Source organism: Gadus macrocephalus, chromosome 9, assembly GCF_031168955.1.
Source record: "Gadus macrocephalus chromosome 9, ASM3116895v1".
Classification (NCBI taxonomy): domain Eukaryota; kingdom Metazoa; phylum Chordata; class Actinopteri; order Gadiformes; family Gadidae; genus Gadus; species Gadus macrocephalus.
The window spans coordinates 20,271,465-20,341,515 of NC_082390.1; the positions used below are offsets into that span (position 1 = coordinate 20,271,465).

Sequence of the window (70,051 nt, forward strand, 5' to 3'; positions counted from 1 at the left end):
CCCCGGTCCCCGGACCCGTTAGTACCGGGCCTTGAAATATTTCCAGAAAATAAAAAAATATACACAGTATATAGTCTTTATACAGTATTTTTTTATTTTTTTCATCATATTTTATGTATATTATTTTATTAACTTTACGAGTCATGTTATTTCACCTTAAAATCATAGCTTCTTAAAAGATATAAAATCTATCAATATGCAACTAAACCACTGTAAATGAAGCACTGTAAGTGTCTTTGCACTACTTTTGTGTTTATTGAAGTCACAGGCGATTCTGTGTTTCTTTTAAAAAATGTAGTTTTTTATATTATTACTTTTGTTGAACGGAGCCTGAGACTCAAGCGTTTCATTGCTGTTGCTTTAATTGTTGTGAATATGACTAATAAACCATCATGAAAAACAGCCATATCCTTTGTTTTAAAAGGATGTATCTTAAAATGAAGGCATTCAAATTGACTCCCGGACCAACAAATCTTTTTATGAATATGTCGGTCCTCGGAACAAAAAAGGTTGGGAATCCCTGCTCTACTGTTACACTGCAGGACTTTTCTATTTTTCTTTGTCTTGAGTCCCTCCCATGCCTTCGAGCTGACTGTGTGCTAATGCAACATTTCATATGCTAATTTAACTACAACGCTTTATTTTGCTTCTCCTGTAGCCAAAATGAGTGTGATTAGAAGACAGCTCCTTGGTGGTGTGGCTGAAGAGGTGTTTATTTTGGGGTAATGTACAATATTCACTATGGTTTACATGTTTTAGATCTCAATTTGGTCATATGGAGATTGATGTTATGGTTGTCTTTTGTTTTATGGCTGAAGGTCGAGTTCAGATGACCTTGAAAACCACGGCGACATCGGAGATCTGCTCACTGCTTTTGACGGTCTCCAGAAAGCGACCAGGTTTGATTGAGTTATTATACTTTTATACTTTCTGCGGACTCATTTTACCGACTAGCATTCTTCTTGGATTGGTGGTCTTCAACATTGTCTAAAAGAGACACTTCACCACTTTCATTCAATGTGTGTGTGCCTTTTAATGTGTGAGTGCAAATGTTTTGCTGAGAATATGGAATGGTGTCTGTGCTTCAACATAAAGTAGTCCTATGAAATAATCCTCCATTGACTGCAGCATGCTGGAAAACCAAAGGAGGAAGCAGAATGAGAACTGGGAGAACCAGGTGCACGGCCTGACGCTGAAACTGGAGCACCTCCAGAAGGAAAACAACCAGTTACAGAAGTTGTTCCACGAGAAGAGCAACGTCAACGAGGACATCCGCCAGGAGGTGGCCAGGCTCAGCGGGGAGAACTCAGTACGTGACCACAGAGATTCTGCTCGCTGGCATTGCGCTCCAAGTGATGGGAGGGTCTTACTGCGGCCTACCTCATTTATTTTTGGTTTTGTTTTCTTATTCAAAGATCATACCAGAGCTAAAGCAACAAGTGTCTGAGCTGCAGAGACAGAAGCAGGACCTGGAGGCTCACGTTGAAGTGCAGTCCAGAGAGATCGCTGGTTGGAAGAACAAAACCAAAACACTGCATCACAAATTCACGAATTCTATACCGGGGATCTTGTGGTGATGTGTTTTCTAACATATCTCCTTCATTATACCTTCCACTGGATAGAGAAAACAGACCAGATCACCAACAATCTGCAGAAGAAGATCGAAGAGGAGCAGTCCCAGTGCATGTGAGTGAAGCTCACATTGTGTCCCCACTGTGGGGATTAATATATTATTTATATGGCTCTTAGCTGAAATGTGTGTCGCTGCTGCTCAGGCACTTGAAGCAGCAGGCAGAGGAGCTTGAGACGGACAGGACGGAACTCCACGGGAGGGTGGAGGAGCTCCAGGAGCAGAACCAGCAGCTCCTCAAGCAGCACTTGGCGGAGAGTGAGGCCAAGTCGAGGCTGAGTCAAGAGGCTTCGCAGCTAACAGCTGACAATATGGTATGTTTGTGTGTGTGTGTGTGTGTGTTTGGTGTGCATGTATGTGTGTGTTTGTGTGTGTGTTTGGTATGTGTGTGTGTGTGTGTGTGTGTGTATCTGTGTTTTGTGAAGTTGATCTAATTGCAGTGGTGTTGGTATAGTTTTAAGATTCTCTTTTCGTTCACACTGATTGACTTACCTTGAACATATCCCTGGGTTGGTTGAGCCCTCAGGGAATTGGGTTTTGTTCAAACAATGACGTTATTGCTGCAATGAAAAAACTGCATATTGCAGGTTGAAGCCTTCATAAATATAATATACCATTGTACACTGTGACAGGACTTTGAAGAACTGCTGGACAAGAAGGACCGCCTGATTAAGAAACTCCAGAGTCAGATAAAGAGCCTTGAGAAATCAGAGAGAGGTTTGTGTTTTTGGACTTTGCACTGTGATGGTGTCATCTTAACCTATTCTCCTCTAACTGCTATATTGTGATTATTTTATTCCCTGCAGCCAAGTCAGCCTCTTCCCCGGCGATCCCCAAAGATTACCTGGGTATGCTGGAGTGTAAGAGAGAGGACGAGACCAGGCTGATTCAAAACATTATCCTGGGTACTTGTCCATTTCTTTCACCTTGCTACAGGACTCACAATCAGGCCTGTTGATAACATTAAGTTCATTAGTAACGTTCAATGCATTCTACCATGAAGATAAGACCTAAAAAGTGCAAGAATCATAAGAGAACATAAAATCAATTAAATAACAAACTGCTTAAAGTACTACATTATGGAAACAAGAGTTAGAGAAAGACATATATGATTATATTTTATTATTATTTCTTATTATTTATATTCAATTCAACTTCAATTTCCTTCATGGAAATGGTCAACAAAACTCATCTGTTAGGACAGATGCAGTCCTAACAGATGAGTTGAGTTGAACCCTGAGAGGGAGTGCTTTGTTAACCCCTGACCTGTTGACCCCTGAGGGGCATGTTGTAGACCTCTGACCTGTTGACCCCTGAGAGGCGTGTTGTTAACCCCCGTCTGTGCTCAGACCTGAAGCCCCGGGGCGTGGTGGTCAACATGATCCCCGGTCTGGCCGCCTATATCATCTACATGTGCATCCGCCACTCGGACTACCTCAATGACGGCACCAAGCTCAAGAGCCTGATGAACGGCGTCATCACCGGGGTCAAGGCGGTCATCAAGGTGAGGCGGCCCACAGCCTGCTACCTGCTCACCACACACAGGACAGCATGGGCCGTACGGATAATGGGGACCCAGGGTCGATCCTCTCTCTTTCAGCCCAGTCCCTTATCAGTCTTTACTGTCCTGTCTTTACACAAACAGAAAGCCTGTTAAAACATTGTATTAAAAGGCAGATTTTGGAGTATAAACCATTATACTGTTGGCGGTGCTTAGAAAGCAGGCAGAGGAAAGGGATGGACATGATTAACAGTGTGTACTGTTGGCAGTCTTACCAAAAATGTGTTTTGTGTTTCTTTACAGGACCATCAAAAAGACTTTGAAACACTTTCATTTTGGCTCTCTAACACGAATCACCTGATCAACTGTTTAAAACAGTACAGCGGAGAGGAGGTATGCCTTTTTTTTTATTCTGTGTGTGTGTGTGTGTGTGTGTGTGTGTTTTTGTCTTGGGGGGGGGGTATAGATATATATCTCTGTGTGTGTGTGTGTGTGTGTGTGTTATCCATTCTTGTTAATGTGTGGATTAAATCAAGTCTTTCCATTTCTCAAACAGGAGTTCATGAAGCAGAACACACCGCGGCAGAACAACAACTGCTTGAAGAACTTTGACCTCTCCGAGCACCGGCAGATCCTCAGTGACCTGGCCATCCACATCTATCACCGCTTCCTCACCGTCATGGAGAAGACCCTCACCCCAATGATAGGTCTGTCCCACACAACGGCCTTAAACCCTTGTGTCACAGTGCACCTGCTGTGTCTCCCTGCAGATCACTCTGGCATTGAGGCAGGTTGAAAGAATGTCAGACAATGTTTCATGGAATGAGGAAGTAGGAGTGCCTTGTCAATTAAATATCTACAAACAGGTTCCAGACTCCCGCTCCAGTGGGCTGTTGGTCTGGCGATGCGCGGCTAACCTTACGCGGTGTCTGGTCGGAAGCCTTCCATGTCCTGTCCTCTGACGTTTCTCTCCGTGTCCCTGTGAGCAGTGCCTGGCATGCTGGAGCACGAGAGCCTGCAGGGTGTCTTCAGCCTGAAGCCCCCGGGCCTCAGGCAGCGCTCGGCCAGCGGCCCCCCAGGCGCCGAGGCCCACACCATCACCTCCGTCCTGCAGATGCTCAGCTCCTTCCACGGCACCATGGCGCAGCACGGCATGGAGGCCGGCCTCCTCCGGCAGGCCGTCAAGCAGCTCTTCTTCCTCACCGGCGCCGTCGCAAGGACCTGTGCTCCTGCAGGAAGGGCATGCAGATCAGGTGGGTCTGTGGGTTTCGTTAGAGTGTGTTTGTGTGTTGGTTTGGTAGAGTTTGTGTGTGGGGGTTTGTTTGAGTTTGTGTGTGTGTGTGTGTGTGTGTGTGTGTGTGTGTGTGTGTGTGTGTGTGTGTGTGTGTGTGTGTGTGTGTGTGTGTGTGTGTGTGTGTGTGTGTGTGTGTGTGTGTGTGTGTGTGTGTGTGTGTGTGTTTGTGGGGGCGTGGCCATGTGTTTTTGTGTGTGTGTGTTGGCCTGAGTGCATATAAACATGTATGCATATGAACAATATAGTCAAAGTCAACCCGGAGCCTTGTGTGCTGTGTGGTCAGGTGTAACATCAGCTACCTGGAGGAGTGGCTGAAGGAGCAGGGACTGGGGGCCTCCAGCGCCATGGACACCCTGAAGCCTTTGTCCCAGGCTGCCTGGCTGCTGCAGGTCAACAAGTCCACCGACGAGGACGCCAAGGACATCGCCGACAACTGCACCGAGCTCAACCCCGTCCAGGTGCCGTGATGCCGTGGTTTGGTTTGCCGCGCCACATAGAACCAAACCCACCTCATGCTCTCATCGTGTTTTATGGGTTTCTGTTTGTAGATCATCAAGATCCTGAACTCCTACACGCCGATCGATGCTTTTGAGAAAAGGGTGACGTCTTCCTTTGTTCGCAAAGTCCAGGTGCGTTGTGCAGCTCATTGCTCTTCTGATATCATTTCCATTCAATTTGGCTCAAACACACGGTGATGATACAGTACTGTGTCTTTCTTCAACACACACTCCTTTCTCCCCTCCCCCTCTAATGCCAGGCTCTGCTGCAGGACCACGAGGGCTCCACCCAGCTGATGCTGGACACACAGTACCGCTTCCAGGTCACCTTCCCCTTTTGCCCGTCCCCTCAGGCTCTGGAGCTGCTGCAGGTCCCAAGCAGTCTGCACCTGGGCTTCCTCACCCGACTATAGCACCACAGCCCTAACCCTAGCCCTAAACCCTAACTCTAACCCTAGCCCTAACCCTAGCCCCAGCAGTCTGCACCTGGGCTGACTCTGACCTTATCACCCAAACTATCACATTCCTCTAGCACGCCAACCAAGCTTAATGATTGGCCTATTCTTTGATTTTTAGAATGTTATTGTAAATTGATGCATCATTGTTAAATGAATTGTTATATAATTGCATATATATGTGTCTCCCTCTATATGATTATAAATATACATCTATTTATAACTATATCTCTCTCATGGGAGACTGTTCTGAACAGAGACCGAGTCCGAGATGCAAACGTCCATAGTTCCCAGTCGTAGTTCCTTCCATGACGCAGAACGTGAAATCCTATGACGCAGAACGTGAAATCCTATGCCTCCTCACAGTTTGTGAACCTTCCACTCTGCTCCGGACGCATGGAGCATTACTTCTGTGACGTCGAAGTGCCTTATAGTATACTCTTTGACGTCACGATGAAGGGACACCGGTGGCCAAGTGTGCGTGGACGTGTACTGCTCTCGCTATGTGTCTGTCTGCTTAAGTGTGGGATGTGGTGTTTGAGAGATGGTCAAGCCTCTCGGATACTTCTAGTATAACATTGGCCAAACAGGTGGAACTCATTCTGGCCAGCCGTTGACTTAGTTGTGGGGGTCCAAGAGAGGACTAGACTTCCCCGAGACCTTTAGTATAACGCCACGTTGTTTGGAGCATTTCATATACAACACATGTCATTATAACGCAAATAAGAAAATTGTTTACTAAAAAAGTATCACAAACTTGCCAGGGGTCGTAACCATAGTGATTACCCCACCCCTCTCCAAGTCCTTGCCAGAACTTTCAGCCGAAAAAGTATTTTTTATAATCTCATAGTGTTCGAATTACAGCTGAAACAGGAAGTTCACTTGCATTTTAGTTTTCTTCTTAGTTTAATGAAGTTAATGTATGAAGTTCTTTACTTTTCCTGATATTCAACTGTAGTTTATTTAATAAAAGCCAGAAATGTTTTTCCTTATTTTTGGAATAGTGTGTGTGTGTGTGTGTGTGTGTGTGTGTGTGTGTGTGTGTGTGTGTGTGTGTGTGTGTGTGTGTGTGTGTGTGCGCGTGCGCGTGCGTGTGTGATCTATATTAGTTGATTTCAGTGAATTGTGACAATTCACGAAGATGCCCCGAAAAATGAGGAGCAGCTAATATTGTTATTAATTTGAATCTATTTTAAAAATATGTAATGTTTGATGACTCGTTCTTATTATTATAATTATAATTCGATTATTATTAGGGCTATAATTAGTATCATTAGTTTTCTTAGTATTATTAGCGTTCGGATTTAACCTTTGATGTGTGTGTGGTGATTAAACGGTTCCGCTAAGACACGGTTGAGGTGAGGATACAGGCTGAGCATCACCACACAATCTCCTCCCCTAGAAACTAGACGAGCGTCTTTTTCCATGTGACGTCACGACGGCAACATCAGCTGGGAGCCAGGTCCACCTCTCTGCTGCCCATCGCTGCTCGTAGAACACAGATACATGAGATCCCCTGTCATCCCTGAAATGGCGACACAGGAGGTTCAACCCACCGAGACCCTCTGCAATCTCAAGACCGAGTCGGAGACGCTGAAGTCGAAGCTCGAAGAGGAAAGGGCAAAGCTGCACGATGTCGAGTGTGAGTAGTGTGAGGTTTCATAGGCCCGATTCATCTCTGTGTCCGAGTCCGAGTCCGTGTGTTGTCGCTAAATGATCCAGTGATATTTCCTCATGGATGTGCGGGGTCGCTCATGGTTTTCTCTGCAGTGTTTAATACGATGATTGCAGACCTCATCTGCAATTACAGACCATCTCCGTGTCTCATTGAGGCGACATGAAATTCCTATTGCTTTTTGGCAATGTGAAGGAGCTTAAAAAATTAATCAACTCTAAAACGCATCATAAAGCTCATGCCTACTTTGGTTTAATAGCTTATGTAGAAATAATGAATCAGCTGGATCCGGTTTAATTCCCTTCTGACGGGGGTATGCACTGTGTTTACAGTACACCAAGTGGCAGAGAAGATCGAGGGGTTGGGCCAGTTCATCATGAAGACTCGGAGAACTCTGAAGGGCCATGGCAACAAAGTTCTTTGCATGGACTGGTGCAAGGACAAGAGACGGATTGTCAGCTCTTCACAGGTGTGGAAATCAGCCGGCTAGAACCCATACCCAGACTTACCCCACGATTCCCCCGCTCTTACTGCAGACAAGCAGGTACTCTGTTGTGATATTGGCAATAATCAAAATCTTCTATTTGTTGTGATAGGATGGGAAAGTCATTGTATGGGATGCGTTCACCACCAACAAGGTATTGTCATTGTTATGCATAATCAATGGATTTGCATAAATACTATATTTTCCCAAATCAATGAATACATTGTGTTTTTAGGAGCATGCGGTGACGATGCCTTGCACCTGGGTAATGGCCTGTGCCTACGCACCCTCCGGCTGTGCAGTTGCATGTGGGTCAGTGTCTCATCCTAATCTCACATTCCTCCATCCCTCATTATAATAAATGCATATTAATTTGATCAGGTACTGTGATGCTAAACCAACATTTGATTGAACAGGGGCCTGGATAACAAATGCTCAGTCTACCCTCTGTCTCTGGACAAGAACGAAAACCTGGCAGCTAAGAAGAAGTCTGTTGCCATGCACACAAACTACCTGTCTGCCTGCAGCTTCACCAACTCAGACATGCAGGTGAGAGCGGCTCGGAGACTCAAGTCCAGTGGAAGGATTGATTAGAGCCTTTACCACCACCAGGCTTCACCAGCACAATGGGGGAGCTCCATTGGACTGAATGATCCCGGGGTTTTAAGCTCTTTAATCATGGCCAATCAAACACCTGTCCATACGCCTTCTACACCTTGTTCTACTGGAAGGTTGAGGGATCAACCTGTGAACTGGCAAAAAAAAAAGGCAACATAAGCAACTGAACACAGGATCAATTCAAAGACTAAACATAATGCAAAGAACCCTTTGCACCTTATTGACAGCATCAATCATTCACAGCATTCCATTGTAACCACCATTTAAATACTGCTGTTTTAGGCTTTTCCAAATAAAAGAAGCCATAAAAGTGGAACTAAAAATGTAAATACCCATAAAATATCATAGAGGGATGTTTCCATTGCACACCTTCTGAATATCTTAAAAAATATCAAAAAGTACATTAATTTGCATTGCAAAGTCTGCTAATAATGGGGGTCTCCAGGGCTGGGGTCTGACCCTGTGATGGAGCGTCTCCATGTGGAGGTGGTGCTTCTCCAAAGTGCCATCACATGCTGTCACTAGGCACTGTGAGGACCTGGCTCAAAGGTCCACAGGATTAAAGGTTAATGTAAGAAATTCATTAGAAATAATAATAACATAAGAATACAACCTGTAATCGGTTGTGAGTTAAGTGAAGGGATGACTGGAACATGTGCTGTACGGATGATGACGGGTGTAAACACAACATATAACTTCACATAACACTAAACCTTAAACTAAAACAAAATATAAAACCAAACCAAAGCCAAATCTAACCTTGCTGTGTGGGGAGGTTGTTTGATTCCATCAAACATCCTTTTCTGTCGCTTAATGCACACCTTGCTCAACCTCAATAACATAATTACAAATTAATTACGGATTTCTGACATCCTCACTTTAAATGATTGTTATTACATGACATATTCTCAACAGCTACGACCGTATTCTCCTTTATAAACCAGATCCTGACATCCAGCGGCGACGGAACATGTGCATTATGGGATGTGGAGAGTGGCCAGCTGCTGCAGAGTTTCCATGGCCACGCAGCCGACGTGCTCTGTCTGGACCTGGCCCCGTCCGAGACCGGAAACACCTTTGTCTCAGGGGTGAGAAGGACTGGCTGCCATGTTTAACACGGTGTTGTCTTTGTTACATATGTCTGCAGCTACTAAAACCTTCGTATGTGTGCTTCGAAGGGCTGTGATAAGAAGGCCAATGTGTGGGACATGCGGTCAGGACAATGCATCCAGTCTTTTGAGACCCATGACTCAGACATCAACAGTGTCAGGTAAGGGTTTCATGAGGTACGTTCTGTGTGAAATCTATATAGAGGTAAATATATGAACAGATCTTTTTGGAATTAATACATTTATTATTGAGTCTAAGTCATACAATTAATTATAAATTATAGAATAATAAAGTATACAATTAAATTAGTGATATAGAGATTGTTCCCTTTGTAATCGGAAGACCATCAAATGCACGTTACAAAATATACAAATTGTTGTTATTCACATTAACCAAATGAATATAAAAGGGGGCTAAACATATCTTCTCTATCAATTCCAACAGGTACTACCCCAGTGGAGATGCGTTTGCATCTGGCTCTGACGATGCTACTGTGAGTGATCAACGATTGTAGTACTACTATAGTACTATACTACACCATTCGCACCTCATTTCACCCCAAAGCTCCTGTCCCACTGAAGGTGGCTCATGTCATGCAGCTGGCTTCACATTTAAACTGCTCTGCTGAGACTGGAACGTACTTTGTGTTTGTATCACAGTGCCGTCTATATGACCTGAGAGCGGACAGAGAGGTCGCTATTTATTCCAAAGAAAGCATCATTTTTGGTGTCTCCAGTGTTGACTTTTCTCTCAGTGGTAAGAGTTTTTAAAGATGTTTTACAACACCTGCTCATTGAGTTCCTAGTGCATGCAGACGTTATTTGATTACCGTTTGCGTTCCAGGGAGGCTACTTTTCGCCGGCTACAATGACTACACCATCAACGTGTGGGACGTTCTGAAGGGAACCCGGGTGTCCATTCTGTTTGGCCACGAGAACCGGGTCAGCACCCTGCGGGTGTCCCCCGACGGGACGGGTTTCTGCACCGGGTCCTGGGACCACACCCTCAGGGTAGGCGGACCTCTGTCTGCAGCACTCTGTACGGGAGGGCTTACTATGACAACATTGTGTTCTGTCATTTGTAATGTCACATGTTTTTATCTTATTTGTTTCCAGGTCTGGGCTTGAGGAGGAAGATGGAGAGGCAGAGGAAGACTTGGTAATGGAGAGAGCTATTGGAGAGAAGATGCTCAAAGTTCAGTTTGCTTGAGTACAATCATGAAAATAGTGTCTCATAGTCTGTTTTATATATACACATATATATATCTATATATTTATAGATATAGATATATACATACATACATATATAATACTAAACGATGACACTGGGCACTGTATATACATCCGTGATAAAAAATACATTTATAGGATTATTCGACCTTGTGGAATAATACAGTATACTGTAGTATGATAAGCAAAATTGCACAATATTCAGGGTAATGGCTATAGTTACTTGTGAAATTTATATTTCAGACAGTTACAATTGTACAATGTCAATTTAGGATAGAGGTGAAATGAAATGATATGGTAGGATATTGTTTTGCACCCAGGAAGACGATATGCGTCCGAATTTTATATCCTATAACACACATCACCTACCCCAGAACTGCCTGTGTTTTCAGTTACTTACATGGCAATATGATTACGGTTTAGGTGAACGGTAAGTGGTCATGTTACTTTTTGGATTCTTTCAAGCCTGAAGCTGGTTCTTACTTTTATTCCCCCCTGTTCTACAAATCACTTGCGTTATGTGCACAATCCACCACATAAAATACCCCCTGAATTACTAGGGCCCCTTTCCATAATATGTGAAAATATGTTTAAGCTCTCAGAATTTGGTCCCCCTCATTGAGATATCTTATGTCTGTGATTTCATATTTATTGTAATTATTTTATTGTAGCTAAGTGTACATATCAGTTATTTAAGGAAATGTTATGAATACCATATATACAAAAACAATAAATCGGGATTTCAAGATTCAAGATTTCTTATTTTGTCACATGCATAGTAATATGCATGTGTACAACAAGCACCTGTACAACAAGCATTGAAATGTAATCCTGACTTTGCTCCAAGACTGCGCTGACACTCAACTTGATAATATAAGTTAGAAAGACATATAATCATAAATAGGTTTAAAAATACATTATTATCATAACATGGTCAAACAAAGCCTAGACTACTAAAAGTGCTTGCTTAAAGTGCAGGGTTTATTGAACAGTTTGAATTTAAAAGAGGTGTTAGTTGACTGACTTAATTTTATTATTATTTCATTTATTATTTTGTTGCTTTTGTGTAAGTCTTATCTAAAGATGACATATTATACCACCAGGTGTGATTAGCCGCTTCAAGCCGTTGTGAAAATCTGCCTCTTCTGACATCACAATTGGGCGTGTCACCCTAGATGTGTGCCGGATGGATCATGGTGTGATCCAGATGCCTCGGACACCAGGGACACCTTTACGAATAGTCAAATCTCCTAACCTTTATGCCTCCTTTCCTTAACCTTTGTGGAAATCGTCAGCGGGTCAAAGAGGGATGAAAATGTGCTTCCTTTCGAACGTAGGAAAAGACAGCACTGCTTGAAATGAATTAGACTCGACTTTTCCTAACCTACATCTGATCTCTAGCGTGGAACTACAGTTTTCCGTAGTTGCCCAACTATAATGTCAGTCAGAAGAGTCAAAACGGTTTGTGACTGCTAGACACACTCACATCTTTTGGTATAATTTGTCGTCTTTAAATTAATGGTACTTTTTTGCATCACTCCATGTGCCTCCAGTGAAAATTAAAATAATCAAGAAATTTAACGAAGTAGTTACAGTCATATTTTTTGTGATTGGTAAACCCATAGACAAACATCAAAATATTTATTACATTTAGGGACGAAAATACGTCCTCGATATGTTATTGTTTTTTCCATTTACAAACCTTTAAAGGGATAGTTCCGAATTTTGGACATAGGTCCTGATTCCCAAGTTAGCCTTGGTGTTCTTTATCATTGAAGACAGTTTTCAGCACATTTCATTCTAGTTGCAGGGTTTGCTGGTGCTAGGTTAGCGCACGGCAACGGGCAATACTAGCCCGCTGATAAAACAGTCTTACCCACTCCACAGTACACACGAGGAAAAGCAACTATAACGCTAGACGGTCGATGTAAATGTCTGTGTTGATAGAATAATGTTAGAAATAAAACCAACCTTGCATTACATTGCATTTTGAGGGACTTACTGTAGCTGTGTTCGAAATCGTTCCCTATTCACTCACTAGTGCCTATATAGTGTTCATGAAGTAGTGCACTACATAGGGAACAAACAAACAAGAATTCGGACACTACACTACTATTTATTTATTTATTTTATTTATAGAACTGTGCAACTGGAGGAGGACTGCTCCATACAAAATTTCGTTGTCTTGTACAATGACAATAATGATTATTCTATTCTTATTCTATTCTACGCTGAACATTTCCAAACGTCAAACATTCAATGAAAAATAAACATTCAATTTCTAGTCTTTTTTACACGTAGTAAGTTTCAATAACTCCATACCATTACATATCGACATTCAAGGAGCAAAGATGAGACGTCGTTGTGTGGTGAGAACTGATAGAAAATCGTAAACAACAACAATCGCCGGTGGGGAGAAGCCATTTTTCCATTGACTGGAAGCCTGCTTTATTTATTGTAGGTTACAAAAAATAAAGAAAATGGCGGCATTGTTGTTGTTATCGATTTTGTATCAGTTCTCACCACACAACGACGTCTCATCTTTGCTGCTTAAATGTCGGTATGTAATGGTATGGAGTTATTGAAACTTACTACGTGTAAAAAAGACGAGAAATTGAATGTTTATTTTTAAGCCTCGAAAGTTGCACTGGGTGCCTTTAAGGAAATTAAATTAACACAAGCTAGCTAGACTATGATACACATTAAACCCTCAGTTTACTAGCTAAATTCGATTAAACAATTAAATGCAATACAAATATAAAGTAAAAAAAAACAAGTGTTATCTAGCGATCCGTTATCTGTATTATATTATTTCGTCTTCGGCAACATGAGTGCGATTGAAACCTGCCTGGCAACGGACAACCCCTTACGTAATCAGTTGTCCGTTGCCTGGCAACGGACAACTGATGACGTAGGGCGGTACAACTGTCGCCCCCGGTACAATTTTAACGTGACAGAGCCTCTTTGAGGAAGTCACAAAAGCTTTGTTGCGGTTGATCGAATCGTCTTTATTAAAAAAAATATCCATTACATTTTTATAAAACTAAGTGAAATTGTGTGAGAACTTAATTCATGCATCACATTTACAGTATGGTTGATTACTATTATGCAGGGGAAAAAAGACAAAGAAAGTGATGATAATCATGTAGGCATATTTATTTGGATATATTATTTAACTGATCAGATTTATTCATATATACCTACAATCTACCAGTGCTTTGAACACATAAGTATATTATATAAAATACAATTATATACGTTCATTACAAATTACAAACGTTGCAAATGATCGGTGGTGCATTTATTTAACATCATGTTTGTGCGCCACCCTAAGGTGCAGAAAAGCCTCAGTTTGCTGGGCTGACCCTAAAAAAAAAAGATTAAACACAAACATAAATAGTGTAATGACCAGAGGCGAGGCAGTGAGCGAAGTAAGCTTGATAGCAGGTTTATTGGGTTCCACAATCGGACAGACAGGCGAAGCTCAACCGGAAAACTACAACAACCAAAACTCCCGCCCGGAAGGGAAACCCCCGGAACCCCCTCTCAGAAGCCCCTTCCTCCCAAACCCTGTGACGCTACATTTCCCCCCTTCACAAAGTTCCTCGCCCCGAGGAATCACAGAAAAAAAACAGCAATCAGATTAACGTAACTTCTCTTTAACATAACGAGCTTCAACTCCCCCCACATAACAACAGGCACAACGCTGAACAACATTACTAAACTCATCCTACAGATAGCAAACAAAGTCTTTTAAGTGCCCTGGTGGCCCCCTGGGCCGCCGAGAACCCCCTCCCCGGGACTCCGGTGTAAAGGGTACGGGGTCTTCAGCACCTTGGAGGGGAAGGGGGGATGGGGGGCAAAGGGTATCGGATACAGGGGAGGGCTGGTTATCCCCGGCAGCTGGGGAAAAGGCGTCAGACCGAGGCCCCGCCGGTGTCGCCGGTGGGGTGGGCTTTGAGGCAGCAGGGCAGCAGCGAGGGGTAACGGGACCCCCCTGGGCCAGTGGGGAGGCACCCCCTTGGTACGGAGCCAGTCGGTCTCTGTGCAGTGCCACCCTTCTTCCTTTAGGTGGTAGGTGCAAACGGTACACCAGCTCACCCAGCCTCTCCAGAACTCGACAGGGGCCCACCCAAGGACTGTCCAGTTTAGGGCATCTCCCCTTCTTCCTTTGGGGTTTGAGCACCAAAACTAGCTCTCCCGCCTGGAAATGCCGGCCTTTGCTTTTTAATGTCGTAATTTATTTTCTGCCTCACCCCTGCCCTCTGCTGTTGCTCCTGGGCAAATAGGTGGGCCGACTCCAGGCGATCTTGGAGTCTCCTGGCATACTCAGGGCCAGGGGAACAGTCTGGGGCATCCGGTGGACGACCGAACGCTAACTCCGCCGGGGTACGAAGCTCCCTTCCCAGCATGAGAAGGGACGGCGTGCATGACGTAGACTCCTGCACGGCGGTGCGGCAAGCCATGAGAACCAGGGGAAGGTGGTTATCCCAGTCTCTCTGGTGCTGGGAGGTGAGGATGGCCAGCTGTTGGCGCATGGTGCGGTGGAAGTGCTCCACCAGTCCATCACTCTGCGGCCTCTGGGGCGTGGTGCGGGTCTTATGAATGCCCAGGCGCTCACACATAGCGGAGAACACCCGGGACTCAAAGTTTCTCCCCTGGTCGCTATGCAAAGTCTCTGGCACCCCAAAACGGCTGAACATGCCCTCCAACAGGGTGTCGGCCACGGTCTCAGCTTCTTGATCGGGGATGGCATAGGCTTCGGGCCACTTAGAGAAGTAGTCGTTGGCTGTGAGAACGTAGCGGTTGCCACGGTCCGAGCGGGGCAGCGGCCCCACTACATCCACCGCCACCCTCTCCATAGGTGCGCCCACCAGAAACTGCTGAAGGGGAGCATGTGAGCACCCGGTGGGGCCCTTCCGTGCGGTGCAGGGGTCACACCGCCGGCAAAAGTCCTCGACATCCCTCCGGGACCGGCCCCTGTAAAAACCCTGGCGTAGGCGTCGGAGTGTCTTTTCAACCCCAAAGTGCCCAGACCCTGCGGCTCCATGCATGGCCTCGAGCACTGCCCCCTGTAGGCCCTTGGGAACCACAACCTGCCACCTCTCTTCGCCCGTGGCCGGCTCCTATCAGGCCTGCTGCAGCACGCCCCAGCAGAGGCGCTGGACCCCGAACTTGGCCCACAGTCCCTTGACATCTCTGGAGAGGGCGGCCACCTCCTCCCACGGTGGTTTTCGCTGCGCCTCCACCCACTGCAACACCGGCTGAAGGTCGGTATCATGCTCCTGATGCTTTCTCCAATCGCCTCCATCTATGGTCTCCAACCCTCGGCAGACGACCTCCAACTGCTGCACCGCGGCGCATCCCTCCTCCTCTGCCTGCAGTTCTCTCTCGCGGGCCTCCTTCCTCTCGCAGCAGCGACACCCCTCGGCAGCGCAGGGCCGCCGAGAGAGTGCGTCGGCGTTGGTGTGTCGGGCTCCAGCCCAGTGTTCCACTCTGAAGAAGTCGGCCTGGAGTTCCTCCAACCACCTGGCCACCTGCCCTTCCGGCTCTTTGAAGGTCATGAGCCACTGGAGAGCTGAGTGGTCGGTCCTCACTGTAAAAGGCAGGCCGCAGAGGTAGTACCTGAGGTGACGGATGGAGAGCACTACGGCCAAGAGCTCTCTGCGGGTAACGCAGTAACGCCGCTCCGCCTTGTTAAAGGCCCGGCTAAAGTACGCCACCACTCTCTCTCCATCAGGCCCCACTTGGGAGAGCACCCCTCCGACCCCGACGCCACTAGCATCGGTGTCCAGCATGAACAGCAGTGAGGGGTCAGCTGGGGCCAGCACGGGGGACTCGCTCAGGGCACGCTGAAGGCTGGTGAACGCCCCCTGGCACTGCTCAGTCCACACAAAGACACTGTCCTTTTGTAGCAGCCTATAAAGAGGAGCAGCCAAGCATGAAAAACCCCGTACAAACTTACGGTAATAGGAAGCCAGGCCCAGGAAGCTCTATAGCTGCTTCTGATTAGCCGGGGTGGGCCAGTCTGCAACCGCCTGCACTTTCGTTTCCATTGTGCTGATGCCCTCCCCCCCACTGTGTGCCCCAAGAACTGTACCTCTCTGCGCATAAAGTGACACTTCTCTGGGTGCGGGCCATCTGCGCAGGGACTCGAGGGCGGAGTCAAAGGAGCTGCCATGCGCCAGGATATCGTCCAGGTATACCAGGCACTGTTGGCGGGGGATGCCTGACAAAACCCGGTCCATCAGGCGGGGGTAGGTGGCTGGAGCGTTACACAGTCCAAAACTAAGGACTTTGAACTGCCACAAACCCCGGCCCGTGCAGAACGCTGTCTTGGGTCTTGCTTCTGGGAAGAGGGGCACCTGGTAGTACCCACTGCGGAGGTCCAAGGCAGAGAACCAGGACGATCCCGAGACCAAGTCCAGGGACTCGTCGATGCGCGGCAGCGGGTACGAATCTTTTTTGGTCACCCCGTTCACCGGCCTGTAGTCTGGGCAGAGCCGCCAGGTGCCGTTCTTTTTGGGGACCATGACGACAGCGGACGCCCAAGGACTGTCACAAGGCTCAATTACGCCTGCCTGCAGCATGTCCTCCACCGCTTGGTCCCACGCCTCCTGACGTGCCAAAGGGAGACGACGCAGCCGACACTTGATAGGCCTGGCCTCCCCAGTGTCGATCTCGTGAAGCACCAAGGGAGTCCGGCCCACGTCATCCTCCCTCATAGCAAAACTGTCCTGGAACTCGAGCAACAACTGCCACAACCGCTCCTGCTGCTGGTCGTCCAGCCCCTCCCGGTTCTTTAGCCATATCTCCCTCACGGTCGGCGGCGACGCCCCCCCTTCCAGTCGTCGTGACAGGGCCTGGGCTGCTGGGGGCACATAAGTCCTGGGAAAGGTTACGGACGCCACGGGCAGGGGATCGCTGACTTCGGGCTCTACTGCACACACTTCCGGAGAGAGGGGCCCCACGGGCGGCCCCGAACAAGAGCCAGTGGGCAACAAAGTGATCACAGTCCCCCCTCGGAAGCTCACCGTGCCCCCGTCTAGATCGAGTAGACAACCGGTGGCCTTCAAAAAGTCAAAGCCCAGAATACATGGGTCCTGCACCTCTGCTACCCACACCGGGTGACGTACGTCCTTTCCCCCCAAAGTCAATGTAAGTTGCCCCGTACCTTTCATCGGGGCCAGCCCCCCTGTGGCCGTGCGCAGCTGCACGTCAGTGGGCTCCAACCGAATCCACTCCGGGGACACGTCTGGTCTGAGCACAGTCACGGATGAACCGGTATCCACCAGGGCCGAACACGCCACCCCCTCCACGGCCACAGGGACATAGCATGAATCCCCACCACGAGTCGACCCCCCACCACCACCGTCCTTGAAGCTTCGATGACGTCTGCTTCTGGGGGAAGTGGGTCTTGGCTCCCTCGCCTGTGATGACGTGGCCCCTCCATTTCTGGTACAGCTGGGGCGGGGGAGGCGGGGGAAGAACTGTTTAAGGTCCGCACATCCCCCCCTGTGCGGGCCCTGTGGCGTTTCCCGGACCCGCACGTGAAGTGGGGCAATCTCTGACCAAATGTCCAGGTTGGCCACACCCCCAGCAGGCTCTTTGGTCGGGGCGCTGTCGAATGCGTGACGGCTGCAGTGATACGGCCCTTATCAGTTCCGTCATTTCTGTCGCCCACACCGGCTTTTCCTCTGCCGCCGGGCCCCGGGCTGCTCCCCCTGCCGGATAACTCCCTCTTGGGCCCCCCTCAGCGACCGCGCCCCACACGATTTCCCTCTCCACGGCCATCTCCAAAGCCAACTGTAGAGAAATTGGGTGCTGTAATTGCACTTGAACCCGCAGCTCCAGAGGAAGGAGGGCTCTGATGAACTGGTCCCGTGACAACTCGCTCTGCACGCTGGGGGGCATGTGTGCATATGCCCTACGTGTCAGGCTCTCAATGTCATTAGCCAACACCCTCAGCGACTCCCCCGGCTTCCTGCCGCGTATACCGAGCTCATTACGAAGGAGCTCGGGCTTGACACATTGTACAAACCGCCTCTGCAAGGCCCCCACTAAAGCTCCGTAATCCTGTCTCTCCCCCGGTGAAAGCAGCAGCAGGCACGACAACGCGTCGTCTGTGAGGCACAAAGCCAGCTGCAATGCTTTAGCCTCTACTGTCCATCCCCCAGCGTCAGCCAGCAGTTCAAATTGAGCATGAAACGCCTCCCAGTGAGACCTACCGGAGTACTTAGGCGTCTTAACCGACGCGGCGGCAACTGGAACATGGGGGGCGGCAACTGGAACATGGGCGCCACCATGTCTGTTTACATCCCGAGCCGCGGGCTCCTGCTCCGGGCGAGCGGGAAGCGAAGACAGCCCTGCGTCGGCCGCCAGCTTCCTTGCAGCTCCTCTCAACCCCTCTCTGGCCTCTTGGGAAACTCTGCGAAACTCCTCATACGCGTCCTCTGTCCATCCGAACGCACCAGTCTCTCGCTCCACCTCCTCCTCTTTCACTTTCGGAAAAGACATGACCGACGCAAACTAACCGACACACTGAAAGTAACGCAGTAGCCCGACCGCGACGTAAATCCAAGGTAGTCCTCCGCTTGGACGCACAACTCTTCACCCACTCCCGCCGTTTGTTCACTTCTGACACCAGTGTAATGACCAGAGGCAAGGGAGTGAGCGAAGTAAGCTTGATAGCAGGTTTATTGGGTTCCACAATCGGACAGAAGCTCAACCGGAAAACTACAACAACCAAAACTCCCACCCGGAAGGGAAACCCATGAACCCCCTCTCAGAAGGCCCGCCCCTTCCTCCCAAACCCTGTGACGCTACAATAGGTATGCATAAATAATGTAATCTTGTGAGCGAGTAAATTTACATGGTTGACATTGACAGTGGTGTTTAACACCAGCTACGTCCATGCAAAATATAGCAACGTATCATTAAGTTGCAAAAACGTTTGAAAAGTGGCACAGGTCTTTAAGCTTGAATATTTGCATTAACATGATGAATCTATAAAAACCAATACGGCACAAAATATTTCTGAAAACTTTAATATAACTGCACTTACATTTGAACGTGTACTGCTCTCCGGTTTTGGGCTGATGCTTAGCCTGGTGGTCAGTTAAAATTGGATCGTCCCTGGGTGGGCTTGAACCACCAACCTTTCGATTAACAGTCGAACGCGCTAACCAATTGCGCCACAGAGACCTCTAAACTACAATACTGCTTTCCCTTTCAGATTTTTTCCTGCGAGCGCCCCGCCTGGACAGAGATTATTACTGCAACCAGTCCAGAAAACCGGAACTAACCAGCGCATGCCCATTCTCCTCATATTAGACATTCTCTGGTACTAAGCTACTAAGTACGGATAGTATGGATATTGGAACAGGCTAACTTGGGAATCATGCCCTACGGCAAGAATTCCGAACTACCCCTTTAATACAGTTTTACAATTGAAAGCGGACGTGACATCATCTTTGAGCTGCCGCCGCCGCTGCCGAATCAAAACATTGGCCGGTATGTCAAAATGATATTTCACAACTCGGGATACCGTGAAACATGGAGGTGTAGATGTTGCCCTTTCTAATAAACGAGCCTTCCTTGGAGATGAATTGAACGGTATATTATTATAAATATATATAGATCGATATCAGCTGGATCCAGTCCTCTGTGGGGCGTCAGGATGAGTGATGTGGTGGAGAGGACACTGACGGCGCTGCCCAGCCTGCTGTCCTCAGACCCCTCGCCGGGGAGACCGTCTTCCACCTCCAAACTAGGAACCCTGATCAGGGGGATCACTGAGTTAACATCCAAACACGTGAGTTTATTGTATTTGGGCATCGAAACACAGTGTGGTGGAAGGAGGAACCCCCCGCTCTGCGTTCCTCCTCAAGATGTCCTCCTTGCTAATAAATATAGTGTTTATTCCGGCCCTCTTGGGGGTCAGTGTTGTTGGGTCATAAGTATATGGCCTTTTAAGCCCTTTGAGACTGTACCGGTGATTAGGGCTATACAAATATAATTGAATTGAATTGTGGTTGTGCTGTAACAGAGTCCACTGTCCTCACTGGTTGTCCTTCTCAGCCATGGACAATAACACACACAATAACACACGGAAACAGATTCCAGAGTCCTTACAGAGCCCCTTTCAGTCATGGACAATAACACACTCCAGGTTTATTTACTGTTTTCTCGGATTCCCCCCTCAAGGATGAAGAGAAACTTATTCAACGTGAACTTGTTTCCATCAAAGAGCAGGTGTCTTCTCCCAACACGACCATGGTACTGGTACTTTCCTTTTTGGTTTTTAATATGTGGAATATATTCTTGCCATTTTGTTAAAAAGTACATGAATGCATGGGTTACTTATGAGGGATGTGTTTTGCTGATGTGTTGTGGACTCCTTCAGAGGCAGATGAAGGAGCTGATGGTGCGGGCGGTCTACTGTGAGATGCTGGGTTACGAGGCCTCCTTCAGCTACATCCATGCCATCAAACTGGCCCAGCAGGGCACGGCTCTGGACAAGAGAGTCGGTACGTTATCTGGTGTCTTCGTCGTCTCAATGTACCAAGACATTCTTAAGTAGACACATTTCGTGTAAGGGAACTATTTGTGTCTATACATTTTTGTATATTTGTGTTTTTTTCAGGTTACCTGGCTGTATCCTTGTTTCTGAATGAGAGCCATGAGCTCCTGCTCCTTCTGGTCAACACTGTATTAAAAGTGAGTGTTTGCTTGATAATCGAAGTAAGTGTGTTTGGATCACAGTAGTGCTACCTAGATCTCCAAACCCTCCCCTCACAGTGACAGGGAGGTTGCACATTGGATGAGGTGGATGTTTGTACACTGAGATGCTGATCTGTTGGTGTCTTTGCAGGATCTTCAGAGCACAAATCTGATAGAAGTGTGCATGGCGCTCACCGTTGTTGGTCAAGTGTTTCCCAAAGATATGATCCCTGCAATCCTTCCCATGGTAGAGGAAAAACTCAATCACCCAAAGTAAGAACTGAAACAGACAGCTTTTAGTGTTGTAATTTCTATATAGCATTAAACTTTACTTCACTTATTATAAAGTTAGCATTTATTTTTATTACATTGTTCTTCTGGATGTGTTTTTCTGGTCCTTCCGTGTTTTTCATGTATTGTAACAGAATATATTTTAACCCTCATAACTTCTAAACAGAGAGATTATCCGGAGGAAAGCCGTCCTGGCCCTCTACAAGTTCTACCTGATAGCGCCCAACCAGGTCCAACACATTCACAGCAAGTTCCGTAAGGCTCTGTGTGACAAGGACCCTGGCGTGATGTCTGCCTCACTACACATTTACCTGGAGATGGTCACGGTAGGCTCCTCCTCCATTCAGCCATGTCTAAGTATGAAAGTATAATATGTTGCTTTGATTCATGATCACAGGACAGTATTACCATCCTGCTGATTCTTGCCTTGCAGGAGAAGCCGGAGAGTTACAAGGATCTAGTGGTGAGTTTTGTGACCATCTTGAAGCAGGTGGTGGGAGGGAAACTTCCCATTGACTTCAACTACCACAGTGTACCCGCTCCGTGGCTTCAGATCCAGCTCCTCAGAATCCTATCCTTACTGGGGAAGAACGATCGGAGGTAACACAGGGACTCCATCGTCTATTTGATGAGTGGAGGCGTGATGTTTGTGCAATACGTTGGACTTACATGTGATTGTTGTGGGTCTCTGCAGTGCTAGTGAGATGATGTATGAGGTCCTGGATGAGTCTCTCCGACGAGCAGAGATGAACCACAACATCACCTATGGTACCTTAAGTCGATCATGCATTCATGACTATTATGTATTTACTCAGCTGTTCCTTGTACTCACACGTTTCCTTGTAAAAAAAAAATGTTTTCCAGCAATATTGTTTGAGTGTGTGAAGACTATTTACACAATCCACCCAAAAGCTGAGCTGCTGGAAAAAGCTGCAAAGTGCATTGGCAACTTTGTTCTGTCACCAAAAATAAACTTGAAATACTTGGGTAAGGTTTGGATCCAAATGACTTGCTTCTTAGATCTAATCTATATATGATAAGAGCATATTCATAGTAGTACACATATATATTTGTAGTAATACATAGAACCTTGTTCATGCTGTTAACCTGCGTTGCACTTGAAGGACTCAAAGCCCTCACCTATGTGGTGCAGCAGGACGCTAACCTGGCTCTACAGCACCAGATGACAATCATCGAGTGCCTGGATCACTCAGACCTGATCATAAAGCGAGAGGTGGGAGGAAGCACAGTGTTTCTAGTTGGAAGAACTAGCATGACCAGTGTGGACAGATAACTGACTTGTGCACTTGTTATCTTTAATGTAGACAACATTAACGGTTTGAGATCTTACATAAGTACTAATACCTGAATTCATTAATTTCGTCTCGCCTCATCCATCTGATCCAATTTATTAGCAGTTACTCAAAGTTATATTGAATACTTTGGTTGTTCTCAGACTGGCATGATAGTCACTTTAGCAGACAAAGTGATAAATTACCTAATGTAATGTAATGTATTGTGGTTAACGACAGACCCTGGAGCTGCTGTTTCGGATCACTAATGGTCAGAATGTTAAGGTGATCGTGGAGAAGTTGCTGGAATTCCTCCGTCACAGTAAGGACGACTACGTCACCATAGACCTCGGGGGAAAGGTGACGGAGCTGGCAGAGAAATATCCTTCAGAAATGATTTCAAGATCTTTGTGGTGCATGAATGAATGAACACTTGGAAGGATTCTCTTACATGTTATAGGTTGTACAAGGTGCAATGTAGGGTTAGGTGGATTCTAGCAGTGAGGTTGAGTACCCCCCCCCCCTTTAAACCACGTAGAGACTTAAACAATGGCCTGTGGGGTGCCAGTTGGTATCAAAAAATTACGAAATGATGAATCATTGAGTAGCCAACTGTGAAGTGATGCGGTTTCTCCATGGATTTATGAATTGTATTTAGTTATTTAGTAGAGTGACGTTGCTAGGTACGAGTCCTGTCTCTAATGCTTTAAATCTGTGTAGAGGCGGTAATCTCACTATCAACCAAACATTCCAGCGATCAACAGTTTCATACTGTCCCTGATCATAGTTCTTGCCAATGTTTCCAACAATCAAGGCTGAGCTTGGTAAATATACCCACATGGCCACTAGGAATGCAAGAAATAGCAAGTAATTGTAATTGAATAAACGGTCCAATTTCCACACATTTTCGAAGGTAATTTTTTATCCCTATTTTCCGCAGTCCATGTTCCACACCGAAGCACGGCTGGTCACACAGCTTCTGACCTGCTTCTTACCGTTTCAGCTTTAATGTTTTATCTATTGGGGACAATCATTCATATGCTGTGCATTTCGATGATTACTCAGGATGTCTAGCATATATAATCATAATTTGATGAAACAAGCTGCTTGTTGACACGGTTAAACTTAAACAGTCCTTACTTTCAGCATAGTTTCCCAAACAAACCAAAAGCTGAGCAAGGCAGCAGTAAGGAGCGCTTACAAATCTGGTATTTAACTGAAGAAGTAGCGTAACATTTCTAAAGGTGTTTATCTTCCTATAAAGTAATGTACATATTCCCCGGACAACTCCTGGTTCATCAGGACCATGAACACAGTCTTCCTGCTGGTCGGAGACCAGATGCAGCCGGACATCCCCAACAGCTTCCTGAGACTGCTGTCTGAGGGTATGTTCACTTCTCAAGGGAGGTTCCTTCCCACCTCCTGGCCTTAGTTTGTAACACCTGCTCACTGCCCTCTTTCTCTGTGCGTCTGGCCCAAGGGTTTGAGAGCGCTGAGGAGGACCAGCAGCTGCGGCTGCTGGCGGTGGACTCCTACGTGTCTCTGCTCCAGGAGCAGACCGCCCGGCTGCCTCAGCGCTTCCTCCAGGTCATCAGCTGGGTGAGCAACACTGCACACCTTCATCATCATCCACATCATCATCATCCTCATCGAAGGGCAGCATGGGGCTCAGGAGGTAGAGTGGGTCGGCTGGTCACCGAAAGGTTGCTAGTTAGATCTCCGGCTCCTCCTAATTGAGTGTCGAGGTGTCCCTGAGCAAGACGCCTCACCCTAACTGATCCCGACAAGCTGGCTGTCGCCATGGTTGACTCCGCCGTCGGTGTGTGATTGTGTTTTATGAATGGGTGAATGTTAGGCCATATTGTAAAGTGCTTTGAGTTAGGAACAGCGCTATATAAATGCAGTTCCATCATCTCGACATATATTGAGAATGAAGGTATATGGTGCACACACGTATCATCTCGTCTGGGCTGCATTGGAGGGCTTTAATTGCCTATGAGGCAGCCCATCACAATATTTCAAGGTTAATTATTTATATAAATTAATGGTGAATGCTAATTACAAGAGTTACCATAATTTTTTCTTGATTTGTTTGACAGGCAGTCAATAAAGAATAGTGCGTTAATGTGTTAATGATAAAAAGTCGCCATAAATATATGCATTTTTGAAGCTTTAAGAACTGAATGCAATTGTTCGATAATGAAATAATAAATAAAACAATTACAATTATAATTTATTCATTCCTGTCAATGGCCATTTGTGTTGTTCTCGCTCCCTGTGGACCAGGTGCTGGGGGAATACTCTAGTGTAAAGGAAGGCCTCGAGCCAGCCACGGTCCTGAGACTCCTGGCCCCGCTGCTGGACCTGAGACACTGCAGCAGTGAAACCAAGAGCTGGGTGCTGGCGGCCATGACCAAGCTGAGCGCCGGCCCCGCCTGCCTGCCGCTGGCCCAGGAGCTGGCCGAGCGCCACGGCGGCTCCCTGGACACCACGCTGAGACAGAGGCTCCACGAGCTGCAGCACCTGGCCTCAGACGGCGAGCTGCTGCGCAGGGTGCTGCCGTGCGGCGACGGCCTGGAGCCCCTGGAGGTGAGGGGTGCCCTCAGAGACCCACTGAAGTCATGTGTGGACCGTTGGGCTGCTGTGGTGCTTGACGAGATGTTCCAATCCAGTTTAATCTAGATGTTCATCATTTATAATATCTTTTATTTATTATATATATATTTTTATATTTATTTAATTTATTCTAACCTCAGTCCTCAAAAGTCCAAATATCTGTAGAGAATCTGATTAACTATAGACAATTAATAAAACTAGATCAAAACTTGGTGACACTTCCTCCGTGTTTTTCTTCTTTCTACACGTCCTTCCTGGACTCTGGACAGGTGGATTCGTCGTTGTCCTTTCTGGACGGGTTTGTTTCTGAGGCCCTGGCTGCGGGGGCTGCGCCGTACAAACCCCCCCATCAGAGGCAGGAGGAGCTGGCGCAGGAGAAAGGTATTGCCGGGAGATACCGCTCCTCCTTCACTCTGTAGGCCCGCCTTTATCCTGAGTGACGCACTGCGTATGTTGTGGGATAAGTATCATTAAAGAGCAGGGAGTGGCCATCCTGCTGAACGAGGCCTAACCCCCCAACTGGCAACATTGGCAACAGAACCAAGCTCGTATTGGCTGTGAGCCACACAGCCTAACCCCGAGTGGCCTTTCTTAACCATTATACTGTGGTTGCTTTCCCTCCTCAGCTCTGAGCGTGGAGCCCTACGGCCTGTCTCTGCCTCTCAGCCTGTCCTCCTCCAGTATAGCAGGGAGACTCTCTCCCACCGTGCTCTCCATGAGCTCCGGCCTGTCGGGGAACAGCACCGAGCTCTCACCTAAAGGAGGGTATGGTATAGATCTTAATGTAATTACAGTTCCTTAAGAACGCGATTGTTATTTCTTAATCACCCTGTCAATTGTTTTCCTCTGACTGAAACACACGAGGTAGTGACTGTAGTAACTGGTAGTTAATGAATAATGCCCTTGTGTGGACCCACATGGAGCTGGGCTCTGACGCGTTGTCCTTCCCTCCGTCTCCTCCACAGCGCTCTGAGGCTGGAGGGCGTGACACGGGTGTGGGGCAAGGAGGGATACCTCGCCAAGGCAGCGTTGAAGCCGGAGGAGGCGGCCAAGACGGAGGTCCCCTGCCCCCTCTCGGTCCTCCAGGAAGGAGGCTCTGCCCCACGGACGCCCGTGGTCTCCCTGCCCGCCCCCGCCCCCGGGCCCAGCCTGCAGGCGGAGCGGGAGAAGCAGCAGCTGGCCTCCTGTCTCTTCGTGGGTCTGGGCTCCCAGGGCGCCGCCGGGCCGTGTCTGGTGAGATTGAACCGCTCTCCTCCCGCTCTGAACCACCAGGTCTGACGTGGTGTCCCCTAACGCGTTCATCTCAACAGATGGGAAAAGCGGAGCCGACACGCCATGGCTTCAGGAAGAAGGTCAAAGGACAAGGGTCGTCCTCGGGCGCCAGAGAGCCATCGGGTGACCCCGCCTCTTCCTCCCACTCCCCCTCCCCTCTCTCCGCTCAGAGCGCCATGGATAACTTGCTGTGCGGCAGCCCACTGGACTCCGGCTCCACCCCCTCTCCGGCTGACTCCGCCCCCTCTCCGGCTGACTCCGCCACATCTCCGGCTGACCCCGCCCCCCACCTCCCTCATGACCTTCCCGCCAACAACAGACCATGTGATGCACAAGAGGACCTGACGGAGGACACCGACACAAGTGAAACGGTCGTCGAGGGGAACAGTGTGGCGGTGGTCGACCCCTATGACCCCGAGCCCCAGTGTTTGAGCCCCCATCTGCCCGAGGAGCTGTGCGGGCTGCCCCGCTCAGAGATCAGACCCCTCTGCCGCGACGCCAGCCTGGTCCTCTCCGCCTGCTGCGTCCGCACCGACCACTCCTCGCTGCTCGTCGTTTTCGTCTCCAACGCGTCCGACTCGGCCGCTCGGCGGTTTGCACTGCAGATGACCTCCGGTGACCTGGAGGTACTTCTTGAGGACGTTGTATTCTAACCTTTTTCTAACGTGTCTCTGCCCAGGGCCTGCGGATGGAGATTACAAAGAGGCTATTATTGGATGGGAAACAAACTAATTAAACAAATGTTAAGATAATGGTCCTAGTGTAGCACCATACCTTAACCAAACAGTAGGATGCTGAAGCGTCCAGCTGGCTGTTCAGTCATTGGGTGTTGGTTGTTGGTGTGCAGGTGTCACGTGTGTGTGGTGGCCCTGAGGAGGAGGAGGAGCATGTGGAGGGCCACAGCGTGGCGGTGTACCAGTACTCCCTGGTCCCCACCAGGCCTTCGGTCCACATGGAGCTGGCCGGCCGGGCGTCCTACCAGCGGCCTGACGGGGAGCCTCAGAGCACGCCCTTCTCCTACGGCCTCTCCCTCCCCGACTTCATCAGGTGACGTAGCCAAGCTCTATCTTTATCTGTTCATCATCAGTTCATCTGCTGACTGACTTCTGCGGTGGAAATCTGCCTAAACTGAATTTAGTAAATAAATTTGGAAAAAGTATCTTGCATGATAGTACAAGCAACAATCAAATGCAATGAGCTCAAGAGAATATTTTTTCTTCTACTGTCTTCTATTAGTCTGAACATGGTCAATAAAATAACTTTTCCTTGGGCTCTTAAGAGAGAATGATATCGGGCCAAACCCAGACACTGACAAATCACTGCTTGTATGAGTATGTTTTGTGAAACCCCAATTCCAGTGAATTTGGGATGTTGTGTAAAACATAAATCAAAACAGAATACAATGATTTGCAAATCCTTTTCAACCTATTTTCAAATGAATATACTACGAAGACAAGGTATTTAATGTTTAAACTGATAAACCTTGTTTTTTTTGCAAATATTCACTCGTTTTGAATTTGATGTATGCAACATGTTCCAAAAAAGTTGGGACAGGGTCAACAAAATACTGGGAAAGTTGAAGAATTCTCAAAAAACACCTGTTTGGTACATTCCACAGGTGAACAGGTTAATTGGAAACGGTCAATGTCATGATTTGGTATAAAAGAAGCATCAGTCATTCGCAAGCAAGGATTGGGCGAGGTCACCACTTTTGAACAACTGTGTGAGTTAATAGCCCAACAGTTTAAGAACAACTGTATGTACCTTTCAGAATTAAAGGTGCCTTCACACCTAAATGTGCAAGTTGCCCATGCCATGGGCACTAACGCACCCCCATTCCATCAAAGATGCTGGTTTTTGAACTTTGCGCTGATAACAATCCGCATGGTCCTTTTCCTCTTTGACCGGAGGACATGACCCTAATTTCCAAAAACAATTTGAAATTTGGACTAGTCAGACCACAGCACACTTTTCCACTTTGTGTCAGTCCATCTCAGATGAGCTTGGGCCCAGAGAAGCTGCCGCCGGCCTGCAAAAAAAACAGTTTATGAGTTAAAACATTAAATATCTTGTCTTTGTAGTGTATTCAATTGAAAATAGGTTGAAAAGGATTGGCAAATCATTGTATTCTGTTTTCATTTACGTTTTACACAACGTCCCAACTTCATTGGAATTAGGGTTATATTTTGGATCCATCTTAAAGGTCCAATATCATGCTTTTTTAGGGTTAATAATGGCATTTAGGGCTACTACTTGAATAGGGTTACATGCCTGTATGTTAGAAATACCCCTTATTATTCTCAAACTGTTCATTTCGGCTAAAACAATTTCAGCGTTGTTAAAAAACGTTCTGTTTTGTATCATGTCGCTTTAAGTCCCCCCTCCCTAGTAGCCCAGTCTGCTGTTATTGTTTGAATTCTTTGCGCATCGGCAAATTGTCCCCCCCCCCCCCCCTCCCTGCACCTCCCTGCACCACTGTGCAGTCTTGACGGACCACTGTTACGGAAGTAAAGTTTGAGCGCAAACAAACTGTTTCACACAATTATTGAGGTGCCTTCTTGGAGGGCGCGAATACTCCCCCTGGCTCAGACTTAGATTTTTGTAGCTTAACAGACGTAAAGCATGTATACATATGTCAACAGTCTAAAGCAAAGGAGAATTAAAGAATATCCCCCCTTTTAATGGTTCCTCGTGGTCCCCTGGGTGGAGCAGGCCACTGAGCGTGTCCACGGAGGAGTACGGACGGCTGTGGCTGGCCTCCTCAAACGACACCAAGCAGAACCTGGCGCTGCTCAGCCAGGAGCCCGACCCCCTGAGGGCCACGCTGCACCGCCTGAGGGACCGACTGCAGCTCAACGTCGTGGACATCATAGGTGGGGACAGACTCTCTGCAACCCTCAACACACCAGGGAAATACGTTTCCTCGATGAAATGTCATGACTGTTGGTCCGGGTTAAGATTTAAAAAAACAGGCGCCCCGGTGGCTCCCCTGGTAAAGGCTCAGTCCTGATCGCAGCGACACCGGTTCGATTCCTGCCAGTGTTCCTCTGCTGCATGTCCTCCTCACTCTCTCCCCTACCTTCCTGTCGATCATAAAAAGCATAAGAATGCAAAAATAAGAGTAACCCTTTAAATATAATTCTAGCATGTTTATCTTTTATTTTTTTTTACCATCCTAAGAAAATAACTGTTCTGATAGCGATCTTGTATCTGTATTGGCCATCATGAGGAGTTCTTTTGACTGACCTCAGTTAATACACGTGCCTCTCTAATGGATTTCCTTCTCGTTCCAGCGTCGGAGGGCATCGTGGCCTGCCAGCTGCTGCAGGGCCCACCCTGCCTGATGCACTGCCGCCTCAACGCCGGCTCCCTGGCTGTGTGGCTGCGCTCCTCTCTCCCTGAGCTCCCAGACTGCCTGCTGTACCACTGTCAGAGGGCCCTGGCCCAGCACTGACAGAGGGCCCTGACAGAGGGCCCTGACAGAGGGCCCCTGGCTGAGCACTGACTGAGGGCCCCTGGCTGAGCTCTGACAGGCCCCTGGCCCGGCACTGACAGAGGGCCCTGGCTGATCAATGACCGAGAGCGCCTGGCTGAGCACGGAAAGTCTCTCATCACTACATCTAACTTATTGCCTGAAAAACCAACGAACAACAAACCAGGTTTACGTCATTCTGTTTGCCTCTTCCTCATGGAGACGCTCAGGGGAGGAGTTGACTGAGTGTACCTCCGCAGATATGAGTCACGCATGGTGGTGGTAGTTTACTGAACACAGACATGTCTTAATTAATAGAGCTGGCCTGCCAGGACTTGAAGACTTAGACTGGCGGGATGAATAGTTTGTCTTTGTTTGGTTGAAGAACACTGCAAACTCTTGAATAACACGTCTGACTGGCACTTTTAGTAAGAGTTCGTTCTGAGAGGTCTTTAAAGATTCATTTCATTGGATCAAGAGCTGCAGCAGTGAAAACATAATGTGTGAAACAGCTTGTCATTTTGTCCATGTCACGTTCCGTCCTACAATCAATATTGCCTCATCAATATTTTCTCAACACTGTTGGATTTGCATTACTACATTGGGAATAAGTTGATACGATTTTAGCAAATCTCAAAGGCATTTGATGGAAATTTCTCAAAGAAGATTCCTCACAACGATACCAAAGTTTAAGTAATAATCAAATTAGTCCATCGGTAGAGAAGGAAAATTAAGTACACTGTTAGTGGTGTGGTTACTAGTTATCAGTAGAGTATGATACAGACTTCGGCAAGCAGCCTTTTATTTTGGTTTGCCTTAATACTACTGAGTATCCACTGCCTACAAGGCCTCAATATGGTGGTCTGTCAGGAGTATCAAAATCTGCTGTCCCAGATTCAAGCACTTATCCTGCTGAAAAATGTCTTGAAACCGGGCGGGGGGAATGGATATTGGATGCATGGATTTTTGGTTATTGACATCTCCCGTTCTTTTGATGTCCTTCATTCTCTGTCCCACTTTATCTATGCAGTCACACATTTCATTCATACTAAGTGCTGAATCCTAGTGGTCTTTTATTATATTTTTATATTAATGCTCACCCTCCAACATATTTATGGACTATATATTCTTAAAGAAAGAAAGAATCATTTTTTATATTGATTTCTAGGGTTCTCATTCTAGTTGATTCCATGGCTGTATGTCTGCAGTCTGCAGAGATTTATTTTGGCATGAACTATTAAGATGACGAGATAATGTTTTTGTTTGATTTGTCTTGGTGTGAAGCACAATATGACACATACAATCCGAAGTGTAAACGGGATACTAAGGTGGCTTTTGATTGTGCCTGTGGTACAGAAATATCAGTGTTCTTTTAGTGCCTGACAGCTATTATAACTTATGAATAAATTGAGCTTTTTAAACTGACATGATTTTTTTTTTTTTTAGGCTTCTGTGTTGGCAATAAAACTAAGGAAAATCCAAATAAATAAAGTATGCTGCCATATATATTTAGCGATTTGTTCAGAATAGGATGGTTGGTTTCCGATAAGACCAATGCTATGATAATACATCTTTATGTAATATTCCAAAAAAGTACATCGGATATCGCCAGGTTTCTGGTTGATGTCACCGGAGAAAGGCAGCGCCCCAAGGGGCTTAACGCAGAGACCCCAAACCTGTCAACATGGGTTTGTTGTGGCTTTAACTGTGCTAATCGCAAAAGCCATGGATGAACCATTTGAAACCTGGATTTCACTCTGTTTAATAAAATAGGGAGAAAAAAATATGCGTCATCTGCTAAAACTTGCCACACATCCCTTTCCATTATGATTATTATGGGGCATTTATACATATTTTGATGTTTTTAACTCGTTTTGAAACTCGTAGCGCATTTTTTCCCAAGTTATTGGACACTTTATAAGTGCACTTTATGCCTGATTTGGAGGGGATAAGACCACAATAGGGGGAAATGCGCTTAACATTAACTGTGACAAACAACTCTGTCAGAATCCCATTTAGGGCGGTTTAGACATGAAGGCCGTACAGAGGACCACCTCACGAGAGTCGTTGAGGCTTTTCCATAAACAATCATGAAGTGTGGTGCTGGTGTGTCCTACATTTTGTTGCTCTGATTAGTTGTCGGCCTATGGAATTGCACGAAGAAGAATTTTGGTTTGCTGCTGTTGATAACGCCCCCTGGAAATCTGAAAATGATCTGAGAAGTTCGTAACATTTCTTAGAATTACAAATTCTGTATTTTATTTATGCAGTCCAATTATAGTCTTCCGAGTCAGTAATATTAGGATGAAACACATTACTTATCTTACATTAACATCCAAAGAAAGACAAACCAACAGATTCACCTCTTTATCATATCATTATTTGGCTTTAGAAAGAAAAATGCAATGCCATACACATTGATTACAGTGCTGAAGTTGCTAATGGAACCACAGCCGTTTATGGTAGCAAAACCTTTTTTTATGTTTGTCAATGGGTAACCCATGGATGAATTCATCTTAAATTATGTTCACATAAAAAACAATGTGAAAAGAGGATATGTTTAAGATATGAGTTTTATTAAGTATGTACCAGTAATATGTTTTTAAATTATGTTTTTAAATGAAATGACAGAAAATCGAAATAATTGGAAATAAACTTAGAAAACAAAATCTCCTATTTCAAGCTCATGTTAAATTGACAAATAGCAGTCTCCTGTATCCCCAAATTATTACTATTGTAAATGTAACCAGCGGTATTAGGATTTCAGTTGCCCCCTGTTGAGACCCAACAGGGAACCAAAATGGCTGCTTGGTTCATGCTGCTTCATTCTATTGATCAGCGGTCGTTGGGGAGGTGGGCGTGGTCCACCGGCCGGGCCTGGGGATGAACCGCATGGCGAGACCTCGCTCGTCCTCCACGGGCTGCTGAGACAGGTTGTTGGTCTGTCGGAGGGTACTGAGGCTGAAGCCCCGCCGTGGGCACACCGTGAAGCGGGTCAACAGAGTCACCAACACGGCCTTCATCATCACCATGGCGATGTGCTTGCCCACGCAGGAGCGTGGACCGCTGCCAAAAGGCTGGAAGTACCGACTGGGCACCTGCAGTGAGAGGAGAGAGAGAGATGCCTCCACCCATGCAATAAATAGGACTCTGGGTTTCTGTCCTTCGTTCATAACTCTCTCCGTACTCACCAATTTGTCAAAGTTCTCCAGGCTGAATTCATTTGGTTTGGGGAAGAAGTCGGTGCGGTGCATGAGGCCCATGTTGAGGATGATGTTGGTTCCCTTGGCGATTCTGGTGCCGTCGATGACGTCGTCCTCCAGTGCCTTGCGCATGGTGAAGTCCACCACGGGGTGGAACCTCAGACACTCGTTGATGAATTTCTCCAGCTCCTTCAGGTTCTGGAAGTCCATGTGCTCCACCTCCTTGCTGCCTGGTTATCACAATGCAATCAAGGAGTCATTGGACTGTATAGGCTTGCCTTGCTGTGATAGTTTGACCTGTAGACTGCTGATTTTGGTGATGTTAGCCAGAAGAGCTTCACCTAATTCCTGGAGCATCTCCTCCACCAGCATCAGCTCCACCTCTGGGTTCTGCTTGAGCAGCATGAGCATGAAGAACAGGCTGACGGACAGTGTGTCTGGGGCTGCGATCACCATCTCCAGCACACACTGTCTGACGTTTTCTCCCGATAGCTCACCATGGTTCTGGAAAATTGAGAGAAGGAACACGAGACAGACGTTAACCAAACCCAGGACATGGGCTGACACTGTCTGGTTGATTGATTGATTTTATTTGACCATTCTTGACACAAAAATATGAAACAACAACCTGTGCCATACATTATAGCAATAAAGATAGTCAGGGATGACACAATAAAGCCCTAAGGCTTATTTCCATTGTGGGCCTTATAGGGCTTAGTGCAGGGTTTCTCAACACTGGGATGGTCTGACATTTCTGATAGGGGCGAGGGAGATCTCTGAATTATGGGCTATGGTTTTGAAATGTTGTCATAACACTTTTACTGAAAGGTTTCCAGATTTTCAGAATAAGACCAAAAAAAGGCTGTGAACAAACGGTGTCATGTTATTGAGACCTGAGCGAAGATGAGTTCTGACGTGAAGTCATGGTGTTCATCCAGCTTTTCAGATTCAGCCAGTGTCTTCCTTTTCATCTCAATCAGGTTCTCAATTTCATCCTGGAGTTCTTTCCTGTTGACAAACAAACCCATGAAATGCATGAGCTTCAAGAATCATCAATACCTGTGCTGTGCAAAGTCCTTACGCTGCTTTCTTGTGCTTATTGGTAAACCATCCGATTTTGAAGAACAGGTCGGGCTTGATCAGAACTGATTGCCAGGTCTGAAAGTAGTTGTGAATCTTCAATAGAAGCTCCTTCTCTGAATTGAGAAAGATTAGAATAAATTAATGTTATTAATCCCAAGAAATTAATTACGGTACTAACTGAAATATACACTACAAAGCGTACACAGAAACTTTTCTATAAAATGAAAAATAAATGTAATGTAAAGATCAGGTCTATTTGATAGGTAAGCCTTATTAGGTAAGCATAAGTTATATTGTACTCAGTTGTAATCAGCTTCCTCCTTTATAAAACCCTCTAAACAGAGACCTTAACGTCTGGCTGAGGGGGGGCTCTGCTACTGACCATCCAGGGGCACCCTGAGGAACAGCCGGTTAGAGATGTCAACCACGATGCACCTCAGCAGGTTCAGGGCGTCCACGTGGCCGGAGGTGTCCGTCATCTCCTGCACCCGGTCCAGGTGCTCTGCGGTGGAGCGAACACAGATCCCCACGGTTCTCTGGAGCCCGGGGCCCGTCAGAGCTGTGGAGGCAAGCCCACCATAACACAACAACAGGTGATCTGACGTGGTGGTTAGTTTCTTTGAGTTTCTCTGAATTGAAGAACTGACGTCCCTGCATGCAAGCGAGTAAGCAAGCAGGGGTGCATGTCTGCGCTAAGAGAGAAAAAGAGATGGGATATTCTTTTTTTGGCCAAATGTGTCTTGAATCCCCTACAACATGTACACTAGATCTATCTTCTGAGGCATGGCCAGCTCACCTTTAGAAAAATATGCCCTCACTTTCTTCCAGAGGGGAACGTCACTGTTGAAGATGATCCCTCTGCCTTCCATGCCGATGCATTCTAGCCCCCTTTTGCTGCCGAACCGGGCAGTGTAGTGAGCACTCTTCAGGACGTGGTACACCGCAGTGGACCTGCTCAGGACCACAGGCTATTATGACCACACATTACTAACCTCATATATACACACCACAACATTCAGGATATGTACACCATATATGTAGATCATCTCATGAACATGCAATATATAAATATATATATATAGACTCATAAACAATCAGGATGTGTACACCATATTTATTTTAATTAACAAATATTCACCGAAGGTGTCTACATGGTATATATATACCATGTAGACACCTTATATAGGCCAACTCATGAACAGTGGTTAAAGTAAACTTGCTTGCTGAGGATGAGTGTCTCCTCTCCGTTGATCCAGACGCGCACCAGGCTGCCATACTTCTCGTTGTAGTAGTTGCTGGCAGTTCCTATCCCGGTGCACATGAACCTGCAGTAGGACAGGAGGGGCCCGATCCCGCCGCAGAACGCTGGCCCTGACAGCGGGACATACTCAGGACTCAGGAGCCAGTCTACCCTGTCAACCCCAGACCAGCTGCCCTCCCACAAGGTCTCTGGACCAAAGACTGTGTGCTGCTTCTAGCAGGTTCTCTGTCGCTCTGTGCTCAGGTCTCATTGAGGAGGACAATATGCCTACAGGAAAAGATCCCTTTACAAGTATACAGTACATCCCGGTGTTTTACAAATACACTTGACTCTTTATATGGCATGTGCAAAGTGGAGGGTGCATTTCTTACCAATAACTTACCAATAACTTACAAATAAACTAATAATTAGTCTATTACAAATAATTTACGTATAAACCAGTACTAATATTAGTTTATTAGTAATAACTTACTAATAAACCATAGATTATGAGTAATAATTTAGTAATAAATAACAAATGAACGAATACTTATTTGTTTATTAATAATAAATGACTAATAAGGGGTGGGGATTAAATGAGTTGATGAACAGAGCCCTCTGGTCGCCTCAAAGGTTCCCAAGGAAAAGGGTGAAGATTCTTGTATTGATTTGCTGGTAGTCATTATTCTCTGTATATAATAACATAATGTATTTATTAGTCGTGCCGGAGAGCTGAGCTGAGCCCTGAAGGATGGTCTCAGAGGGGTCTTACCGGGCAGCGATGGAGGGCCGGTTCTCCTCCGGCTCCAGGCGGCCCAGAGCAGCAGGCACAGCAGCAGCAGCATCCCGCCGGTGGCTCCGGACACAGAGTCCTCTGCTGCGGGGTGCGTGACCGGGGACCCCACAGACATCACTTCCCTGTCTGGAACACACCTGACAGCTGCTCCCCTTCACTCCTCTAATTATACGCAAACCGGTTTAGCCGGAGATGAGCCTCAACCAAAAACAATAACAAACCAGGGCTGGCTGCTTGCCCCGGGAGTTAACAGGGCTTATCCATTTAGTCCAAACTAAATGACAACCCCGGAAAGATCCGATGACAGCCTTGGCCTCTGGAGACCTTTGCCTTTTAATCTGCCCTGGCCTTCAGGAGCAGGGTGCTGCGAGGTGCATCCAGTGGAACTACAACACACCCACGGCGGGTTGCTTTTTCAAATCCCCACCCTTTGGTTCTCAGGTGTAGCATACTAGTAAACATACTAACGCCATTTTCCCCTTACAGTTGCCTTTGCAACCTTGATTTGTCCAAGATTGATATGATCAAAAACAATGCATCGTCTGTACTTTATACTTAACTCCACTTAACTGATTACAAATGTTGTGTTTTTTTGTTTTTGGAAATGTTAAAAGTGAAAAAAAAGAGAATATTTACCTTTCATTTTCTACAATAAATCCTTGTGCTAGAAGCTGCTGTTTCTGCAATGGGCCACCTGCATCAGGATCCTTCTACCCCACCAAATAAATCCCAGAGGGACTGAGGGCTTATAAATCCCCTGGTTAAGCATCTACTTCACCGTTGCTTAGGAACAACATAACTCATTTTGGGTCGCGGCCCAAATGGAAATGGATGGACATAAAACTGAACACACAAAGCCTGAGAAAAAAAAGACAACTTCCAGGAAGTGAAGCTTCAAGATGAACAACGGCTCTTTATCGTTACTCATAGGAATACTCTTTCTTCCCTAATCATCGTAATTCACATTTTGAGACAGGCTCACATCTTTTGATTTGGTTCATAGAAGAGGGAAGACCTCCCTCCCAATGTCCCATTTTTAAAGTGGAGAGCTCTTTCAAGGGAAAATAATTAGCTGGGTCTGGCTGACCAATGCTAAATAGATGCTTGGTTTTCCTCAGCCATTCATGCTAGGACAAAGACAGAAAACAAAGAAGTGATGTCACTTTTTTTTAAATAGTTGAATGAGCCATTTCCCATTCAAAACACTGTATCAATTGGTCTCTCTCTCTCTCTCTCTCTCTCTGTCTCTCTCTCTCTCTCTCTCTCTCTCTCTCTATATGTGTGTGTTTACATGGCGTCTCTGATCACCAATAAGTTGATGCACTTGAAGATACACAGGGAGATGAAGAAGTTATCATAGAAGTAATGCCTATCTGCAATATGTTGCAAGACGGTTCAGTGTTAGGGGGTTTCTTTTATAGCAAAGTTAAGCATTCTCTCCTAGTTGTCATAGAAACGAAATCCAAAAGATCATGTTTTGTCTAAAAGGAGGCATAACCGACAGGAGATGATCAACCCGTCATACGTGTTGATACCAATCTCTCCCACATATTTTGTTACTATATTATTATTATTATATAAAGCTAATAAAAAATAGAATTCTTTAGCCATTTTTTGCAAATGAATGATGTATTGTGAAGGTCCTGATAAACTCCCTGATTCCTGTGAAGTCGCACAAAGTGATTCATTGTTTGAACGTTGTTGTGGTTGAATGTATTAATACTGGCTGTTATAGAACATCCGTGTGAACATAAGTATATCATACTGTCTCCATCAAAATGCCACTGTGGAAAATATGTAAAAATGTTGAACATGTGCATCGGGGGCTTATGAATGGTCATAGTTCCCCAGATGTGGGAAAGTTGCGCAACACATCATGTCTCTGAAGAGTCATTATGCCTTTTTTTCTTCTCATTCCTCCAACAGCCACCGCATAGCTGGCGGCTGACATTTGTCTCAATCATTGGCACGTCTCTCAGATATGAAACTGTTTGTGCGGGGTTGTGATTTGTGTCCGCCCTTGTTGGACCACGCCTCAGAGCACCGCTAGCTGCTCAGCCAGCCAGGGAGGAACAACCCAAACAAGCATGAAGGACAGGCAGTACGGGGTGCTGCCGTGGGCTCTGCGGGGGCTGCTGCTGGGTATGGCGGCACTGCTGCTCCTTGGGTCCGGGGGGCTGGTGTGCCTGCTGCTTGGGCACAGGGACCTAACACAGCACGTGGCCCGGCTGGAGGCACGGCTGGAGGCCATGGAGGGCGGACCAGGACACACGGAGCCCCCGGAGCCGCTGCAACACAGCAGGAGGCGGCGGGGGGCCGAGGCCCCTGGAGGAGACCACCAGGATGCTCTGATGATGATGACGTACTCCAGGGTGCCGGTAAGGAGGCCCACCTTCATCCACTGGACTGACTTGACTTGAAGTTCTTGATTTACATTTCGATTTCCATTGAGGGCATTTAGCAGACGCTTTATACGTCTCCTTCTTCTGACAGTATATTAGTCAGAAGAAGGTGGAACATAATATTGCTATTGGTACAGTAAGGATGATCTTGATGTGTAGAGAAGCTTCAATCTCTAACACAAGAGCTGTTGACCATAAGTGGGCCGCAAGAGCTGGCTGTGAAGTATAATACTCAAATGTATTTGCCTCCTTCTGTTGATCTCTCGATCCAGCAGACTCTATAGTCCAGTTATCTGCTCAAATTGTTTGGAATAGTAATAAGAGATATTCCTTATTGAAGGTGCTAGGAATTCCATACATTCCCCACTACTCATTACACTACTCACACAAAATAAGAACATATTTTGTACTGAACAGTAGGAGATTGACTTGAATCCCTGTGAAACACGGTCAGCTGACTGCATCTGGGATTTGATTTGTTGCAGCTCAGACTCTTCTTGGATCTTTGTAACAGCTCCAGAGGGATTTGTTTGACAGGTATACAAATAAACGTTCCATACAATTGTTGAGTGTTTGTACTGCAGTTATATGCTATCATTCATTACAATTTTTTTTCAATCTCAGGCCCCCCTGGACCACCAGGTATTATCAATGAGTCTTTATTCATTCATATTCAATCCATGAATAATGTATTTAACGCCATCAGAATGAATGAGTGATAATGGTTTGACTTCATTCAGGTGAGCGTGGGAAAGACGGTTTGAAAGGATGGGATGGCATGCCAGGATTGGACGGCAAGCGGGGAAAAAGAGGTTAGACCTGCTTTGCTCTAATGGCGGTCGTGTAAGACTGAGGTCGCTCTGCACAGAATGACCAGGGGGGGGGGGGGGAGATTCCTGGAGCACCAATCTGTTTCAGTGTCCTCCCCGCCCTTTGCGGTATACATCTGTTATACGCCCAAGCCTTGCTCTCTGTCCTGACCTGCCTGCTAAGGCCAAGGGGTAATTGTACCTACCAATCTGGATCATTCTCCAAAGAGAGGTACAGTGAGCGTGTATCTCACGCTGCTTGCATAAGATTTAGTAACTTACGCCAAAGGAATGATTGAGAACTTTCCATTACAAATCCTTTCCACTGTAAACAGTTTGAATGTTGGGCATAAACAGAGTATTAAAGTTGGGTAGCTAATCGAGGACTCATGAGGACTCACGGCCTCATCACATTGAACGTGTATTCTGTCAGGAGGATATTCCCTTGAACTGAAGTTCGCATGGATAAAGAATGGGTTTATCAGACTTCAATTAATTAAAATGCACTCTATGGATTGATACTTGAATCAGAACGATACCTGATGAGGTACAGAAATACACAGTTGAATCCCATCTATCTTAATAAACAATTCTGCTTGCCGAGGTAACTTGGAGAAATAGTATAAACAAACAAGGGCAGAGGAAAGCATAGTCAGAAATGCTCTACAGTTATAAAAACAAGTTTTTAAAAAGCAGTGAATAATCTCATCATGTTGACCTTCGTAAATTATGCTGATATTCTAAACCAACAGACATCATCACATCAAGCTTGCCTTTTGTCTGATTGCCAGGTTCACCTGGGGAAAAGGGAGAACGAGGACCTAAAGGAGATACTGGTTCAACAGGTAAGACCTCCGCTGACGATGATTGCCGAATGCCGAATCACAAAATCCGCAATGACACGTTGGAGGCAATACATATTACATGCAGGAGGAGAGATTACTGCGGCAGAAACCATAAATCACCCACACCAATCTAGGATTGCTGGATAATTTCTGTACCAGTGTCACAGTCGTAGCGCAGCCTCGTCCATTAGCTGTTCCCGTGCTCAGCTCCAGGAAGTGCGTTTGCAGCTTATAGAAAAAAGTTGTGGCTTCTTGCCCTCGTCAATCTGCACACCCAGCACCACATAGTATGGAATGTATGTCTGCACTTCTCAACTGAGTCAAGAATTATTTAGCAATTATTCAATCACTGTTAGCACCGTGCAATATAAATATCCCCTCTGCTTCTCACCAGCTGCTGATTCTTATTGATTCTGTTCTGTTAGACTTTGACTCCTAGCTGTAGAGGAGATTCTCCGTCATTATGTGTTCACAGTGTATCTGCGGATATTGTTATTTTAGGGTTAAGGCATCATTATTCTGGATGTGTAACGGGGGCGTTTAGCAGGACCCAGGTGCACAGACTGATGACGAGCGTGGAACAGTGTCAATAGTTTATTCGGATACAGGATCGGCAGGCAGGATAGTCAGACGGGCAGGGATCAGGAACCGGCAGAATAGTCAGACAGGCGGGGATCAGGAACCGGCAGAAGAGTCAGACAGGCGGGGATCAGGAACCGGGAGAATAGTCAGACAGGCGGGGATCAGGAACCGGCAGAAGAGTCAGACAGGCAGGGATCAGGAACCGGCAGAAGAGTCAGACAGGCAGAAGAGTCAGACAGGCAGGGATCAGAGAACAGGCAGGATCAGTGGTAGGTCAGGATCTGAATCGCGGGAAAGCACTGTGAAACACAAGAGACAATCTGGCAGGGAATGTTTGGGAGGAAAGGACTGATATAGGGGAAACACAGGTGAAGGTGGTTGGGTTAATTGGGAGTGATCAGGAAGGCAGGCAGGTGAATGAGAAAACCAGAGGCGGATCATGACAGTACCCCCCCCCGGCAAGGGACGGCTCCAGACGTCCTAAATCGAACAGGGAGGGTGGAGGGGGCCCGGAGGAGGGTTAGAATTCTTCAGAGGCCTCAGAGATTGCGTCCTCCGAAGAGGAGGAGGACGCGACATCGGAGTCCCTTCTCCCCGGCAGGTCAGAGGAACCACTCGCCGGTAGAACCGTAGCGGGCGGGCGGGAGGACGGGGCAGGTTGGTCAGGCTGGGATCGGTGGAAGTCAGAGATAAGGCGGGGGTCCATGATGAAGCGAGCTGGGATCGAGGAGCGCTCCTCCGGACCGTACCCCTCCCAGTCCACCATACTGGACCCCACGTCCACGGCGGCGGGAGCGGAGGAGAGCCGGACGGTGAACACTGGACCCCCGTCGACGAGCTGAGGGGGAGGAGGGGGCGGAACGGGAGGAGCCAGAGGGCTCTCCTGGACAGGTTTGACCCTGGAGACATGGAAGGTGGGATGGATCCTCATGGAATGAGGAAGCTGAACGCGTACCGCCACAGGGTTAATGATGCGGATTATGGGAAATGGTCCAATGAACTTGGGAGCCAGCTTGCGACTCTCCACCTTGAGAGGTAGGTCACGGGTGGAGAGCCAGACTTTCTGGCCAAGTCGGTACTCAGGAGCCGGCGTGCGGTGCTTGCTGGCAGCAGAAGCGTGGCGATCTGCAGCCTTGGAGAGAGCAGTGCGCGCCCGGGTCCAGGTGCGTCGACAACGACGGATCAGGGCTTGGGCCGAGGGGCAGGAAGACTCCTTCTCCAGGTCGGGGAAAAGGGGTGGCAGGTACCCGTAGGTGCACTGAAAAGGAGAGAGACCGGTGGATGAACAGGTGAGGGTGTTATGCGCATATTCTACCCATACCAGTTGGTCAGACCAGGAGGCCGGGTTGCGGTTCACCAGGCATCGAAGGGTGGTCTCCAGGCCCTGATTAACCCTCTCGGCCTGTCCATTTGACTGGGGATGGAAGCCGGAAGACAGACTGACGGTAGCCCCGACTAGGCTGCAGAACTCCCTCCAGAAGGCCGAGGTGAACTGGGGCCCCCGGTCAGAGACGACATCGGTGGGTAATCCATGGAGGCGGAAGACGTGGTGGAGGAGCAGGTCCGCAGTCTCTCTGGCAGAGGGGAGTTTAGTAAGGGGGATGAAATGGGCCAGCTTACTAAACCGATCCACAAGGGTGAGGACGACAGTGTGGCCCTTGGACGCGGGAAGACCGGTCACGAAGTCCAGAGAGATGTGCGACCATGGATGATGGGGAATGGGCAAGGGGTGCAGGAAGCCGGCAGGGGGCGGCGAGAGGTCTTACTCTGGTTACACACGGGGCATGCGTTGACGAAGCCCCGGACATCCTCCTCCAGTGACGGCCACCAGAAGCGCCGTCGCAGGAAGTCCTGTGTCCGCTGGATGCCGGGATGGCAGGTGAGTCGGGAAGCGTGACCCCACTGGAGCACGTCGGAGCGGAGGGAGGCTGGAACGAACAGGCTGTCCGGGGGGCAGGAACTGGAGGCTGGCAGATTAAGGGAGGCGGCCCTTACCTTCTCCTCAATCTCCCAGGTGACAGCAGCGACAAGGCAGGAGGCCGGAACAATGGTGGAGGGTTCAGCCGTCTCATCAGGGGACTCGGGGAACTGTCGAGAAAGGGCATCTGGCTTTGTGTTCCGAGAGCCAGGGCGATAGGACAGGGTGAAGTTAAACCGATCGAAAAACAAAGACCAGCGGGCCTGTCTGGAGTTGAGTCTCTTGGCGGTTCGGATATACTCCAGGTTTCGGTGATCAGTCCAAACCAGGAACGGAACCCTGGTTCCCTCTAGCCAGTGCCGCCACTCCTCCAGAGCCAGCTTCACCACCAGACGCTCCCTGTTTCCAATATCATAATTTCTCTCCGGGGGGGTTAGGCGACGAGAGAAAAAAGCACACGGGTGGACCTTCTGGTCGGAGGATGAACGCTGGGAGAGGATCCCCCCTACTCTCACACCAGATGCGTCCACCTCCACAATGAACTGACGTTCGGGTTCGGGGATCTGGAGGATGGGGGAGGTGGTGAAGCGGGCCTTGAGGGCTTCGAAGGACTCTTGAGCAGCGTCAGACCAACGGAAAGGAACCTTGGGTGAGGTGAAGGCCGAGAGGGGGGAGGCGATGGAGCTGAACCCTCGGATGAAACACCGATAGAAGTTGGCGAACCCCAGGAAACGCTGCAGCTGCTTGCGTGTCTCCGGGGTAGCCCAGGATGTCACAGCAGAGACCTTGGCTGGATCCATCTGAAGGCTGTACTTAGCAATAATATATCCTAGGAAGGTGACAGAGGGAGCATGGAACTCGCACTTCTCCGCTTTGACGAACAAGGAGTTGTCCAGGAGGCGACGGAGAACTGAGCGGACGTGGGTGACGTGTTCCACTAGATTGCGGGAGAAAATCAGGATATCATCCAGATAAACCAAGACAAACTTGTCAATCATGTCCCGCAGCAGGTCGTTGACGAGCGCTTGAAAGACTGCCTGTTGGTCAAGCCGAAGGGCATCACGAGGTACTCATAATGCCCCGTTGGGGTGTTGAAGGCCGTCTTCCACTCGTCTCCCTCTCTGATACGGACCAGGTGGTAGGCGTTCCTCAGGTCGAGTTTGGTGAAGACCGTTGCCCCCTGGAGCAGCTCAAAGGCGGAGGAGAGTAGTGGAAGGGGATAGCGGTTCTTCACTGTGATGTTGTTCAGTCCCCGATAATCGATACAGGGTCTCAGGGACTTGTCCTTCTTGCCCACGAAGAAGAACCCGGCTCCAGCCGGTGACGAGGAGGGTCGGATGATCCCAGTGGCTAGGGAACTCTGGATATAGTCCACCAACGCTCAGGAATAGAGAGGGAGTACAAGCGTCTCTTGGGGGGTGAAGTGCCCGGAAGTAGGTCGATGGCACAGTCGTAGGGACGGTGAGGGGGCAAGGAGGTGGCCCTGGCCTTATGGAAGACCTCTCTGAGGTCATGGTAAACGGCAGGGACCCCGGAGACGTCCGAGGCTGGAGCAGGAGCGAGAGCAACAGGACACGGTGAAGAGATCCTGAGACAGGATTGCTGACAGGTAACTCCCCATTCTCGGATGGAGCAGGTGGACCAGTCGATGTTGGGGTTGTGTCTGCGAAGCCAGGAGTGACCCAAGATGACCGGCTGGTTGGGTGTGGGCAGGAGCATGAACTGAATGGTCTCCCTGTGGCCTCCAGGCAGGAGCATGTGCACAGGATTTGTCCGGGAAGTCACCCTCCCCAGCACGTGCCCATCCAGGGCTCTGGCGGAGATCGGCACTGGCAGTCTCTCTGGATGGAGTCCCAGCCGAAGAGCGAGGGACCGATCCATGATGCTCTCGTCTGCCCCTGAATCGACAAGTGCGGTTATGGGATGGGAACCGGAGGACAACAGAAGCTCACCGGAGAGAATGGGTCTTGATGGAGAAGTAGTGTCCATGGCGGAACTCGCAAGTATGTTCCTGCTCACTTGGGGACTCTGCCCCTTTGCTGGGCACCGGTTGACGAAGTGACCACGCTGGCCGCAGTACAAACAGAGGTTCATGGTTAGCCTCTTATCCCTCTCTTCCGATATAAGGGGGGTGCGGGCCAATCGAATCGGCTCGGCACCGCCCAATCCAACGGGACGGTTGGGACAGACGAGGAGAAGACAGGGGGTACTGAAGGCTTGGAAAGGGGGAACCCGTGTGGCCGGGTAGAATGTGGCTGAAATTCTGGGACAGGTTCGCGGACTGCTTCAGGGAGTTGTACCAGATCCTGCTATCTCTGAACCGTGGCGGCCATCAATTGGGTCTGGGTCCATTCTTGGCCAGATTGTGCTGTAACAGGGGCGTTTAGCAGGACCCAGGTGCACAGACTGACGACGAGCGTGGAACAGTGTCAATAGTTTATTCGGATACAGGATCGGCAGGCAGGATAGTCAGACGGGCAGGGATCAGGAACCGGCAGAATAGTCAGACAGGCGGGGATCAGGAACCGGCAGAATAGTCAGACAGGCGGGGATCAGGAACCGGCAGAATAGTCAGACAGGCGGGGATCAGGAACCGGCAGAAGAGTCAGACAGGCAGGGATCAGGAACCGGGAGAATAGTCAGACAGGCGGGGATCAGGAACCGGCAGAAGAGTCAGACAGGCAGGGATCAGGAACCGGCAGAAGAGTCAGACAGGCAGGGATCAGGGAACAGGCAGGATCGGTGGTAGGTCAGGATCTGAATCGCGGGAAAGCACTGTGAAACACGAGACAATCTGGCAGGGAATGTTTGGGAGGAAAGGACTGATATAGGGGAAACACAGGTGAAGGTGGGTGGGTTAATTGGGAGTGATCAGGAAGGCAGGCAGGTGAATGAGAAAACCAGAGGCGGATCATGACAGGATGCCTTTAAAAAAAAAAAAAATGGAATGCCTATTGTTGTTGGAATTTCGGACCAAGTCAATCATAAACTGAACAACTTGATAGAATAAAGAGTAATCCAAACTTATAAAAATTATGGTTAGATATTAGGGTAATAACGATACACTAACATACAATGGACATACAACGAACTAACAATAATCCATAAAACAAACAAACAATGATCCAAGGCCTTAGATGGGAGCGTGGAACATGTCAATAGTTTATTCGGATACAGGATCGGCAGGCAGGATAGTCAGACGGGCAGGGATCAGGAACCGGCAGAATAGTCAGACAGGCGGGGATCAGGAACCGGCAGAATAGTCAGACAGGCGGGGATCAGGAACCGGCAGAATAGTCAGACAGGCGGGGATCAGGAACCGGCAGAATAGTCAGACAGGCGGGGATCAGGAACCGGCAGAAGAGTCAGACAGGCAGGGATTTCGTGATTTCCAATTTGTACCAAGAGGTCCGCAAGCTGAAGTCCTATGCATTGACAAAAGCAAGGACTTATTATACATTGCCACAGGTCTCAGAGGTGCTCACAACAGCTCTGCTCCCAACATGATGTGTGATGGAAAAATCCATCATGTTGTTCCTTTCATCATCTAAGCTCTGTCTCCTATTCCTTGCATTGTTTAGCCACTCTACCTGTTCCTAACATTATCCAACGTTACAGGGAACAAGGGAGCAGAGATCCCCTTATGCATTCTTCTACTTACTGAGAATACAGGAAACTCTGTCCTTTACTCTCTCATAGTGGTGACTTCTCAGTTAGACCCTTTGACCCTTGACCACCACTTGGGTGTCAGCGAAAAGGCACGTTGCACAAATGGCTGTCACAGGAACAGAATGTGAAAATATAGTTTTCCCATTACACCTATATAAATACCCGGTAAGCAGGTCTCCAAAACGTTAGGTTTCCAATTCACCTATAGGGTGCGTTATCTTTTGTGACTTGACTTCCGAATTGGCCTCTTCGTATATCCTCTGGTCCAGGGGATGCAGAAGGTCCTTTTAATCCATTCTGAGCGTTTTGCAATATGGGACTTTCGGAAGGGTACTTTGTAATTCGCCTATTGTGTAGTAATATCAACATACATAACATTATCTACAGCTATTTGGGTAGTTGACTGTTGAGTCATGTCCGATATATTGTCCCCGGCAATGGTGCTAAAGACATCAACTCCTATCATCCTAATCTACTTCACAACATCATCGAACTACATATTTTATATTTAGATTCAGCGGCAGAAATTACCCTTACCCATACACTATCTATGTGGGGGTTATGTGTTCACCGCGTTCATACATTATTCTGCTCATCTAATTTGGAATCTTGTCCAGCATGTCAGGTGATCAAACATACAAGAGGAGCTGTCACTCATGATCATTACTCATCATGAACACTGGGTTATTGGGATCCGCTGCTGACCGCCTAAACCACATGACTTCTAAATTGTCCTCCTCATAGGTCCTCCTTGTCTGTGGGGTGCAGATTGTCCTGAAGCCCCTCCCAGTGAGGTCGGGCCCCTACAGACGATACAGAACACAACCATGGGGGCCCGTTCCAATCAGGGGAATGTGTCTGTGGGTCAGTTGGTCAAATGGGTTCTTATTCAGTTGGCTTCAACAGACTCATCTAGTACACCCAGGCCCCAGGAGGAACTCAAGGTCATGGAGCATGGTAGGACATCTACCACTCAGTGTCCCTTATGAATCATAACTACAGCTACATTATTGTACATCAAGACGTAGTGTGGCCCCCCCGGGACGCGAGTTTGAGACCCCTGCTCTAGGGTCTATAGCATATAACCGCGTTGTCTGATTACAGTTTAATTCATTTTTCACTACCTACCGCGCCATTCATTTCAATGGAAATCGCGATGGTCTATATGCTTACAACATAGAGTGTACACATTTATAATTCGAAATTCGTCCCAGCCTTTATAACACAGATACTCTAGGGTCTATAGCATATAACCGCGTTGTCTGATTACAGTTTAATGTAACAGCAAGCTGACAAAATCGCCAATTAACACCGCAACTGCAAATTAACCACACAGAGATAACCATGGCAACCGGTCAAACAAATTTTCTTTTTGACAAAATGGCTGTGCCCGTGAAGAGATTTATTTTTTTTGTATTTGTACCACGTAGGTCAATTTAATGTCGATTTGAAATGCTCTTACACACTTGATTACATTGCTACTTTATTCCGGTCACCAATTTATACATTGCATGGTCTTGCTGTGCGTGCAATACAATGTAAAAATGTGTTGTTTGTTTTCGAGCTGGTTTGCTAAAGAGGCTAATGTAGCTAATACTAAACAATGACTAGCCAATTTCATGTCACAATCACAAAGATGAACAGGAGCTCTATGAATGCTCCGAGACCGGAAGTGACCTCAAACGTGCAACTCGGAAGGCTGGCGTCCGAGGATTCAGGAACACACCAAAAGTTCTCCTGAGATTACGTCATTTGACGTCATCATGGGAGAAAATTTGATCAGGAAAGCTGAGCCAAGGGAAGACTGGGTTAGACTGAGGGAAAAAAAACATTTTTTATATATTACAATAGCGATTTTATAATGTTAGAACGCCGGTTCTGAATGGGTGAAGTAATCCTTTAATACATGACCTGAAATGTTTGCTGTAGAGAAAAACTAATAGAAAATGAACCCTGAGACGTGTTTGATTCATTGCAGATCAAACATCTTTTGATTCAGAGGGTCGCAACCACACTGTTGCTAAAACAGATGCAGATTACGTTAGAAAACGTGTTATCAAAACAGGTGAGAATCATGTTTCTAAGAAAGAATAAAGGATTATACATTATCATTATGTCATTATATTGCATTATTATATTTAGTTAATTATACCAAACTATGAAATACTTCACTACTATAATTAGTCATATTTACAGTAAAAACGGTCTTGCAATGTTCTGGGCAAAAGTTTTAATTTCTGTTGCGTTTTTTCTCCCAGAACTACCACCAATATATGCTGACCAAGGAAACAACAGCTCTGATGGGTCTTTCACCAGGTCTTACAGTGTAACAGGTGAGAATTTTAATTGAACTCTTTCTGGAAGAAAATGCAATCGAATAAATCGTATGATATAAATAATAACAATGTTGTACGAATCAGTTTGAAATGAGTTTGATCTTCTTTCACAGCCTCCCCTGCTGCCAGCCCAGGTCAACCAAGCATCTTGAACAGGGCTGAGGGACAACCCACCACCACGACCTTGGAATACGGTACACCTCTCTGTTAAGTTGTGTTGCTTCACATTGATTTGAACTGATTTGAACTGGCGGTACTTGAAGTGTTCAATTCAATTAAATGTACAGGTCATTTCTAAGAAAGATCCCATAATACTTTAGCTATGTCAAATATTGATATTATTTACACTATACAAAGAGATAACCTTTGAAACAGGAAATAGCAGGAAAAACTATTGGAGCGAAATATAAAATGATACATTTTCATCATTAACAACCCACTTTTGAAAATTTATGAATGATGATTTTTTTAAATGTTACAGATTGCAATATAAAATGCATATACAATGTGCTATTAAGACTAGAATTCTGTGAAAATGTAAATTCATTTGTTTATTGAATTTCTTGCAGAACAAACCGATTTAAATCGAAACAATGAGAAGTTGGATCTTGATGCTGCAGGCCCTAGTAACATAACAGGTGATTTATAATAAAATGTGCTATTAAGACTAAGCTTCTTTGAAGATGTAAATTCATTTGTTTATTGAATTTGTTGCAGAACAAACCGATTTAAATCGAAGCAATGAGAAGTTGAATCTTGGTGCTGCAGACCCTAGTAACATAACAGAATCATGCTTTTAAGAGAGAATAAAGGATTATACATTAGAATTATTAGTATTATTATTATTATTAATAAATTATATCGTATTATTATATTTAGTTCATTATACTATACTATGAAATACTTCACTGCTATTATTAGTCAAATTTACAGTAAAAACGGTCATGAATTGTTCTGGGCAAAATTTTAATTTCTGTTGAATTATTATTTTCCAGAACTACCACCAATGTATGCTGACCAAGGAAAAGACAGCTCTGATGGGTCTTTCACCAGGTCTTACATTGTAACAGGTGGGAATGTTCATTTAACTCTTTGTGGAAGTAAGTGCAATCGTATAAATGATGTGATATAAATAATAGCAATGTTGTACAAATCAGTTGGAAATGAGTTTGATCTTCTTTCACAGCCTCCCCTGCTGCCAGCCCAGGTCAACCAAGCATCTTGAACAGGGCTGAGGGACAACCCACCACCACGACCTTGGAATACGGTACACCTATCTGTTCAGTTGTGTTGCTTCACATTGATTTGAACTGGTGGTACTTAAAGTGTTCATTTCAATTAAATGTACAGGTCATTTCTAAGAAAGATCCCATCATCCTTTAGATATGTCAAATATTGATATTACTTACACTATACAAAGAGATAACCTTTCAAATAGGAAATAGCAGGAAAAAACTATTGGAGCAAAATAATCAATTATACATGTTCAACAGTAACAGCCTACTTTTGAAAAATTATGAATGATGATTTTTTTAAATGTTACAGATTGAAATATAAAATGCATATACAATGTGCTATTAAGACTATAATTCTGTGAAAATGTAAATTCATTTGTTTATTGAATTTCTTGCAGAACAAACCGATTTAAATCGAAGCAATGAGAAGTTGGATCTTGATGCTGCAGGCCCTAGTAACATAACAGGTGATTTATAATAACATTTGCTATTAAGACTAGGCTTCTGTGAAGATGTAAATTCATTTGTTTATTGAATTTGTTGCAGACAAAACCGATTTAAATCGAAGCAATGAGGAGTTGAATCTTGATGCTGCAGACCCGAGCAAGTTGCAACATAACAGAATCATGCTTTTAAGAAAGAATAAAGGATTATACATTATAATTATTATTATTGTTATTATTATTATTATTATTATTATTATTATTAATAAATTATATTGTATTATTATATTTAGTTCATTATACTAAACTATGAAATACTTCACTGCTATTATTAGTCCTATTTACAGTAAAAACGGTCATGAATTGTTCTGGGCAAAATTGTTATTTCGGTTGCATTTTTATTTTCCAGAACTACCACCAATGTATGCTGACCAAGGAAAAGACAGCTCTGATGGGTCTTTCACCAGGTCTTACATTGTAACAGGTGGGAATGTTCATTTAACTCTTTGTGGAAGTAAGTGCAATCGTATAAATGATATTATATAAATAATAAGAACAATGTTGTACAAATCAGTTTGAAATGAGTTTGATCTTCTTTCACAGCCTCCCCTGCTGCCAGCCCAGGTCAACCAAGCATCTTGAACAGGGCTGAGGGACAACCCACCACCACGACCTTGGAATACGGTACACCTCTCTGTTAAGTTGTGTTGCTTCACATTGATTTTAACTGGTGGTACTTAAAGTGTTCATTTCAATTAAATGTACAGGTCATTTCTAAGAAAGATCCCATCATCCTTTAGATATGTCAAATATAGATATTACTTACACTATACAAAGCGATAACCTTTCAAATAGGAAATAGCAGGAAAAACTATTGGAGCAAAATAATAAATTATACATGTTCAACAGTAACAGCCTACTTTTGAAAAGTGATAAACCATCTCCTAAGGGAGATGGTTTATGACCGTGGGTTTTTGTGAAGACAAGATATTCCCACTGTGGACAATGCAAGTCCTATTAAAGAGTGAAGAGCAGGTAGCTGTGGATTAGTACATCTACAAGCCAACAGATAATAAAAATGACCCGTTTTTAAGAATGACAAATAAAATGCATTAAGAACATACTATAAGCTACATCTTTCAGTTTGTTTTTGTCCATTCCTGCAGTGCAGTTCTCTTGTGCATGCATACATTGTATCTCATCCTATTATAAGGTTAATTTACAAGTGCAGTTTAGGTGAATCTCCACCCAATCATGATATCAATTTTAAATTATCTTATCATGATCGAAGCAAAGCACTGCAGAATCAAAACCAATCACCAGAACAGGTGGAAGAAGAGTACTTTGTGTTACAGGCTTCATGTTATAAATACTTAAAGTCAACAGGAAATTAACAAAAAATATAAATAATAAAAAGAATTGGATGGCCATGAATAAGAACGACAATGCTATAAAATGGTGATCCTAATCAGTTGGATCCAATTTTGCGTTCCCAGCCTCTTCTTCTTCAACCCTCGCACCACGCAGTAGGCTGAGCAGTGCTGAGGAGGAGGGAAACACACCCATGGAACCCGGTAGGACACCTGTTGACTCAGGCTGATTGGTCTATATAGTTACCTGCTCTCTAAGTCTAAGGCCTTAGGCACAGATTTTCAACCAAATATTGCAATATAATTGCTTATTGGTGTCTGTGGCTTGGGAAAAATAATCTCAACGTCTCACTTAAAAACTAAATCCACTGTAGGTCAAGGCAATGACACTGTTAAAAAAAATTACACAAATCCAAGACCCTTCAACATTACAGGTGTGTGTGTGTGTTTTGATGTGTGTGTGTTAAAGTAATTACATACTGAACAATGCGATTCAATATGAAATGACTATTTAAATCAAAAGAATATCAAAACCACAGCCAAGGTTAATTTTTTTCCTGCCGTCTCTTCTGTAGTCTATTTGCCGGGCAACAACAACTTGACTGGAACGGAGAAAGAAAATACAGATAAAACATCTGGTCGGAAACCCTTTCTGTTTATTTTGTTAGCATATCTTACTTCTTCATTACATTTAAATGTATCTTTATTTTAAACCATATATTATATCTGTGATTTAATGTATTTTAGATTCTATTCATGCAGATTATTTTTACTACTACTAAAAATGAAAAAAACAATTAGAACAGTAGATCATATACGGTCGTATAATTATATTCTTAATGTATTTGATGTTCCAGCTTCATCCTTACCTGGTCTGCACCAGACCAACGACTCGTCGAAAGAAGCTGGCAAAGGGACGTTTGAAAGAACTGGTATTATTATTTGCCAATACTTCTGTTAATAAAAATAATAACAACCAAGATATCAAAACAATGGAGCCACATTTTGAAGAGTTCTTTGTGTTTGTACTCAGAGAGCGTTCTCAGAACCATAACGTGTTTTGAGAATGTCACCCAGATGCAGAGCACGTTCGGAGCTTGGGTGGCAGACGCAGCCCCTCTGCGTGAAGAGCGCTACTGGCTGCTGGACCACTTCTCAGGTGACCCGAGGCTCACTCAGCTGTTCTTGTGGATCGCTTGCTAACGACCCGGTGGATTTAACGCCCATTTGTTTGTGTTCTTAGGTCGAATTATATTGGAGTATCCGAACCTTCTATCCTACCTTAAGAGCGGTGGAAGGAACACACTCCTAGACAAGTTCTACCAGGGCTGTGGGAGTGTGGTCTACAACGGCTTTCTGTACTTCCATAATGCAGGCACAAACAAACTGCTCAAGTGAGGCTTTGAGCGGATTTCATGTTCGATTTCAGATATGTTGGTCATATTTAGGGATAACAATCTCGACTTGAGCATTAACCACCGCGTGTGCTTTATTTGCACAGATTCAACTTGGAGACCAAGACGACAAGCTTTCTTGTTATTGAAAACACAAGGCATCGCCACCGCTCATATCTGTTCGAAAACTCAAAGACATATTATAAGTTTGCGGTGGATGAAAGCGGTCTGTGGGTTATGGCTGCATCGGCCACTGATGAGACTTTAGTAGTGGCCAAACTAAACCATGAGAACTTTTCTGTGACATCCATTATTCACACCAGGTACCCTAAATCCAAAGCGGGGAATGGATTTATTGCGTATGGGATACTTTATATCACTGATTCGAAAGACAAAAAGATCACACATGGCTTTGATTTGGAAAGAGGAGTATCTCTGGCTGTGAGCTATGCTTTGAGGCAAGCGAACGGCATCCTGGCCATGCTGTCCTACTACCCTCACAAACAAGTGCTGTACATGTGGGACAACAGCAGTCTGAAGACGTGCAAGGTTCACTTCGCAGTTCTGAAGAAGGAATAGCAAGTCCTGTTGTCCACCTGTAGTCCTGTAGTCCACCTGTAGTCCTGTAGTCCACCTGTAGTCCACCTGTAGTCCTCTAGTCCACCTGTAGTCCACCTGTAGTCCTCTAGTCCACCTGTAGTCCTCTAGTCCACCTTTAGTCCTGTAGTCCACCTGTAGTCCTGTAGCCCACCTGTAGTACTGTAGGCCACCTGTAATCCACCTGTAGTCATCTAGTCCACCTGTAATCCACCTGTAGTCCTCTAGTCCACCTGTAATCCACCTGTAGTCCTGTAGTCCAAAACATGTTGAAAGCAAACATGATGAATGTCATTATAGTCACGTCGTTCATCATGTTATGAATTTAATGTTGCTATTGTAAGTGTAGAATAAGTACAGTTATATTTCCTGTACCGCGGGTCTCCCAGCGAAACACACATACACCTACACACACACACACACACACGCGCACACACACACACAGTCAGCCTTCGAAGAGTCCTCAGTGGTGTTTCCAATGGCCTACATTCTAATAACTACATTTTTAGATGAGCTGAAGTTGGATTGTATACCAGTAGGCCCAAACTAATAGAAAATTATGAACCATAAGCATCAGGTTATGAACATAGAGGATTAATTCAAAAAGTTGTAGGCCTCTTATAATTGTAATAGACCTATGTATGTAGACCTACTCTCGTCACTGAATCCTTTTTATTCAGCAATATACCAACTTTTTATATAATTATTGGTATAATGAATCTATGTTTATATGGATGTCTTATTTCAAATATGTTATAGCCTAATTGCTGAAATGGTAAGCTGTATCAATGTGGATGTATATTTCATGTTTTCAATAAATTATATTATTGCATTAATTGCGGAAAGGGATCGATGCTGTAGCACCTCCCTTTAGAAAGAACCAATCCCATAAGGACTGGGTTGGGCTGAACCAACCCCATAAGGACTGGGTTGGGCTGAACCAACCCCTCAAGGATTAGGCTGGGCTGAACAAACCCCATAAGGATTTGGTTGGGCTGAACCAACCCCCTAAGGACTGGGCTGGGCTGAACCAACCCCCTAAGGACTGGGCTGGGCTGAACTAGCCCCATAAGGGTTTGGTTGGGCTAAACTAACCCCATAAGGATTGGGTTGGGCTGAGCTGTTTTGGTTTTCTTGGACTGGGAAAAAACGCGTCTGGTTTCTGTTGTTCAGTTCAGGAGTTAAAAGATGAATGTGCGACAACACCAAAAGAGTAGGAGGGTTGTGGTCTGAACAGAGATTGATTAAGATGCGGGGGAGGAAGAAGAGGTGGAGCAGCCAACATTACATTTACCTTTACATTTAGCAGACACTTTAATCCAAAACGAATTACAATAAGTACACACAATACTAGGATGTTTAACAGCACTCAATGATTCCTTCTGCTGACAAGCTTTATGGAGATGCTGATTTCTTTTTTCAGCAGGACTTGGCACCTGCCCACACAGGGCCACAGGCTGATCGACTCCATGCCACTCCGCATTGATGCAGTAATTCATGCAAAAGGAGCCTTTAAAAATAATTTCTTTATTGGTCTTATCTAGTATTCAAATTTTCTAAGAATTTATGGTTTTCATGAGCTTCAAGCCATAATCATCAAGATTAATACAAACTAGGAAATGCATTTCCTGCAGAAATTGCGGTGAGTTCTGTAAAACAAAGTGAGCATTTTTGGTAACACTTTATTTGAAGGTGTATACATAAGACTGTCATAAGACTGTCATTACACTGTCATAACCATGACATGACACCTGTCATGAACATTATGAATAGTTATGACTGTTGTCATAAAGTGTAATTCGGTCAATTATGTCACGTTTAATGCAACATTGACATTGTATGAGATGTCTTTGTTATGACAACCTGACATAAGCTGAGACAAAATAACTTGTCGATGTCTTTGTTATGACAACCTGACATTAACGAAGACAAAATATCTTGTCGATGTCTTGGTTATGTCGACTTGACATTGACCAATAACATGACCTGTCATAAACATGTCAAAGTAGGCTTAATAATCAAATGTAAAGAAACTATTTCGATTTATGTAAGATTACATTAAACTCATATGCGGAAGGTTTTGACATTGACTTTCATGAGACATTTATTATACTGTCATGAATGATTCTGTTTGCCTCGAGTAAAGTGAAACAATTTGGACATTTCAATGACATGTCATGAAGCGTTATTACACTGTCTAATGCCTTTACAACAGGCTCAATGGCTCATGAATGATTCTATTGGCCTCAAGTAAAGTGAAACAATTTGGACATGATTTCAATAATATGTCATGAAGCGTTATTTCACTCTCTAATGCCTTTACAACAGGCTCATGAATGATTCTGTTGGCCTCAAGTAAAGTGAAACAATTTGGACATTTCAATAATATGTCATTAAAAGTTACTACACTGGCCAATTTTAACATTGACTGTCATGAGACCTTTATTATACTTTCATGAATTATTCCCTTTACCTCAGTGAAACAATTTGGACTTTTCAGTAAATGTTATTACACTTAATTACACACACAACAGTGTGCAGTAGTCACAACTTCATAAATGTATCATGAAGCATTTGGGTATTACATGAGGAAAATACCTAAACAAAAGCAATATAAGTCAAGACGGTCTCTTTACATGAAGACACAAAACAAAAAATGTATAGTTTTGGCCAAAATGAAATAAGAACCACTTAAAAAAAAACACTTTCCAGTCCTTAAATGAACAAGTGAACAAGAACAAAACAGTTGCATTAAAATAAATAATATTTTAAACGGCTGCTCAAAATAGAAAAAAAATCCAACCATTAACAACAGATGTTTTGTTGAGGGGATTGTGAGGAGATATTCACTGATTTGTACAAACTTTCAGTGTTGCTCATGCCCCTTTAAACCTAGAATCCATGCCCCTTTGAACCTAAAACCCAAGCCCTTAAGTATATTGGTACATTATCAGGAAGAGCTTGCCCTTTTTTTTGTTTTCAGTTATGACCTCTGCCATATCCTTTGCAATAGCATTCCTGCAGCGCTCTGCAAAGTCGACTATCTTATCATCGTGCTCTCTATTGAGCTCTTTGAAACGATCCGGGAAGGTGAGGAACAGCTCTGCAATCACAGGAGTCCTGGCAATTGTGTTCCTGTCTACCTTCAGCTTTTCAAAAGCCTTCTTCATCGAGCCATATTGCGAGAATCTTTTCATTGCCTTTTCATGCCTTTCAATGACTCCGTCTGTTGTGGTCACTTAACAAGAAAAAAACAAATAACAAAACTTTTTTGTCAGGATCCATTTTCAGACATGCATTGTTGAGTTGCACCCTATAATGTAGGTAATATAAGCAGATAAGAAAGGATTCTACTTTTCTCCTGGTACATTGTTCATCCACCTTTCAGGCTGGTTATATTAGATTTAGCTCCTTTTCTATATGCCCGTGACTAGCAATGGTGCCATTGCCAGCCTGGAAGTACCAGCACAGAAAAGTAGTGTCCTTTCTTAACTGTCTCAGAGGCTTTACCTAACATAACCAGCCAGGATGGAGGATGCAGATTGAACCACTAAGGTAAGTAGAATCCTTCATCTGCTTTGGAGGCTAGTTACACTGCCCGGCCAAAAAGAAATTGACCACCTGGATTTTACTAAGCAAATCGGAAAGAGCCTTCCATCAGTCAAAAACTGCAGTGCTATGTTTCAGTTTGCAACAAGTTATTTAACCCTATCTGATGCAGTGAATAGCTTCTTATTTCTTAAACAACCATGTCAGAAGACATATGCTGTGGTTGTGGAAAAGATGCAATTGTTTCAGAACTGTTAAATTATTGTCTTGCATCAAAGAAGGAAAACTATTCAGGAGAAGATGAAACTACTAAAATCGGATTAAGATCTGTCCAACGCATTATTTAAACCGGAATAAATAGTGGTGAACAGTCATCTTTGAGGAAGAAATGTGTTCAGATAAAATCTCTCTCCAAGATCTCTTCAAACATTTGATGCAATCAAAATATAAAATATCAACAGTAAAACTCCCGGCAATTTTTAATAGTGAAAGTAAGAGCATTTCCACATGCAATGTGAAGAGAACATAAGGGATATCGACTATACAGCTGAGTAGCCTTAAGACAACCACTCCTCAGCATATCAGGAAGAAATGCTTCAATTGGCTTTTTGTGCCAAATAAAGCTCATTAAATTGTGCTACGGAGAATATGTGCCGTAATCAAAGCTTAAGATGGTCGAGTGTGGGACCTTTTTTTGGGCAGGGCAGTGTATTTCTAACATAACCAGAGGAGCACAGCCTTATGACAGCAATTACACAGGGTTGCAGAATTCGTAGTGAATACTAAAATATATAATTCTATGCAGTATAGACATAATGTAACAACTCTTAGTCCCTCTCTGATTATTATTACCTAAACTGCTATGTATATGAACTGTAGAAAACAGTTAAGTAATGGGCAACTTTAGTGTAAGAAACTATCTGATTATAAAGACGACCTGTGCTTACTTCTTGAACGGCTGTATGAATCCGATTTTTTCTTTGACTTTTTGGTCTTCCTCTCCTCTTCTTCAGAGGTGAGCTTACCACCTGCAGTACCCTTGAGTACTACCTGCATTACCCTCATGTACCACCAGTGGTGAGTGTACCACCTGCAGTACCCTCAAGTACTACCTGCAGTACCCTTATGTACCACCAGTGGTGAGTGTACCACCTGCAGTACCCTCAAGCATTACTTGCAGTACCCTTGTGTACCACCAGTGGTATACGTACCACCTGCAGTACCCTCGAGCACTACCTGCAGTAACCTTGTGTACCACCAGTGGTGAGCGTACCACCTGCAGTACTCTCGAGCACTACCTGCAGTACCCTTGTGTACCACCAGTGGTGAGCGTACCACCTGCAGTACCCTCGTGCACTACCTGCAGTACCCTTGTGAACCACCAGTGGTATACGTACCACAGGTTGAAAACACTGTACGCAGATTTCCCTTTGTTGGATACTTCTATCCAAAGCGCAGAACAATACTGCCGGTGAATACATTGTTATAATAGGTAGCCCCTAGTGGTAAGAGAGCAGAGAGCAGAGAGAGAGGTCATGTTTCCCGAAGCTCCGCTAGGCATTGGAAAAAACTACTTAATTCATCGTTCAGATCTACTTTATCTTATTTTATTTACCTAACAGTATATAGTTTGTTTCCGTCGTCCTCAATCGCTCGATTCAACAATACATTTTGGCACTTTTTACTCCCGGATCAGACTGCAGAAAAAGCCTTGGACTTTCCTATCGCCAACATGCCTCTGTATTCGGATATCTCAGGCACGGAGACTGGGAAATGCACAGACTGCGCCAAACTGAAACAGACATTGGCTTTAATTGAAACGAGACTAGCAGCAGTAGAAAAATGCAAAGGACTATCACAGGATACAGTGCCGATGGGTGAGTTTGCTGAGCTCACTCAGATACAGCAAGATGATCAAAGCTACACTGTATCCTTCCCGAAGCTGGACAAGAGAGAGACAGTTCCAGCTGCGTCTCACTGGCTCAGAGTCGGCGCTAAGCCAAAGCAACATACCAAAGTGAATCAACAAGTTCACTCAACACCAAATGCTAAGCTACCCAAAGCTAAAGTTACATGTATCAGCCGGATTAGCCCGTCACTCAAATCAACCCTGCCACTGAAGAACCGGTTCCTGCCACTTCAAGAGTCCACGAACGCGCCCACCACCCATGCACCCCTGAGCCCCGAGATGCGTCCGGACGGACAGTGCGGACAGAGACGGAACAACCAGTCGCCACGGAGGCGGGCTGCGCATGTGTCTGCCACCGTCCAACAAGGGCCCATCTCAGAGAAAGCAGATGAACCGGACACTCTGATTATAGGAGACTCAACTATCAAGGATATAACCGGTAAGAAGATCAAAACATGCATCTTCCCATATGGAATGGTTAGTGATATCAACCATGAACTAGCCAAAATCATATTGGAAAACCCCAAAATCTCACAGATTATTGTGCATGCAGGATTTAATGATATTCAAAGAGAACAGTCAGAACTTCTGAAGAGGGATTACACTGATCTATTGGATACACTGGACAAAATACACATCAAGTCTTCCATCAGTGGACCCATACCAACAGTTGACAGGGGAATAAACAGATTCAGTCGTCTACTTGCACTGAATACATGGCTTTCCAGAGTCTGCAATGAAAGAGGAAGGGACTTTATTGACAATTTCAACTTATTCTGGGGGCGCAAATATCTTTTCAGAGCAGATGGCCTACACCCAAACAGGTTAGGCTCAAAACTGTTGAGGGACAATCTTCTCTTCTCGCTTTACGCACAGGCCACAATCTTGCCATGGTCTGACGCACAGGCCACAATTAGAGCACAGGTTGAGAAGAAGCGAGACTCCAGCCTCCCCCACACAACTACTCTGCCACTATCTGACACACAGATAGCAGACAGCCCACAGACCTTGAAGAGAGACAACAGCCCGCCCGACGCCATCAACACTGTGCCCTCCCCCATCGCTGATGCTGGCTTGGCGAGGAACGGCCACCCCCCTCCTCTGCATTCCCCCATCGACGATGACCTCCAGCCTCATCTCTCCCATAGCCACAACAACAACTCCAGCTCCAATGACTCCCTTTGCGATTTTCCAGCCGAATTTAAGAAACTGGAATATGCTGGCATCAAACTTGCATCTGTGTCAATGATAGCATCGCCACGTAATGGCCGCAGGATGCTAACACCCAGGAGGATGACGCCCCACCCCCACCACCGTACTGATAGTAGTCCTGAGTATTACTGAGACAAAAAAGGGTTCAGCCGTAGACACAGTATAAAGGAAGTTTCTCATAATCTGCTGAACCCAAGGTTGCCTACGTCAAAGCAGGGCAACTTTCGCATTCATGCTGTAACCACTAAGAGAGTAAACAAAGGGAAACTTAGACACACTGCTAACCTCACAAATCTCATATCTATTGCCTCCAAACCAAAAACAACCTTAAAGCCTATCAACAGCACCATCAGGATGGCTCTACTTAATGTGAGGTCTCTTAATAACAAATCATTTTTAGTTAATGATCTTATTCACACTTCTAAACTGGATTTTATGTTTTTAACTGAAACATGGCTGGAACAAAATAACAGTGCAACCGTTCTGATAGAGACAGCTCCTCCCGACTATAACTTTTTTGATGCATGTAGATCTGGAAAAAGAGGTGGAGGGGTTGCTGCTATATTTTAAAAATGTATTTCAGGGGAAACAGATGTTATTTGGTGATTTTCCATCGTTCGAATACCTTAGTGCTGTATTGAAATGCTCCCCCAGAGTTCTCCTATTAATTATTTACAGGCCACCCACATATTCTGCAAATTTTTTCGATGACTTCACCGAATTATTGTCTAGCATCTCCACAGAATTTGACTGTCTAGTTATAACTGGTGACTTCAATTTTCATACTGATGATTTGAATGACAAGTGTGCAAAAAAGCTTTTTACCATTTTGGACACATTTGAACTGTCTCAACATGTGAAAGAGGCTACTCATTGTAAGGGGCACACTCTAGACCTGGTTATCACAAAGGGCCTCAATGTTTCTGATCTCTCTGTGACTGATCCTTCCTTGTCTGACCACTTTTGTGTTTTCTTTAACATATCTTTTATTCCCGACATACAGACAAAATCAAACACTGTCAAAAAACGGTATATCAATGAAGATTCTAATGTACTTTTTAAAAAGGCCATCTCCTTGCTACCACCTCTAAACCCATGTTCTGCTGATGATCTTGTAGAAAACTTTAATTTGAAAATTTTGAAAGTCATAGATGTCATTGCACCTTATAAGGTTAAAACGATTTCTGGAAAGCAAAAGGCACCCTGGAGAAAAGCTGCTTCTGTAACAGCACAGAAAAAGGAATGCAGGAAGGTTGAACGCATCTGGCGTAAAACAAAACTTCATATTCACCATGATATCTATAAAGAGACCCTCCGTGCCTACAATTTAGACTTAAAAAATGCTAGAGAGAGAGCTTTGAAAACTTCAGTTATTAAACCCCTTTTAAAAAAGCGGAGCCTAGATGCCTCTATTATTAACAACTACAGACCAATATCGAATCTACCCTTCATAAGTAAAATCATTGAGAAAGTTGTCCTCCAGCAACTAAATCACTTCCTGGCATCAACTGGTTGCTATGACACCTTCCAATCAGGATTTCGACCCCTACACAGCACTGAGACCGCCCTTATTAAAGTTGTAAACGACATCCGTCTTAACACAGACTCTGTGTCAATACTGTGTCAATACTAATGCTACTTGACCTCAGTGCTGCATTCGACACTGTAGACCATACATTACTTCTGGAAAGGTTAGAAAACTGGGTGGGGCTTTCAGGCACTGTCTTAAATTGGTTCAGGTCCTACCTACAAAATAGGAACTACTTTGTTTCCATTGGCGACTTTGTATCAGAATCAACCAACTCCTTGTGGAGTCCCACAAGGTTCGATCTTAGGACCCTCTTTATTCAACATCTACATGCTCCCACTAGGGCAAATCATGCAAAATAACAATATTGACCATCATTGCTGTGCTGATGGCACGCAAATCTATGTATCGCTATCACCAAATGACTATCGGCCCATAGATCTGCTGTGCCAGTGCATTGAGCAAGTGAAGGAATGGATGTGCCGAAATTTCCTTCAACTAAATGAGGACAAAACAGAGATAATTGTATTTGGTTCTGTTGGGAAAAATAACCTGCTGAGTACATCACATGTACATTATAAATATAGCTAACTCCTACCCTAGCCTGATGAGCACATCACATGGACACATTATAATATAGTCGACTCTTGCTCTAAACCCAACGAACACATAACACAAACATGATAATATATAGTCAGGTCAAGGCCGGAGCTGAAGGCCCCATCTCCCAGGCAGGCAGATGGTGGACACTCAGACAATGCACCAGTATCATCTCCAGAACGGAAGAGCCACATTAATTTATCACACAGGAGACATTTTGAGAGCTCTTCCCCGTTAGGAGGAACCAAGAGATACCTCTGCCCATACTAGGGGCCTGAGAGCCACATTAAATTATCACACACGAGACACTTCGGGGGGGCACTCCCCCGTTTTAATTTATCACACCAGAGACACGAGGAACTCTCCCCGTTACGAAGCTCTCTCAGGGCCTGGGAGCCAAAACACACAGAACCGCACACACCTCAAACGCACACACCTCATCGAGAGGAGGATACAACATAAGACTGCATCACACAGGGACTCTTCACCTTCTTCTGAAGCAGACCATCCACGGAGGCGAAGCTCCAGACGAACCATCAGCGCTGATTAGGGACTTAGACATATTCGATTTCTCACGCTTTATGACTCTGTATAACCGTTGCCACTTTACTTAATAAATCCAAGGTCCTCGTGCCGATAGACTTTATTACCTCTCCGTCTCATTTTATCTGGTCCAGTAGCTAGACAGACCGTTTTTCCCAACAGTTCTAAAACAGAAAGGCTTAAAGTAACCCAACACCTTCACTCTCTGTCCCTGAAAACTTCAATCAAAGCCAGAAATCTAGGGGTTATCATGGATTCAGATTGACATTTTGACAGTCACATCAAATCAGTTACAAAATCTGCATATTATCACCTTAAAAATGTAGCAAGACTTAGAGGGCTCATGTTCACCGAAGACTTACAAAAACTTGTACATGCCTTTATCACTAGTAAGCTTGATTACTGCAATGGTCTCCTTACAGGTCTCCCAAAACAAACTCTGAGGAAGCTTCAGCTTGTTCAGAATGCTACTGCTAGAGTTCTAACAAAGACCAAAAGATTTGATCATATTACACCAATTCTGAAATCATTACATTGGCTTCTTGTAAGTCAGAGAATTGATTTTAAAATCATGTTGCTTACCTATAAATCCCTACATGGTTTAGGCCCAAAATATTTAACTGATATGCTTCCACTACATCAGCCTTTTAGACCACTAAGAAGCTCAGAGACCAATCTGTTAATTATCCCCAGAGTAAACACAAAACATGGGAAAGCAGGATTTAGTTACTACGCAACAAATAGCTTGAATAAACTCCCAGAGGATTTAAGACTTGCCCCAACTCTGAGCACCTTTAAAACAAGACTGAAGACTTTAATGTTTGCTATAGCTTTCTGCTAAATAACTTTGCCTTTATTTTCTATTTTAATACTAAAATGCCTTTTTAACTTTCTATTTCTGCATATGTTTTTCTTTTACTTGCCTATTTTATTTTATTGTATGACACTGTTTATATGTGAAGCACTTTGAGTCTGCCTTTTGTATGAAAAGTGCTATATAAATAAAGTTGCCTTGCCTTGCCTACTACAGTCAAAAAAATAAAAATACTATATGAACAGAATAGGACGTATATACAAAAGTAACACAATATGAACAAATTTAGCAACAGTAAAGTGACAAGGAACATATTAAATAGTAAAGTGACTATGAGAGCCTCTTTTAAAACATCAGCAGCCAGAAGTGGTGAACACATTCAACAAAATTAAGTAATTATTACAAATTTAACAAACACTTATTTATTAACCTCTGATGTCCTTTCCCCTTCCTCGAGGCAATATTTACAAAACATAGACTTCTTGAATTGGTCGTAGACCAGCCAATTGAACGTTTTTAACCACTGGGGGTTAAACCTGTACGTTTTCCCGTTGGCCGAGACGGAGTCATGGGTGGAGTCAACTTCGTCCGAAGGTGCCTGTTCCATGCTTGTGGTCGCCGAGTCAATCTCTTCCATACGTGGATTTTGTTTCCAAGTTTCCATCCTTTGATGAAGAAGAACTTCCGAATAAGGGGAAATACCTTTTCATTTTTCTGTTTTGCTTAAAAAGTGAATTTCCCGCGACTGTTACAAAGCCTATTCCTCAACGTGTGAATGTTTGGGAAATGTCGTTTTTCAGTAGTTGAGCGGAACTGGCGAGCCTATAACTCAAAATACATTTCCCAACATTCAACGCTCCCATCATGCTCCCACACACTCGCGCTTAGTGGTGCCATTGAAAGCCGGCACCGGTCCTTCTCACCCTTCCGCACCGGTGCGAGTGGACTTCTATTTATCTTCGCACGCTAAATATTTCCATAGCAAATGCGATCAAAACTGTCGCACTGTACAGCCCTGACCTTTGGCTTTAGTCGAAATGTACAGAGCCAACGTAGCCCTCAGGCTCCAATAAAGCAATCTAAGCCTTCAAAAATACGCATCACGGATGAATTAAGCCACAGTCATGAAACTCATGATAACCTCAGCACGGTGATAAAAGGTCAAGGAAATCTTGCTGAACTCATTATCACGCAGCAAAAGCTAGCCTTGCTACCGGCTAGGGAGATCACAGCATTTGATGGTGACCTGCTAAATTACCATGTTTTCATGAGGGCATTTGAACACGTCATTGAAGATAAAACTAGTAGCAGTCAAGACAGGCTCTACTTTCTGGAACAGTACACATCAGGCCAGCCAAGGAGCCTTGTGCGCAGCTGTCTCCACATGGGCGCACGTCATGGATATGTCGAAGCCAAGCAGCTACTAGAGGAGCACTTTGGGGATGAAATTAAAATAACCAACGCCTAAGTGGAGAAGGCTTTAAATTGGACAGCAGTCAGAGCTAATGATGGAAAAGGGCTCCATGTACCTAAGAGGATGCTGTAATGCAATGAGAAACTTAGAGTATATGGAAGAGCTCGATATGCCATCAAATTTAAGGTTGATCATTTCCAAACTTCCCTACAAGCTGCGAGAAAGATGGCGAACAACAGCCTATGACACTTTACAGAGAACGAAGGGCAGAGCTAGATTCCATAACCTGGTGGAATTCATGGAAAAGCAAGCAAAAATACTCCTGGATCCACTGTTTGGGGATATACAAGACCACAACCCCCCTATCAGGAGGATAGTTACAAGGAACCAAGCAGTTGTTCCCAAGTCACCCAAGAACAGAGGCAGCAGCTTTGCGACCATAGTGGAACCATCTAATGAAGAAGACAGCATCGTACCTTCAAATACACCAAGTTGGACCTTTAAGCAACCCCTTCAATGTATCAATCCTGCTTCTTCATGCAATTTCTGCAAAGCCAAACATGCACTCATTGATTGCCCAGAGTTTAAAGCCCATCCACACAAAGAAAAGGTAGACTTTCTGAAAATAAATGGCTATTGTTTTGGATTTCTGCTAAGAGGTCCTATGAGCAAGAACTGCAGGAGACGGCTGACATGTGACAAGTGTCAAAGGACTCACCCAACCATACTGCATATAGAGAACATTGAAAACTCAAACCGGGAACATCAGCCAACGTCCAGCCCAGCTGAAAGAAGAACAACTGTCAACAGTGCCCTTGTATCAGCAGGTGAATCAATTGGGGCCGGTAAGAACCTTGCGCTTGCCATTGTTCCCGTCAAAATCAAGGTTGACAAGGGAAATAGGTTCATCTCAACCTACGCTTTCCTTGACCCTGGCAGCTCAGCGTCATTCTGCACCGAGAATTTAATGAGGCAGTTGAGTCCAAAGGCTCGCAAAACAACAATTCTCCTAAGAACCATGGGTCAGGAAAGGCCTGTTAGGACTTACGAGATATCAGGATTGGAGATAAGTCACGTGGATGGTAGCACATATCTTAATCTACCAAAGGTAAATATACCCACCAAAAAGGATCTTGAAAGATGGCCTTACCTGAGCCGGATACAGCTGGACGAAATCGATGCGGATATCGAACTGCTGATTGGGATCGATGTTCCTAAGGCAATGGAACCCTGGGAAATAATAAATAGCGAAGGCAATGGCCCATATGCAGTCAAGACACTGTTTGGATGGGTGGTAAATGGTCCACTCTCTTCTTGCTCTGCTGTCGAACTTGGACCCAGCGTGGTGTTAGCCAATCGAATATCGGTCTCCAATCTCAAGGACCTTCTCCTTACGCAGTATAACCACGACTTCTGCGAAAAGGAGTATGACGAAAAGGAAGAAACATCGGATGAGGATAAAAGGTTCATGACGATGGCATGTAATTCCTTTGTTCTCAAAAATGGACACTACCAGCTGCCTTTACCTTTTCGCAACAAAGACACAGTTATGCCAGACAACTATGCAGTGGCTCAACAACGCACTCTAAATCTCCTCAGGAAGTTTAAGAGGGATGCAGGATATGCCATGGAGTATAAAAGGTTCATGACTGAAGTGCTGGAAAAGGTGCCAATGGAACAGCTTCATCGTAAGGATGGACAGGTATGGCACATACCTCACTATGGTGTTTACCATCAACAGAAGGGTAGACTAAGAGTTATGTTTGATTGTGCTGCATCTTTTAAAGACACCTCTCTAAACCAGGAACTCCTCCAAGGACCCAATTTAACAAACACCCTCATATGAGTCCTCCTCCGGTTCCGCCAAGAACAGATTGCCTTCATGGCAGACATTGAATCAATGTTCTACCGAGTGCAAGTCCAAGAACATCACAGGGACTTCCTCCGATTTATATGGTGGCCAGGAGGAGACACCAGCAAACCCTTGGAGACCTACAGGATGAATGTCCACCTGATTGGTGCAGCGTCTTCTCCTAGCATCACTAATTTCGCTTTAAGGCAAACTGCAGAAGACAATTGCCACAGGTACGACAGAGAAGTAACCCAGACAATCAGGAAGAACTTCTATGTCGACGACTGCCTCACGTCTACAGCCACAGTGGAAGAAGCTATCAAGCTTATCAGTGACCTCAGAGAGGCATGTACCCAAGGGGGCTTCTCATTGACCAAATGGGTCAGTAATAGCCGTGAAGTGCTGGCGAGTATTCCAGAACATCACAGAGCCAAGCAATTTAAGGCACTAGACTTAGACAAGGAGAAATTGCCTATCGAAAGGGCACTTGGGATCGAATGGAACACCGAAAGTGACTCTTTCACCATCAAGGTTGCCATCAAGGATAGAGCCCTTACCAGAAGAGGCATCCTTTCTATGGTTAGCTCAATCTATGATCCATTAGGATTCCTTTCTCCATTCACCCTGAAAGCAAAACAAATACTCCAAGGACTCTGCAAATTAAAGTCAGGATGGGACCAAATTATCCCAGAAGACTTTTCCAACCAATGGCAGAGATGGATCACAGGACTTGAGCAGCTCAGCAGATTTACAGTGGATAGGTGCATGAAACCTGAGGATTTTGGCCCTATAAGGACTGCAGAGCTCCATCACTTCAGTGATGCAAGTGAAATAGGTTACGACACTGTCAGTTATCTCAGGCTCACCAACACAGCAGGAAGGGTCTGCGTTGCATTTGTTCTGGGAAAATCAAGAGTAACTCCTCTCAAACAGATCATGATACCCAGGCTGGAGCTTACTGCAGCAACACTTGCCGTGAAAGTGGATCGGATGCTGAAGAGGAACTCAAGGACTCTGTTTTCTGGACGGATAGCACATCAGTATTGGGATATATCCACAACAAAACAAGAAGATACCATACCTTTGTTGCCAACAGAGTTTCATTGATCTGTGAACTATCTCAAGACAAACAATGGAGATATGTTAACTCTAAGGACAACCCAGCCGACGACGCTTCACGTGGGTTAAACATAGAGCCATTCTTGAAGTCGGTAAGATGGCTGAAGGGTCCTCAGTTTCTAGAGAAGGAGGAAACAGACTGGCCTGAAATCCCAGAGAGACTAAGACAAATCCATCTAGATCAGGGGTCTCAAACTCAAATTACCTGGGGGCCACTGGAGGAAGAGCTTGGCTGAGGTTGGGCCACAAGTACTCAAGTATTTCTTAAAAAGGGTGTTTAGTATAAAATAAAAAAAACTGTTCCAATTTTCTCAATATTTATTATTAACAGTTCATCAACAGTTCAACATTCTCAAAGTGCATAAACAGAACATAAATAAATTCCTCTGAAAAAAATAAATAAAAATTATTTAGAAAACAACTGTTCCAACCTTCACAGACATTTATTATTACATAACAGTTCCTCAACCGACATTTATTATTATTATTATTAAATTTGTATTGCAATGTAAACAATCTCAAAGTGCATGAACAGTAATTATAAACATAAATTCCTCTGGGAAAAAAATGTAATTTTAATTGTACCTTTTTTACCCAGGGAAGTAAGAACAAGTCTCTTTTTTAAGTGAACATTGAACAGTTCTTCCGAACATAGGACTCTCTTGTCTACTTTTTGCAGCCAGAGACCTGACAGCGCTCCTCCACACCCTCCTCTTTCAATTTTTTTTGCACAAGTGCAACAAGTCCATTCTTCCTCCCTGTCATTGAAGGCGCTCCGTCTGTAGTTATCCCAGCCAACCTTTTCCATGACAGACCAGCATCCAAGAGGGCATCACACAGCTGGCGGAATATCTCCTGCGCAGTGGTTTGGCCACACATAGGGATAACCCTGAGTAATTCCTCCGTTACATGAAACTTATAATAATAATACATTTAATTTAGAGGCGCCTATTATCATCAACACCACGGACGTATATTGCCAGTTGGGCAGTGTCAGTGGTGTCTGTGCTCTCATCCAGGGCCACTGAGTACGCACGGAAGTATTTTGACTTTGTCACGTAGTTGACCATAAATGTTACCTGACAGCTCGGTAACACGCTCTGCCACTGTGTTAGGTGACAAGCTGATGCTGGCAAACTGAGCTCTCTTTTCGGGGCAGACAATACTCGCAGCCTGCAACATACACTCCTTCTGTAAAAGGCTTTCCTGCCTTAGCGATCATTTCGCTCAGTGTAAAGCTGGCCTTTACTGCTTTATCAGCCTCGTCGGTTGGTTTCCTAAAGAGAGTTTGTTGCCAGGTGAAACATTTCTTTAGGTCTGTGACTCGCTTCTCCCTCTCATCTCCCCGGTATTTCGCATACTCCTCGGCATGCCTCGTTGAGTAATGGCGTCTGATGTTGTATTCTTTGACAACGGCAACTTTTTCAGCAC

General features: G+C 45.3%; 5 protein-coding genes and 1 non-coding gene across 8 annotated transcripts in view; 4 read left to right on the plus strand and 2 right to left on the minus strand.

Annotated features, from left to right (window-relative positions):
* myo5c (myosin VC) overlaps positions 1–5,713 on the plus strand; it is a 15,169-nt gene extending 9,456 nt beyond the window's left edge. Inside the window, 16 exon segments of the mRNA XM_060061343.1 lie at positions 659–722; positions 819–899; positions 1,129–1,309; positions 1,416–1,509; positions 1,623–1,686; positions 1,776–1,944; positions 2,263–2,347; positions 2,437–2,535; positions 2,980–3,134; positions 3,435–3,524; positions 3,688–3,838; positions 4,121–4,339; positions 4,342–4,384; positions 4,709–4,883; positions 4,974–5,054; positions 5,183–5,713. Coding sequence (XP_059917326.1) covers positions 659–722; positions 819–899; positions 1,129–1,309; positions 1,416–1,509; positions 1,623–1,686; positions 1,776–1,944; positions 2,263–2,347; positions 2,437–2,535; positions 2,980–3,134; positions 3,435–3,524; positions 3,688–3,838; positions 4,121–4,339; positions 4,342–4,384; positions 4,709–4,883; positions 4,974–5,054; positions 5,183–5,335 — 1,904 coding nt within the window. The 3' untranslated portion in view covers positions 5,336–5,713.
* Positions 5,714–6,679: 966 nt separating this feature from the next.
* gnb5a (guanine nucleotide binding protein (G protein), beta 5a) lies at positions 6,680–11,241 on the plus strand. Its single transcript, XM_060061344.1, has 11 exons — positions 6,680–7,019; positions 7,385–7,521; positions 7,649–7,690; positions 7,772–7,848; positions 7,953–8,085; positions 9,099–9,242; positions 9,333–9,424; positions 9,709–9,757; positions 9,924–10,020; positions 10,108–10,274; positions 10,380–11,241. The coding sequence occupies exons 1-11, from the start codon at positions 6,884–6,886 to the stop codon at positions 10,389–10,391; spliced, it is 1,086 nt and encodes a 361-aa protein (XP_059917327.1). The 5' UTR covers positions 6,680–6,883; the 3' UTR covers positions 10,392–11,241.
* Positions 11,242–19,623: 8,382 nt separating this feature from the next.
* trnan-guu (transfer RNA asparagine (anticodon GUU)) lies at positions 19,624–19,697 on the minus strand. Its single transcript has one exon. It is a non-coding gene; the product is annotated as a tRNA-Asn (tRNA).
* A 44-nt stretch (positions 19,698–19,741) lies between these two features.
* ap4e1 (adaptor related protein complex 4 subunit epsilon 1) lies at positions 19,742–31,583 on the plus strand. The gene is made up of 21 exons (XM_060061350.1): positions 19,742–20,307; positions 20,700–20,771; positions 20,899–21,022; positions 21,139–21,212; positions 21,367–21,488; positions 21,673–21,832; positions 21,940–22,106; positions 22,201–22,274; positions 22,371–22,493; positions 22,631–22,740; positions 23,039–23,178; positions 24,071–24,183; positions 24,279–24,397; positions 25,085–25,387; positions 25,684–25,795; positions 26,041–26,179; positions 26,380–26,647; positions 26,725–27,312; positions 27,534–27,733; positions 29,399–29,559; positions 29,980–31,583. The coding sequence occupies exons 1-21, from the start codon at positions 20,173–20,175 to the stop codon at positions 30,138–30,140; spliced, it is 3,465 nt and encodes a 1,154-aa protein (XP_059917333.1). The 5' UTR covers positions 19,742–20,172; the 3' UTR covers positions 30,141–31,583.
* Positions 31,584–32,713: 1,130 nt separating this feature from the next.
* Positions 32,714–37,249, minus strand: LOC132464782 (aromatase). Of its 2 annotated transcripts, XM_060061349.1 has the most exons (10): positions 37,117–37,218; positions 36,457–36,624; positions 35,665–35,815; positions 35,241–35,395; positions 34,827–35,003; positions 34,443–34,557; positions 34,255–34,369; positions 33,703–33,865; positions 33,350–33,591; positions 32,714–33,256 (listed from the first exon to the last, which is right to left on the minus strand). In XM_060061349.1, exons 1-10 carry the CDS (start codon positions 37,121–37,123, stop codon positions 32,987–32,989), a joined length of 1,563 nt encoding a protein of 520 aa, XP_059917332.1. In that variant the 5' UTR covers positions 37,124–37,218; the 3' UTR covers positions 32,714–32,986. The 2 variants fall into 2 exon arrangements, with proteins under 2 accessions (XP_059917332.1, XP_059917331.1); XM_060061348.1 differs by having other exon boundaries at positions 32,714–33,591; positions 37,117–37,249.
* A 1,140-nt stretch (positions 37,250–38,389) lies between these two features.
* Positions 38,390–54,916, plus strand: LOC132464781 (gliomedin-like). Of its 2 annotated transcripts, XM_060061346.1 has the most exons (22): positions 38,390–38,858; positions 39,368–39,419; positions 39,507–39,524; positions 39,623–39,694; positions 40,483–40,536; positions 47,450–47,662; positions 48,684–48,770; positions 48,964–49,038; positions 49,155–49,235; positions 49,611–49,679; positions 50,037–50,111; positions 50,228–50,308; positions 50,675–50,743; positions 51,129–51,203; positions 51,323–51,403; positions 52,216–52,293; positions 52,665–52,727; positions 52,947–53,021; positions 53,123–53,248; positions 53,333–53,483; positions 53,591–54,079; positions 54,129–54,916. In XM_060061346.1, the coding sequence occupies exons 1-21, from the start codon at positions 38,568–38,570 to the stop codon at positions 54,060–54,062; spliced, it is 2,358 nt and encodes a 785-aa protein (XP_059917329.1). In that variant the 5' UTR covers positions 38,390–38,567; the 3' UTR covers positions 54,063–54,079; positions 54,129–54,916. The 2 variants fall into 2 exon arrangements, with proteins under 2 accessions (XP_059917329.1, XP_059917330.1); XM_060061347.1 differs by lacking the exon at positions 47,450–47,662 and having other exon boundaries at positions 53,591–54,916.
* Positions 54,917–70,051: the final 15,135 nt, after the last annotated feature.

Bases quoted from the DNA above. Each gene is read 5' to 3' on its own strand.
- LOC132464781 (XM_060061346.1), top strand. From the start codon at position 38,568: ATGAAGGACAGGCAGTACGGGGTGCTGCCGTGGGCTCTGCGGGGGCTG. The intron at 39,695-40,482 runs GTTAGACCTGCT...TCTGATTGCCAG, and splicing joins CGGCAAGCGGGGAAAAAGAG to GTTCACCTGGGGAAAAGGGA. The intron at 51,204-51,322 runs GTGGGAATGTTC...CTTCTTTCACAG, and splicing joins CAGGTCTTACATTGTAACAG to CCTCCCCTGCTGCCAGCCCA.
- ap4e1 (XM_060061350.1), top strand. From the start codon at position 20,173: ATGAGTGATGTGGTGGAGAGGACACTGACGGCGCTGCCCAGCCTGCTG. The intron at 22,107-22,200 runs GTAACACAGGGA...GGGTCTCTGCAG, and splicing joins CTGGGGAAGAACGATCGGAG to TGCTAGTGAGATGATGTATG. The intron at 22,741-23,038 runs GTGGGAGGAAGC...GGTTAACGACAG, and splicing joins ACCTGATCATAAAGCGAGAG to ACCCTGGAGCTGCTGTTTCG.
- gnb5a (XM_060061344.1), top strand. From the start codon at position 6,884: ATGAGATCCCCTGTCATCCCTGAAATGGCGACACAGGAGGTTCAACCC. The intron at 7,020-7,384 runs GTGAGTAGTGTG...CTGTGTTTACAG, and splicing joins AAAGCTGCACGATGTCGAGT to TACACCAAGTGGCAGAGAAG. The intron at 7,522-7,648 runs GTGTGGAAATCA...TTGTTGTGATAG, and splicing joins GGATTGTCAGCTCTTCACAG to GATGGGAAAGTCATTGTATG.
- LOC132464782 (XM_060061348.1), bottom strand. The intron at 35,396-35,664 runs GCAAGTTTACTT...GGTCCTGAGCAG, and splicing joins GAGACACTCATCCTCAGCAA to GTCCACTGCGGTGTACCACG. The intron at 34,558-34,826 runs GTCAGTAGCAGA...TTCTCAATTCAG, and splicing joins CCTCAGGGTGCCCCTGGATG to AGAAGGAGCTTCTATTGAAG.